Genomic DNA, 72,089 nt, shown 5'->3' with positions numbered 1-72,089 from the left:
AAGTCGCCACTGGCTGACAGAGAAACACAAACTGTGTTGGAGGACCCTGAGGATCAGTGGTTTTCCTGCAGGAGGTCTAAGAGCAGATAATTAGCTGGCTGTTGGCTCATTATGATAGCAGCGTGTTTGATCAACCCTCCTCGGGCAGGAATAATGAGACGTGTACCTGCTGCTCCGCAAACAAACACTCAGTCAGTCAGGAGGTGAAACAAACCTGAGTGCACCGGATTATGTTTCCATGCAAAAGTGCAGCATTAGTGATCTCAGGAGGATTTGTGTTGCACGTTTGTCCTCGCTCGCTCTCGCTTTGTTTACCGGCAGACAAAATAATAAAAAATCCACCCAACAGCTGGGACTCCTTCAATCAAGGTTATAGTTGCAATCTCCCAGAATGCCACGCAGCGCCATGAATCCCCCTCTCTGGGCCGACATCCAGTGCTTTTAATCTCGCCAGGAGTCAGTCGCCGGTTAGAGGCCTGTCTGTTAGAGCTTCTCCTTAGATAACCAGAGTCAGTTTCCTGATAAAATTGCGGTGATGCCGAAGTAAACGCAAAGATCAGATCAGGAGTAAGATTGATGCTCTGATGCAGCTACAGTAAATGCTGCGTTTGCACAGGAGGAGGAATCAGTCCTGACACTGCGGCCTCAAGCTGCACAAGTGACTTTTGATGAAATGAGGCAAAACATCATGAAGTTGAGGACTCCTATTTGTCAGAAAAAGGTTTGAAACTCCAGGTGGAAGATTAAAGAGGAAGATCAGCTTGCATCCATGATAAGAACTGCCACAAAACACTTGTGTTTTAAACAAGTTAAACAACCGTTAGTCCATGTGAACAAATAAACGGTAGCTTGCATGAAGAAACTAGGACCTGGCAACCTGGCTGCTCTGGTCATTCTATGTAAAACTCATGTAAAACATTTTCACCTAATGATACTTAAAGACCTCCTTCAGTGAAATTCCTGTTTTTTTTTATCTTGTTAACATGTGCACACTGTGTTTTTTATATACTGGAAGAGATTTCATGAGCAGTCAACATCATGGGTGAGCACTTCCACCTTAAACCTGCAGCGTGTCTTTAATTATCAACACATTCTACACTTCATAAAGGAATTCAAGGGAGCTTTTCCTACCACTTCATTAAATGTACGATCGCAAGATAAAATTTCTAATTTCTCTTTTAAGTTGCAAACATTATCTTGATGAGACAATAATGTTGGTAATTGCCTCATCCTAATATTGTGTAGAATTGAAGATCTAATTTTTGCATTAACTGATTTAAAACTAAACTGAAGTTGTGTAAACTAAATGAAACTGGCTAATTTTTTCTTCACCTTAAGTTCAGGATTTCATTTGTCCTCCTTAATCTTGACATACCTGGACAGTTTAAACTGGTATATAAAAATACATTTGATTGTACAGAAAATGCTAATTCTGGTAACTCAATGTAGTTTTTGGTTGAACATAATTTTACTAGAAGTTATAACTCAAAAAAACATTCATACAAAACAACTTGTTTTTTTTAGCAATTCTTTACTTTTTGGTGTTGTTGCCTGACTTTATTTTAGTGGGAGAGAATTAAACGTTGTTGGGGCGGAGTTGCTTCCACAAGCAGAGGAGTTTCTCAGTATCTTGTTCACGAGATTAAACTGAAGCAAGAGATGGACAGGCGGATTGGTGCGGCGTCAGCAGTAATGCAGGCGTTGTACCGAACCATCGTGGTGAAGAGGGAGTTGAGCCGCAAGGCGAAGCTCTCGATTTATCGTCCATCTACGACCCAACCCTCACCTGTGGTCATGACCTCTGGGTAGTGACCGAAAGAACAAGATCGTGGGTACAAGCGGCTGAAATGAGCTTCCTCTGCAGGGTGACTGGGCTCAGCCTTAGAGATAGGGTGAGAAGTTCAGACATGCAGAGGGAACTCAGAGTAGAGCCACTGCTCCTTCCTGTCAAAAGGAGCCAGTTGAGGTGGTTTGGATATCTAATTCGGATGCCTCCGAGGAGACTTCCTTTGGGGGTTTTCCAAACACATCCACCTGGGAGGAGACCCCAGGGCAGAACCAGAACCCGCTGGAGGGATTATTTATCTCATCTGACCTGGGAATGCCTTGGGATCCCCCAGGAAGAGCTGGAAAGCGTCGCTGGGGGGAGGGATGTCTGGAATGACCTGCTTCGCCTGCTGCCTCTGCGACCTGTCCCCGGATAAGTGGAAGAAAATGGATGGATGGATGGATGGATGGATGGATGATGGATGGATTGATGGATGGATAAGGCAGTAAGGGATTATTTTCATGGAAAAAAAACTTAATATGAAACTGACAAGCAGAGATGAGTTTTTAAGGGCTTAATCAACAAATGGTGTCTCATGGCAAATGCTTGTTATTCACATAAATAATGACAGATTGATTCTCTAAAATCCTCTTATTAATAGGTGACATTATGAAGTAGCCAGACGACATTCTGTTGAGAAAGCTTCTGTTCCAAGGCCGAATGTTTAGTTATTAGTTATAAATGTCATTAGAATTCTGAATGAAGTTTTTCTTACATGTGCAGCAGAACCAGAAGCCCTGGTTTCACTTTGGCTCTGCTCCTTGACCAGAAGTCTCTACTGATTACAGTAGAAACAGTTCAGCACATGGCAGATTGTCATTCTTACACACAGTAAATAAACCAACAACATATACAGCAGAACTAACTGCTGAGCTCAAGAATGCTTGAAGGAAGATTTTTTTTTTTTTTTTTAACCAGCAGACAGACCCTAGCTAGCTGTTTCCAGTCTTTGTGCTAAGCTAAGCTAACTGATTTAGCTTCATATTAACTGTACAGGAGATCCAACTCCCAAGGATGCACATACGGGCATTTCCCAAAATATCAAGCTGTTGTTTCAGGCCAAACTCAAAATCCTGAACGCAGGGAAAATCTGTACCGACAGGCAAAGTATGTTAATAGCAGAGGACAGAACCTGACCGGCTGTCCGATTAAGTACAATTTTAGGGGAGTAATCTGGGCCTCCTGGGTCAAATCATCCGCTGGTGAAATCCTCTTGTTGCCGCACATGTGCAGAGGACGCAAGTAAAATCAGGTGAAGGGTGTTGGGATCTGCCACAGTGAACATCTGCCATGTGTGCTTTTCACCATCCGCCCCCACACCGGCCACAGCACTCGTGCAGCAGACACAACACGTGAGCGCCAGGAAAATAAACTGCACTCTGACATCGCTCTCGCTTGCTTTTTTTTTTTTTCTCAGAGCACTTCCTTGACAACAGCAGTAGAGAGAACATTTATTTTTCCTCTCCATCCCTCTCTGCCAAAGCTCTCCTCGTCCAAAACCGGCACGTTAATTGAATTGAGCGGTTTACAATAATCATTAAATTCTATAAGAACAACAGCATAAATATTCAGGCTTGTTGCAATCTCAAGATGACAAGGATTCAAATGATTAAATTCCTCTCGGGGCTGCAGTGTCCTGTGGCCATAAACAGTAAATTAAACCGATATCACACACTGAGCGTATAGCGGCATCGATTCAATTAAATCTGTATTAAATGGTTTGCAGGGTGGTGGATTTAGTGGCCCGAGCTGCTGCCCCTTTACCTTCCTCTGGCAGAAGTGCATCAATCTAAACTATCAGAGCGTGTTTAAATAGATTCATTTAATTAACATTAATGCAATTTTCTGGCTGCTGACTATAATAAAATGAACACTATTATACCAATTAAATTAACTATTAAAGGATAACTAGTTTATTCCAGGGCTGCACAGTGGATTGGTGGTTAGCACTTTGCAGCTAGAAGACCCCCGGTTTGTGTCCCAATCTTCCCAGGATCTTTCTGCATGGAGTTTGCATGTTCTTCCTGTGCATACGTGGGTTTTCTCTGGGTACTCCGGCTTCCTCCCACAGTCCAAAAACATGCTCAGGTTGATTGATGACTGTAAATTGTGTGTAGGTGTGAATGTGAGTGTGATTGTTTGTCTCTCTATGTAGCCCTGTGATAGACTGGTGACCTGTCCAGAGTGTCCCCTACCTTCACCCCAACTCAGCTGGGATAGACTCCAGCCCCCCATGACCTTAATTAGGACTAAGCAGTGTAGATAATGGATGGATGGATAATTTATTCCAACCTGCTGTGTTTCCCATTAATGTATCTGTTGTGTACTAATCACGTTTTAATCCAATGTTAAAGAATGTTTCAGGATTATTTCTGAAACAAGAGGGCACCAGTGATCCAGCAGCCTGTTAGGGCAGCTTTTTAGTCTCGTGTTTTTCAGTTTAGTGTGCTTTTTTCTTGATGCCAAACATTTTTGGGTTTTTTTCCACAATTGTTGGGGATTTAAGTGTTTTTTTGTATTTTGAATTTTCTTGACAAATTTGGGGGATTTTTTTGTAAAATAAAAGTTTTAAAGGAAACTTTTAAGGAATTATTGGAATTTTCTTCCTGAAGGTTTTGCAAATTTTCAGAAATTTGGGGAATTTTTTTGCTGATTTTTTTGATTATTTTCAGACAAGGAAACAATATTTTTTGGTGCCCGTAAATGAAGACAACAGGAGGGTTAATACATCTCAAATTAGGAGGTTATTTGAAAGCAAAAATCAGTTTTTGAGTGAAAAACTGCTATTTTTTTTTAGCATGTCTGGCTTATTTTAAGACACCTAAGCTTGACAATCCTGGTAAAATATAGCTTAAAAAAAGTTTTCCCAGCTAATTTTAAGATCTCAATATTCTAAATATCATATCTTATTTCAAGAAATTTTACCAAGCCATTTTTCAATTGTTCTATTGGCAGATGTTTTCACTTATTGCAAGGTAAAATTTCCTTGAAATAAGTTTTTTTCTTGTTTTGAGAGGGGCATTTTTTCCAGTGTAGGTCTGTTATCATGGAAATGTTCGCTCTCTGGATAGTAAGATGGAGGAGCTTGAGACACTTGTCACAAGTCAAAGACTCTACCAGGAAAGTAGCTCCATGTTTTACACAGAAACATGGCTGAAAGACTGTATTACCGAGAATAACACCAGTCAGTGGACCAGGATGCCACAGCGTGCGATAAGAGGAGAGGTGGAGGTGGAGGCTCTGCTTGTGAATGACAGATGGTGTAACTCTGCACACATTACCATCAAAGAACAGATCTGCAGTAGGGACACTGAACTGTCAGCAGTTAGTCTGAGATCATGCTATCTGCCACGTGACTTCACTGTGATCGTCACCATTGTTGTCTACATTCCTCCTACTGCACATGCTGAGACTGAAGAGACCAGGTCGACCATCTCCTTCCACCCTCCTCCCTCAACCCAAACTTCTACCTTCAACCTCTCAAGCTTGCCCCTCTGGGACCTCCGTCAGCTCAGTCCCACCTCACCTCGCTCCTCCTTCTCTGCTCTCTGTTCTCTCGGTTGTCTATGTTAACATGCTGTTATGACAAATTAATTTCCTACTAATCATCAATAAAGTATATATTCTATTCTATTCTATTCTATTCTATTCTATTCTATTCTATTCTATTCTATTCTATTCTATTCTATTCTATTCTATTTTATCATTTTAAATGATGTTCCTAAAAGGTAAAGTCAGAACATTCCACAGACGTTTGGAGGATTCTCAAAGCAACATTCAAAACACGTTTTGCAGATGTAATTGAGGCCTCAGATGACCTTTTCTAAAATGTTCCTGTAACGTGATTTATCAAGTAAAGGTGGAACATTTTTCCTGCAACGTTCTAAGGATGTTTTAGATGTTGCTGAGGTAACACATACCCTACTATTTTACTTTACTGACGGCAGCTCTGAGCTTCTGAGGCCTCCTGCTGTGGGAAGATGTACAATTACTTTTAACTTTTAGTAAATTAGTTGAAATAAACTGCTGACGAGTGAAACATCACCATAACGTGTTTCTCTAAATTGTAATAAGTTAACAGAAGCAAACATTTTAAGCTGAAGAACCTCAAAGCCTAAACGTAAATTAAGTTAAATGGCATGAAAAGTTAATCTGAGATAGAATTATTTACAGAGTAGCTCTTTTGTCGGTTTATTTCCATATACAAATCAAAGTGTTTCAGAGAGTTTGTAAACCACATTATAAATGAAAAACGTCACATTAATTTCTACTAGCAGCTGCAGTCCATGTTTGAGACGGCGATGCACATGGCTGATAGCTACTATGCTCCTCATATCACAGATGAGTATAATTCAACGTGTCTACCGAGCTGTTGCAGTGTGTAATTAATGCATGTGCACGAACACAGCCTGTGTCATTTTCCTCTTAAACACTCAGAATCTCATAAGTTTGGTGAGGGAGGCGTGCACAGCTGGATATTCAGGATGTTCACAGCAGCAGCAGCAGTGATGCCGGATCCTCCTGACCTGCAGCTCGCTGCTCTGAATATTAACACTGGCTGATTATCTGCAGACTGCAGAGACAGAAACACTCAGTATCACCACACTGTCACTATCAGTTCAGCTGTATGTCGTACTGTTTGAACTGTGGAAGGGTCCTGTACATGCTTTAAAACTGCCTCGCTGAAATGACAAAAAAAACAAACTGTATTGAATATTTATTAGTTTTCCTCAGTGCAAAACACAGTTGGATTTTTCTACTTTTAAAGCAGCTGTGGTTTATATTTTTATGCATCAGTGTGAAAACCCACTGAGGCTGTGGCTTTATGGAGCTTTAAAGTGAGATTCAGCTCACTGTTTAGCTTCCCCACAACAACTTTACCGTTTTGGTTCAGTCTCACTGCTTTCATAGTGTTGTTTTCACTACATGTACAATCCTGCTCAGCAGCAAACAGACACAGTTACAGTGAAGACAGTGCGGCAGGTGTTGTGTATTTCACTTGGGACGAGATGGAGACCAAAAACAGAGCTAAAAGTGTGAAAAAACTGACTTATTACACACACTCACATGCAATCAGAATGTGTCTTTCAGTTTTTCAGCTCAAAATACTACCAAGATGGTTCATTTCACCATGACTGTTTCAGTTTCTGTAGCTTTAAATGTTATAGCTGTCCACGCTATATCTTAAATGAGCTTAACTGGTAATTTGGCTGTATTAAAATGCATTATATGTGAGCACACAGAGCAAGAGAGAAGCTAGCATTTCTTGTTTATTTGTTTGAAATCTCTCTTAAAGTTTCCAATATCTCCGAATCGCTTCAGCTTTACAGTTTCCACAGAGCTTGGACCTGTGAGCATAAGACTGAAGTTAACCCTAACAGTAGCCAGTAGATTTTCTCATTGCTGTTTTAGCATATTTCCACTCACCTATAATCAGATTCTGAATCATCGTCATGATGAGGTACAACAGTAAAAATTTCAGGCTTTTATAGTTCCTGATATTGTTGTTCAAACAGCCTCCAATTTTACTGTGCAAAAAAACTGGCTAAAAGAGGGCCAGTGGGCAATTTTTAAAAATAAAATTGTATCTCGAAAACTATTTGTTCCATCCAGCTAAAAATTCGCAAACATTTTTAATATCCACAGGAGATGATAAAAAAAGGTTTGTGGAAATCAGAGATGGTTGAGCTGAAAGACTCCTCCTGAATTTAGATGGAATAATCTAAATATTTGCACAGCTTTTGTTTCCCACCTCCAAGCGTTTACGAAATACTTGAAAGAGATTTTCACCTTATGGGACCTTTACTGTTTTACTGTTAGAAAATGGCTTTTCTGGTTCATGTTTTTTGTACATAAGTTTTATTTTCACACTTTATGAAAGAGTGATTATGTTTGGTATTAGCTCTGCTTATTTGTTTATTTTTTTTTAGTGAAGTCCAGGTTCATCTGTCAGCACTCTGAGGACAGCTTCAGACCTCAACAGAAGAACTAAAAACAACAACAACAACAACAACAAAAAAAAAAATAGAGGACATGACTAATAGATTATGAAACAAACTAGATAAATTAAATCAGCTACTGAGTATCACAAATACTGTAACTTGGAAGAGGTTTAGCAAATCATTGTTGTTGGAGGAAGATTTCAACAGAAAATTAGATGAATCATTTCTGGCTTTTGTTTTTATTATAGTATTGCAGCACTGGTGTGATTTCCCATGCTGATTAGGAGTTTACTTGATTATTTTTATCTGTGTAACTTGTTGGAAATGTTGTTGAAAGTGAAACAATTGATCAAAATCACTCATTTGAGCAGTAAGAGCTTTTAATCAGATGCAGCGACTTTGACACGCTGCATTTTGCTGCAGCTTATCAAAACTCAAGCTCCACTTTTCAGATTTTCCGTCACTGCTGTACTATTTCATCATGTTTGTTGGATGAAATGTAATTGGCTTGGCCGAAATAAACCTCAGTAAAAACAGCTCTGCTTCGCTCCTTTAGTAACGACCTTCCAAACAGACACATTTTTCATTCCTGTGTAGATGAAAAGAGATATTCATCCTCATGGCCAGTCAAAATGAAGATATGTCTGTTTGGATGAGACAAACTTAGATAAGTGGGTACATCCAGTTTCCTCTGCTGACTGACTAGAGTCAAAACTCAGCTTCACATGCTCATCACATACAGAAAACAAGTCTAATCCTGAAGATAACCTTCAAAGTTTCAGCTGATGTGAGGTCGCTCTGCACAAACATAAAACTGACGTACAGTTGATGGTCACTGCTTTATTCAAACACCGTGTGATAAGAGGAGCTTCTTTGTGCTGCAGTCGGTGAGTCAGAACGCCGTTTTTATAAAAAAAAACAAAAAACAAATGCTGAGCGAAAGGCCACTCACATTATTGCAGAAATAAGAGAGAACAGCAGCTTTAAAAAGTAATCTGTGGTCTAGTCTGGTGGTGAAATGGAGATGTGAGTCAGATCTTTAGAAATGTTAATACTGACAAATACAGCAAGCTTGGATTTCATAATGACTTTGTTGGTAACAGGAGGACGGTGTGTTCTGGTAAACTAAAACATCTTTCAAGGTCACTTTCCATTAGATTCCAAGAACACTTTAGTTTCCCAGGAGCAATCAAGTACACAAAATTGTTCATAATTGCTAAAGAACAACTGACAAACCAATCACAAGCTGATATTTGATGAACCAGTAATAAGGAGCTGCTGAAAAACTCTGCATCAATGAGATACACCTGCGGCAGAAAATGACAAGTGCTGGATGACAGACTGGAAGATATTATGCAAAGATTTTTTTCACAAATGTCTGTGAATCGACGTTCACTTTCTTCAAGAGTCAATCCAAATGATCTGCTTAGCTGCACAAAATCAATAACTCAAAACAAGTTATTTCAAGGATGGAGATCTCTACTGCAATGAGTAAAAGCTTCTTTCCAGGTGGCTTTTTTCACTCAGACTGAAAAAAAAAAAAAAAGAAGATTCAAACTGCTGTGGCTCAGGTGGTGGGGCAGATTTTCACTAATTGCAAGGTTGGTGGTTTGATCTCTGGCCACTCAACCTGCTGAAGTGTCCTTGGGCAAAACACTGAACTCCAGATAGCAGATGAGAACCTTGGATGGAATCTCAGCCGTGCAAGCTTGTACTTTTTAAAAACAGAAAATCTGTCAGGTTCAAATAAACCGTGTTTGTCATTAAACTTACATAAACAGCACACCAGTGCAGCTCATTGTCCAGCTCACAAAGCTCTAGCAGCATTTTGCATGTCAGTAAGTAGTTATAGAATAATCCAGCCACAGTACAGAATAAAAACAATCCCTTCCTGCCTTAAAATGAGCTGAAACTCCACACTGCTGCTTCTAGAATGCAAATCTATGAATCTCACTGCGCTTATTTGTGATAGCGTTTATTCAGTTTCCATTTCACTGGATTCATTTATAACATTGCTTGTGGGGGATACATTCTTCACTGCTGTCTTATCGCCTTTTTATTCCTTTTGATCCATGAAGCCCTTTGTGTTACATTTCATTTCTATGAAAAGAGCTTTACAAATGAAGTCTGCTGGATTGCTTGATGAAGGTTTGCCCCTCTCTGCACCCGACCCTCTGCAACTCGAGCACACCAGCTCCTCTAAGACTCTGCTCAAACACTGTAAAACTGTTTTACGCTACACAGTGGGAAGTTGTGGTATTGAAGTAATTCAGCCATACATGTTTGAACTGGAAACTGATTCTGGAGAAGGATAATGGTAGAGAAAGCCCCACCCTAAAAGCTGACATGATTGATTCCTCAGGTTTATTCTGTATTGCAGGGGCCAGATTCAGTTACTTGTTATTTGCAATTCTCTTAATGGCGACTTAACAAAGACTGACGAGCAATTCTGGTCCAGTCAGCAGAAATAAGATTAGAGAGGAGCAGCCATGTTGTGCACTGCATGGTGGATTTGTTTTTGGTTTTTTGCTTTTGTGTACCTTTGGGAAGCAATCTGTGGCATTTTAGGTTGAAATATGTTTGAGTGCCATGTTTGTTTTTGTGTGAGGAAAAGTGATGTTTTTGCAGAGTCGAGTAAAAGTAAGAAACGTGTCAACTTAAAGTTTACACTCTGAACCAAGTTTAGGATCCTACACTTATGAAATCCTGGAAGTCTGAATCAGTGTTTTTGAGACTGTCATGCTCTGTAGTTTCAACATGGAAATGCTCCACCATGGTGCTGACTGCTTATTTCATTCATGATATGTCTTCAGTAAAAGAGATACAACACACCATAAGGACATGTCAAAAGGTAAAAAACTGGATTTTCACCAGAGGGGTCTTTAAAATGAAATTAAAAACATCAAGTTAATACTATGTCAGCTACCTGCTGACGATCACATGATTGCAATCCTACTACAAATCCACCGTTGCGGACTTATCCGTCAGAAATTATATGACTGAGCAGCCTTGGCGGAGTACTGCGCCCTCTGAGTGCTTTTCTTGTTTTGATTTGCAAACACTTCAGTCACTGATAAACCTTCATAACCAGCATGTTGTTTTTCCAAACGTACCTCCCTGAAGCAGACGGCGGAAGTCATCACATTCACCAACCGTGAGTCCAACAACTTCACAGCTCAGCTGCAGACGCTGCGTCTTCCATCTTCAACTGCAAAATCAAAGCCAAAGGATTAAAAGCCTCCTTCTGCCCTTTCTTCAAATTCTTACTTATTTATATCCACACTGAGGAAGGCAGTACATGAAATTTCACTTTGAATTAACTTCTGAGGAATGTTTTCATAGATACCTTCTCCAGGCTGTCGCAGGATGGGAGCTCATTTCCCAATTAATATTTTTAGTGAACTCCAGATTCATCTTTCAGCACTGAGGACAGCTTCAGACCTCAACAGAAGAACTAAAAAAAAAAGCAAATAGACGACAAAACAAACCAGATAAAAGAAATCACTTACTGAGTATCACAAATACTGTAACTTAGAAGAGATTTAGCAAACCGTTCTTGTTGGAGGAAGATTTCAACAGAAATTTAGATGAATCATTTCTGGTTTTTGTTTTCATCAGGCATAAAACATTTACATGTTCTGCATAAATTAAATTCTGGGCCTGAGCATGGACACTGGCGGCAAATCTTCCCCCCACAGCAGGTGACAAATAAACAGATCTGTTCAGAGAAAGCATCACATTTGTACCCTTTTCTGGCATCAAACCAGAAGATTTCTGGGTATTTAAGGTGAAACTTTCCACACAGCCACTTCTCTGCTCCATTTCAGGCTGCCAACATGAATATTTGCCAAGGCCAGCTTTGACATTTTCCTCAGACAGAACACAAAGTTAGAAGTATATTTATTTATCTACGTGATTAGTGGACTGATCGCTGCTCTGCAGGAGCTGCTGCAGTTCAAGCCCCAGTAAACAAACGAGTCATCCATCTCTGCAAGTGAAATTTGGTTATATTGGATTTATGAGGCAAGAAAAATACTGTCATTAGTCTGACTGTCAGGAATAATTCAGCCTTTTATCTTGGTCCTGCTGCTCCACAGCTGCAGGCACTAATTCATTCGGAAGCATAATGGCTTCGTGAAACACACCGGATGCTCCCTTAGCACCCGAACAACACAGGGAGCGAATTTACATCAGTTTACATCAGTGGCAAAAAGGGCCAAAGATATTCAGACAGCAGGCTTTATTTTACTGGTGGATTATTCTGGATAACAATGAGACTGAATTGATTAATTCAACAGGCATCATGTGTCACTAAAAATCCCTCCATACGAAGAAAATATATCTGTTAGATCTTTGTGCAACTGAAAATGCAATAAATTGTGTCAATTGACTCATTTTTTCTCTATTTATATAAAAATGCTTATTGGAGGTTTGTCTGAATTAAAGTATCAAATTTCAATATGAAATGTTGATCAGCTCAGTTTTTAACCATAACATCCATGATCTCCAGTGAATAAACTATTGATCCTTAACTTTCTAACTGTCCCCATTATCAGATGAGCTTTTTAACTTTTCCAGAACTCTCTGCAGGGCTTTACTTGGCTCAGAGTGGGCTTAATGGGGTGACGGTTCACTACAAGAGTTCACATACAGTAAGGGAATGAGACTGTTACCTTAACTGAGAGAAATCCATGCATTTTCCTTATATTTCTGACATTTGATAAACAAATACGTCTATTGTCATTGAGTAAATGGAGCCGCAATTAACAAAACTAGCTTGAAAAATGTAATTGCCATTTTTATGCTCAATTCTTGTCATTTTAGTGCTGTGGTTTTGGTTTGTTTAATTGCTATAACATGTTCAGGTGTGCCAAAAATTCACCTCTTTAGGAAAACCCTGTTTTATGATGCCTCAGCTGTATTTCAGCAACATCATGAAGTATCTGATCTGGTGGTTGTTGACCATAGAGTGAACTTTTAACTAACAGGTGGTTCTGGTGGTTGTTGACCATAGAGTGAACTTTTAACAGATGGTAGTAAGTACTGAAGATGTGTTTTCAGGCTCCAGAAATCCTATGCTGTGTTGACTTTGGGGTCCACTGTTAACCTATAGCTGATTTGTGACCCTTAGGAATGCACAGAAGGGGAGTCTTGTCTGAGGAGTTGTCACTCTTTAGTGGGGTTGTAAACCAGATGCTGTAATTTTATACGTTGCTAGAAGGTATAAAAACTGACCGTTGGTCTTTGTTCGAGGAGGATCATTGGGCCACATCCTTCCAGACAGCTCCTGTCTGTACGATACTGTTCTTTCTTTTAATAAAGTTCTTATTAAGAAAGTCAGTGTCAACGGGCGTTTCTTCTCCACCTGCACATCACGGACATCAGAGAAACAACGACAATCAGTGTGCTAGCATTGTGTTAGCAATGTCATTAGCCACTGCATAATGTGTTTTCTGAAGGATCGCATTAGAAAAGACTGAGAGAAAAGGCAAGAATTGAAAAAAATATCCTTAATTTTGCAAAAAAGTTAGTTTTTTTCAAGGGTAACTGCACTTCATAATAGATAGAAACACCTTTTCTGAATAAGTTCTTATATAGTCAACATTTAACTCGCATGAATGTTTACACGTCTGTAGAAGAAGAAGAAGAATAACCTGTTTATGGTATTCATGAAGCTCTTGACATCTCTTCATTTTTCTCTCATAGATAACCAAAGCTACTGGTTTAGTTTGTTTCTTTTTCTTCTTTATGGATTATTTGGGTTTTGCTTCTAGTTCACGACCTCCACTACTTCTACTGTTTTTATTGTGAAACACAGTCTATATCGCTACCTTCTGACGACACGTTATTATGAAAAAGCATCTAATTTGCACTTCCGTCTTTTCAACATTTTAAAAGTTCATTGAAGAACTGCTTGACAGCTACCTGGAAACACACCTATTATAGCTTGTTACTTTTTAGCTCAGCTTTGCGCAGGCAGCATTCGTTGTACTGCGAGTTTTCACCAAATATATTCCTGTCATTTACACATTATTCCAAGGTGGCTGCTTTGTGCTGCAGTCAGCTGCTAAATAGTGCTCAAATGTCAATACATTCCTGTAGAATTTGTGGTCTCAGTTACTAGTTTCAAGTCTCCTTCAATACAGCATGGGGTTAGTTTTATAAATTATGGTCACATTTACCGTAAAGTACTCAATAAAGCAGGGCATGTTTTTAGGTGATTGACAGTTTACAAACAGATCAGAGTTCTCAGTCAGATCCACCCATCACTCAACATGTCTGCTTTCAAAAAACCAACATGGTAATGGCTGTGTTCCAGGCCAACAGATATCATTACAGTGTCTTTGTGCATCTTTTTTAAACGGTCTGGATAAACCAGATAAAACAAGACACGAACAATATTTTTTAAAGAACATATAACCCTTTCTTAATATACAGATATTGCAGTTTTAATTCCATGTCCTCACTGACAAATTAAAGGCTAAAATAAATGGTTTGGCTGCAACAGCAATGAAAATGATTTGAGGACAGAACCCTAACCAAACTCTCAACAACATCGATGAAAAAGATACCTGATGGACCTTTTACACTTTTAATTTTATGCCAACTATTCCCTTCAGGTACATGCTACAGATCCTGAAAATTCAAGAGAAATAATTAAAACCCTTCCTTTATTCCCACTTCTACTTGACAAACTAAAACTTAATCTGAAGTCTTGATGCATCCAGTCACATATTTTATCGCCGTGATTGATCTCTTTCTTTTGTGTACTTTTCTAGCATTATCTATAACACAAAGTGCAATATGATGCTCCTACTTGTGCAATATGTAGGTTATATGAATGTGTTATTCATATTATGCTTTAGATGGTCAAGTTTCATATTCTGTACCTTGTTGTGTACTTTTTGTTCTATTACCTGTTGTTGCAAAGAGCTGCCTTCTGCAAATTTCCCTTTGGGGACAATAAAATACGTCTTCTCTTCTTTTCTCTTCACTATCTGTGCTTTAGTGTAGTGGTTTTCAAACTTTTTCAGACCACGTGTCGTGTATTCTGAACACGGCTCTAGTCTCCAACCAGCTGCAGAAATAATATTGTGTCGTGACTCTGCTGAGCCTCACACAAAGGAACAAGAGTTGAACTCAGCGAGGTGGTCGGGCAGCCTGGAGATAAGGAGTCTGGTTGTGGTGGGTGCAGGGAGGCCGGAGGAATGACAACGGCCCTGAGCGAACTGCTCGCCAGTCCGACCACGCAAGGACAGGAACGCCCAGCGAGGCCAGAGCGTCCCAGACAACAACGCTTCACAGCAGAGAAGAAACCGGAGGGGAATACCAACAAGCCTCAGAGCTGGAGTCCTGAAGCAACAAACACTTCCGTCCAGTGTTTCTGACCTCAAAGTGCAGATTTCTATTCATGCGTTTATGCATTTGAAGTGATTCACCACCTTTCAGTCCACAGTTTAAACACTAAAACTGATGGTTTACCACCCAGACTCCACCACTATTTATATCAATTTCAGTTTCATTCCATCAACACGCAGCCAATTTGCATATTTAATTAATCCAAACAAAGAGGAACAGAAACTGTGTCATCACAGCATGAAATTGGACAGAATGCCTGAGCAGGAAAGAAGTAAGCAGAGTTATATAAAAATATGCAACTAACAATTATAGCATATGCCAAATTATAATGTATTCAAGAGAATTATGTAAATGGAAAAGTAGGCTAATGACTGTGCCGAACATGAACAAAGACAAGACTCTTTCTTAATATATTGTGTAATCACAGAAAAACCTGTGAAGACATGACATGAACCAACACATCAGTGTTTGGAGCAGATATATGTGGTGCGACTGATATTTTATAGATGCAGAGCTGTGATTACTCGTCTCACAACGTGTTAATGTGTCAACATATATTTAACAGTGTGCAGAAGGTCATGCATATCATTATCCACACATTCTAAATAAGACACACACTGGCATGCAAAAATGGAACACGATCACACAAAAACACTGCATCTGTCATTAATAATATTAAATGTTTAAAAAAAAAAAAAAAAAAAAAACAGGTTTGGAGCACAAAAAACACCTGTCTTCTGTGCCTTTAAACTGCAAATGAAATCTGTGGAGTTTTGCCCAAATTCTGCTCAGATCTCAAGAGTCAGAGGACCCAAGTACTAAATGGAAGTGCTTTGTTGTAATGAAAAGTACTAAAGTACACATTAACGTAAATACCTGCTTCCGTTATAGTACTACGATACTGAAAAAACTACATGAGCAGTGAATAACAGTCAGGATACAGACACTATGAAATTCATAGCATCGTAAGTCAATTTATTGGGATACTGTCATTTTTGAAGTCTTACTTTGATTTTACTTTTTTTTGCATTATTTATTTTAGGTCATAATGATCTTCCATACAAATAAACATACAATCTCATCTCCTTTCATTTATTAGCATTTATTTATGTTATCTTCTGTGTTATTTAGGCTTAGAATGTTGAAATTTCAATGTTTTAGAATACTGACTTCAGCATCTTAAGTATCAATGTGGTACAAACTGAGCTTCTACAACCTATAAACACATGTATTTTATTTAAAGTTCTGGTTAATTGTGTCTTACTGTGTGATATTTTGACTTAGTAGCTTCATAATTAATGAAGGTTTTCTTATTATTTTGGCACATTTTTTTCTATGAGCTTCTATGGACTGTACACAGACTTATTAATTCAGGATTTTTTGTTGATTATATCTCACTATGTCTCATTATGTGACATCTTGATTTAGTATCTTGTAATAGGAGAGTTTCGATTGAAAGTGTGAGTTTTGATTATTCACACTTCCATCAGCGTGGGTGTCTGTGATGGTTTTCATATGTTGTGGCATCAGGGACGAGGCCGTCACCTCGTCTGTGTGACATCCTGGCAGAGATCAGACCACAGATGGAAAACCTTCCCACAAGAACCAGAACACAAATCAAGTATTTACATTTTGATATTATGCAATTCAGCGTTTCCATTTTATGCTATGCTGTAATCGAGTATTTCCATTTTATGCTACCCTGCACTTCAGTATTCCCATTTGTTGTTTTTTACTTGAGTATTCACATTTTACGCCATTTTTGCATTTAAGTTCTTTGTAACTGAGTATTTATATTTTATGCTACTTTGTACTATTTCTGCTTTCTCACTTTGTACTTTAATTCCACACCTTTTTAGCACAGATTTTACGTTTTACTCCATTGCAATTTTTTCATATTCAAATAAATAGTAAATCAATTAATCGTTAGTTAATTAATTGATATATATCATGAACAAACCATTTTTTACTTGATAAATCACTGTAGGTTGAACAAATTTTTCACTAGCTCAAACATTAAAGTGATGAGCCTATTGATGCATCAGTGACTATAAAGCAATGTTGATGTGTACTTTTACTTTGATAATATAAATACTTTTGTATTTCAACTTGCTTTGCTACACTACTGTTACTTTAAATACTTGAATAATACTTGCATAACCATACATTCATGGTGGAGAGCTGTTATTTGTTCTTTGTCTTTTTATTCCTGAAGGTTAAATATATATTTAGATCTTTTCAGCGTTAAAGATTTCAAAGCAAACAGGAGAGAGTACCTGTACCAGTACTTGAGCACCATAACTGATGATTAATGACATCAAGTCCTTTATTTTTCACTTTTGCTTTAGTTGTGTTGCCGCTGACCTCAAATCCAAAGAACAATTTCCAGCTCCTGTCTTTAATCTTCTGAAAACAAAAACGGCCCCCTTTTCATTTGCTCCTCGCCAGCCTGCGGCCGGCCTGCCTAGGAACCGGTTACCATGACAACAGGTCAACACTGTGATTCAGCAGCAGTGAGGAAACGCATAAGATTTGAAAAAGAAGAAGGCGACGCTCTGAACACTGATTACATGTGAGTCACATTCAGGGTAAGACTGATGTTTCCGTTGCTGATACTGAACTATGATAATCAAATGTCACAGGATATGACACGAAGATACTGATTATTACAACTCTGGCTGATTTTAGAGTAATGGTTTCAATTGTACCATTAGAGAGACGAACAATTTATTCCACATGACGACAAAAAAAAAGCTACAAGTGTGTATTTTCTGGCCTACATTTGAAGGTATCTGTTTTAAAATGATGCTAAACAGAGTGAAGTGGTAAAACTGGTCAACACTTTTCATAAAAGGTACTATTAGCAAACTGTCTTTCCAACAGAAAATGGAAAAAGCATTTAATGCAGAAAATTGGCACCTGTCAGCTGGAGCTCATGTTAAGCCTTAACATGGTTGGATAGTTTGATGTTGGGCTGCATCTAGTTATTATAATATTTAATTATAGATAGACAATTTAATCTAAAAATGACGTAAATACATTAAAATGTGCCCCAGACACAAAGACATTTGACTTCAGATGATATAAAATAGAGTAAAGTAGTAAAAATTGCAAACTGGTTGGGCAATTTTCATTGAAATACTATTGTAAATTTATTTAATGTAGAAAATGGCACTTGACAGGTGGAGCTCATTTTAAGCCTTTTATACAGTTTGATAGTTTCATGAATGGCTGCAACTAATTATATTTAATTTTTTTGTGATTAGTTTAGTCAGAAAAATTATTTCTAAATTTCTGTTTTATTTCTTAGTTTCTCTAAGATAGAGGACTAAACCCTTTAAACATGCATTACTGCAAATATTAATTAAATCAATTTCCTCTGTTTGATTTTTGATTTTATTTATATCTTTATTTTGTATTAAACCTCGTTCATCCTGTGGGTCAAAATTGACCCATTTTAAAGTTTGAAAACACAGTGACACTTCTGATGTCCACATTTTCAACATTTTTGGGAAATCTTTGAGCATTTTTTGGTGGGAAAAAATTAATGTTAACAATGTTTCTTAAGAACATTCACACACAAAAATCAACCAAAATCCAGTGAATTTCGCTGGAACTTGGTTGATTTTTTTGTGAATGTTCTTAAAGAAAATATTAAAAGTTTTACTGATATACATGTAATCACTTTAGATATTTTTAGGATTTTTTGGAAGATTTTTACTCATTTTTAAAAAATTTTCTTGCCAAATTTGGGGGATTTAAAAAAAAAAAACTTTTACGGGAAACTTTTAAGGAATTATTGGAATTTTCTTCCTGAAGGTTTTGCAAATTTTCAGAAATTTGGGGAATTTCTTTTTTTCAGACAAGTAAACAATATTTTTTGGTGCCCGTAAATGAGGACAACAGGAGGGTTAATGTATCAATCTTATTACAAATTTCAATCTGGACAGCACAACAATAGGGATACAACTAAATTAAAATGCCAGTGACAATGCTGAATGGTTCATCTCCTGTTCTGACTGTAGCCCAGCAGAGGGCGCTCTAACCAAACACATAACCACATCTATGCTTTCAAACTGAGCTTCATGGTTATGTACTACAGATGACTACAAAAACAGAGTATGAAGTACAATAAACTGCAGTTTTAATGAGTAAAAGAAGCCTGTCTATTACTAAGACACTGGTGAGGGGATTTTTGAAACACTCAGGAGGAGTCGATGCTTAGACGTGACCTTTGTGTCGGACATAATCAGGGATTACAATCAGCTCCTGTCAGAAAGCACCAACAGGTCACCTGCTTTAAAGACTCAAAGTTCTCTGACGTTCTAATGTGACCAATTAAACTGGAATTTATGATTCACTGGTGGCATTCTCACCAGCAAAACATACCATTATTTTACAGACATTTGAAGTTTCTTGAAAGAAAAACTATCTATAATAAGGACTGAAGAATGGTAAATATTTTTGTAAATTGCTGTTGTACAGATTTCCCCTGTTTTATTAACCCTCACGTTGTCCTGCGGGTCAAAATTGACCCGTTTTAAAGTTTGAAAATGTGGGGAAAAAAGATTTTTTTACAGTGAAACTTCTAATGCCCACATTTTCAACATTTTTGGGAAATTTTTTGAACATTTTTGGTGGAAAAAAAGAAATGTTAAAAATGTTTCTTTAAGAACATTCACAAAAAAATCTACCAAAATCCAGCTAATTTTTCTTAAGAAAATATTAGAAGTTTTACTGATATATATGTAATCACTTATTTTTAGGATTTTTTTTTTTTGGAAGATTTTTACTCATTTTTTGAAAACATTTAGACAAGGAAACAATAGTTTTTGGTGCACGTAAATGAGGATAACAGGAGGGTTAAATTACACATAGCATCAAGTCAAATTACAGAATAAAGAATTGTAGTATGAATCAAGTTTGGCTATAAAATAAAATTAATCTCTTCTGGCAAATTATATTAAAAAAGTAGTTTTTGTTAGTAGAAAAAGTGCTACACACATATAAAGAAAAAAGAAAATAGTGCTATAAATATACTATTTAATTTCATCGTCTTACATTTTTAACACATTTAGGAGACGTTCTTCTCAATTTTGGATTATTTTTGGAGAATTTATTTATATATTAATATTTACATGTATACTATTATACATTTTTAAGTAATACTTGCTCATCTTATGAAGCTTGCATATTTTTTTTTACTTTACCTTTGAGTACATCATTGACTGGTGCCAGTAAATCAAACTCTTTGTACACCGTCGTCTCCAGACAGGATTTCCTGTCTGTGTCTGAGGGAGGGTCCCAGTTGTATGACTGGGATATGTACTGGGACACTGACTGGTATACTGGGAGTGAGGAAGCCATGAATGGCTATGAGCACACTCACCCTCACTGTGTTTAACTGGTCACCGTGGCTTTGTTTCCTGCTTTCATTGTTTCAGATGAGCAGGAAGGATGAGCCATCATTAAACCATCATGGATATTCTTTCTCTTTGTCACTCTGTTAATGCTGCAATGTGCTTTCTGATGGGTTGAGCAGCATTAGTCACTTAACTGCTCTGCACTGTTCCCTCTAAGCTGCGCGCGTGCGCAATTGCGCACTGCTGACACGGTCTCCGCGCACAGAAAATCTGCGCTGCGCACAAAAAAAAAAAAAATCCAACCTAAATTGTAAATAAAATAAACACGTAACAATTCATTCTGTGCTATTTTTCAGTGTGAGTCAGTGAGTGACCGGTGACTGGCTGCTGCAGCCAATGATGCGATTCACATACGTATTTACCATAGACTGTATATAATGATATTTACGCAGCTAATCAACGTCAGGCGTCCTTATGTGCAGCCATCGTTGTTCTCATAGATATGAATGAGTAGATAGGACACGCCCCCCTTGAGCTGCGTGCTACAGCGAGGCTAAGCTAGTGGGGGCAAAGTTTCAGTGCATTCCGTTGATGTAGACGGCGTGAAAACGGAAACAAGTATGCCGTCTCACTGTGCTGCATACAATTACACACTATGTCGTACGATTGAGACAAGGAAACTTGGAATTACTTTTCATAGGTAAGAATAGTTTTTGAAGAACAACCAGAGTAGCATGGTATGTCTGTTAGAAAACATCATAGTATAGCCTTTGGTATGAAAAAACGCCATCATATACATCGTATATTGTACAAATAACAAGTCAAAGGAAAGAGACATACATTGTAGAATTGTAGTAATTGTGGGCTGACTGATTTACTGAATATCAGTATTTTATTTTTTACGGATTTACGGTAATAAATACATTTAAAAATGGTGCTGCTTTGGCTCTGAACCTTTATCTACCTGTGGTCGCTCTGTCTTCTGGAGTGATTTGATTGGTTATACGTCACGAATAAAACTCCTTTAACTTAACATCTGTAAACAAAACAAAAACGTATCACCAAATTTTCTGTTAGAGTTTGTGTTCTTCTAAGTTGAACTCCAAGATTTTAAATACTTTTATTTACTGCAAATGAATATCTACTCCAAATGTGTCACTAATAATCATTATCAGCCTTAAAAACACACAGAACACCCCTCTATACTCGACCACACTTAGTACAGTCCGGTTCCCCCTTCTATAAATCTGCTTGGAATCTTCCACTTCCTGTTTGTCAAAGTGGCCTTCTACCTGGACAGGTTTTGTTGGAGCTCATGCAACAAACATTTTGGGTAACTGCACTTTAATATGGATGGATGACACTGAATTAGAGTCTCTTTTAATGAGACTGAGTTAAGATGTGTAGCTCTGTCATTAAATAGTAAGTTTTATTGTCTTAAAGATGTAATTTTCTAATTAAACATTTAATTTTTTAATTAAGTGTTTTTGTCTCTTTTTTTTGGCCTTTTTCAGCTTTTTATTGGATAGGCATAGTAAGAGGCAAACAGGAAACAAGAGTCGGGGGGAAGACATGCAGCAAAGAGCCGCACGTGGGAATCGAACCCGAGCCGCTACGTTGGGAATCTGTCCCCGTACATGGGTCACCCGCTTAACCCGCTGAACTATACAGGTACCTATGGTTTGTCTTTTTAAAGGTATAATAATCCAATTACATGTTTTGCATTTTTTAAAATGTTTGACATTCTTCTTGTTGAATTTTATTTTTTAAATGTTTAATTCTGGAAAATATTTTATCTGTAATTTTGAATATTTGTATTTTAAAAATTTTGTTTAATTTCATAATGACATGTATTGTATCTTGTCGAATTATCTCATTCAATATTTTGTCTGTTTAATATAATTTAATGTAATTTAATGTTTAACTCTATTAAACAGACAAAATATTGAATGAGATATATATATATATATATATATATATATATATATATATATATATATATATATATATATATATATATATGCATGCAGTTGAATTAGCTAATAATATTCAAATTAATTGCGAAATGGATATAGTGTGAAGTTAGCTCAAAGAACGAATGGTTAAAATAAATACGTGCAAATGAAGTGCCTGTGAATATACAAAATATTAATTTCAAAGTTTTCATTAGCTAAGCTTTCATTTCTCATCCCTGTACATATTGTAAATATTATTACTACTGTTCTATTATTATTTTATTTCTATTACTACATCTATTGCTACATAAGCTGCTGTAACAATGTGAATTTCCCCTGGCGTGGGGAGAAATAAAGGACTTATCTTCAGCTGATTGTTTAAAATGTAAAATAACCCTACACTCGTGCTGTATGGAATTTTTACATTTGTCTTGAATAGCTCTTTTGAACAATCCTGTAACTGATGATGTGAAACTGATGCTTTGAGCTGTAGATTAATAGAAAAGTACAACTCCCAGTGATTTCTACCACCATCATAAACAGCAGTATTCTATCTGTTCCTCCACAGTGATTACACAGTGACTGACATCAGTGATCAGCCTCATATCTGCAGTAAACAAAGCTGATTGCCGCTTCCTTCCTCGTCCTGGATGAGACATTTCACATGACTACATGGTCAACATGAAGAAGAAAAAGCAGCGACACCGCAAACCCAAAAAAGAGCAGAAAAGAGAAAATGTGTGTAAAGTATGAAGCAACAATCGAAGAACCAGAGAAACACATAATGTAATTTCACTGTTTGTGTTACTGTGGTGTTTCTCATTTCACCACAGCCACAATGACATTTTGCACTTTTCTAGAGAAAACCCACAAAATTTCACATTTCCAGACCAAAAAATAGTGATCGACAAGATTGGGAGATATCTTTTTATAGTAAGGTGTTTTCAATAAACATAATGAAGCAAGAGGAGCATTGCTTCTTTAAACAATAGTTGACTTGTGTGTTTCTTAGGCAAAAAAAAAAAAAAAAAAATCTTGTACAAAGTATTATGTTCACCGTTTCTGGTTTGTTGGGTATAAACAGGAGGAGTAAAGGAAAAGCTTGACATTTTGGAAAATGCGCTTATCCCCTTAAAGGAGGTCAGAATCACATAATGTTTGTACAGTAAATATGAAGTTTTCTTTCGGATTAGCTTAGCACAAATACCATAAACAGTGGGAAATAACAGAAATTTGAGGTGTGTCTATACAAACAAATTGCTTTCCCTTGCAAGATTAGGCAACACAACTATTGGCTGAATTTCATTTAAAGGCAACATTTTGATTTGAGTGAAGCACCACATTTTCCACCAGGAGGTTGCTGGGGTTGGCGATGGGCGTACAAAGCATGTGCCAATGCCAAATACGTTAAATGACAACATCTCTCAGTACATTGTTAGAAAATATAATTTGGTTGACATTAAGTCTCCCTCAAAATGTACTCAATGTTAGAATTTTGTTGGGCCTTTTTTACAGAGATATTCTGTTGTCTGCTATTTGAAGTCATCTAAATTATTCACCAGCAGCAAAGATTAAACCAAAACTGCAATGGAGATTTGTAGAAAAGAAATCTACAAAACTGACACTAGAAGACCTTTAATGTTAGTGTGGCAGTATGGATGGAAACACTGGAATCTATACTGGATTATTTTCAAGAGAGGTCTTTACAGACATAGGATAAACCCTGTAGACTGATGCGATCCTCTGACTTTTCTGGTAGCACTACAATTATATTTAGATTTGTGTTTTTTTCCCCAAAATGTGTCAACAACTATTGAATGAATTGTCAAATTCAAGTTTAGAACAGATATTGATGGTCCCCAGAAGATGAATTCTTAGACCGTTGGTGATCTCTAGACATTTATGTAGCCCAACAGTGGTATCAAATTTAACGTTTTTCCAGTAGTTGAGTTTGTAACCCAAATACCTCAAGTCTTGCCAATTGATGAGTAAATCTGATATTGTAGTCTTGATCAAAACTACAATACTTTGATCAAGCATATAGTTGGATGAATGTATACTGCATGTACTGATACAGATAAGTGTTAACACAGATTTAACTGTGGTTCAAGGTTTCCGTGGACAAAAACAAGCCAGAGGTTCAGAGCTTCTTGTACCAGATCATCGGGTGGTTTTCTGATCATCAGCAGCACATCGATCGGTTTTTCAGCCGTGGTGATGCAGACAGAAGTGGATCAGTCAACCTGCAGGATTTCGAGCTCGGTAATCCTTCTCTGCACCCTCATCTCTTGTCTGAACAAGCTTTGGGAAGCATGTCCTTCTGCCCTTCTTCTTCTCCTTTGGAAGCAATTACAGTATTTTCTGGAATGATGGTTTCGTTCGTCAATAAGGGGGCTCAGATAGAAGACTATCTCGCATTTAATGACAGCTTTTTTCCAGATGCTTTGAGCGTCAGATAGAGATAATCTTCAAGGGAGAAGACATATGCGAGTCATTACCAAATGTCACGGTGCTGAAGTATTTATGGAGGGTTCTGTGAATCAGACTTTGGGTAATGCGAGCAGAGCCTCATTTCCTCTCATCCCCTGTCACAGATAAGAGCAGCTGGCTCTGGGAAACAAAACAGGAACATGTTCCTTTTGTCAGTCAGACTTCAGACACACTGAGTAAACTGTACTTTTGTTTTGAAGGACCTCTGAGGAGGAGACTTCAGCTCAGACCTGCAGGGTAACACTGTAGGTTTAAGTCTGATTTACTGTTTTCAAAGAGCAAAAAAAACGAAAGAACAGAAATAGAGTCATACTTAGTATTATACATATTTGGTCTTTGATCATATATGCAAATGAATGCAAAGGAATTTTACTGCTATATACTTTGTAAAGTTTGTTAATAGTGCTGTGGGTTGTCAGCATTTAAAGAGAAATTTTCAAACTGAAGTACTTGCTCCTTGCCACTTATCTTACAGCTAACTGATCATAAGCATCATGGCTGTATGCATGCTCGGTTTACCCACTTTTATACAAATATGTATGCCAGTGAGTAGGTATATCCTATGGTCAAATGTTTATTTTGTCCAATATTATATGCTATGACCAAACAAGCTAAATGACACTGCCGTCAGTCTCACCTTAACTTGTTTTACGTTACTAGAGAACAAGATTAACATTATTTTGTTTAACATCAGCCTGTTGGTACTGTCAGTGCTGTACCGTCAAGTTAGGGTGTAGTTTGGCCTGTTTTCTCCTGGTGTGTAGACAACAGAGCTTACCAGAAACTGTAAAAACTGTGAAAAATGATCCCACTGTGAGTAAAAATGTGATGAGCAAACAAGAAAAGCAATCAGAGAGCGCAGTACTCCGCCAAGGCTGCTCAGTCCTTGTATCATTTCCGACGGATAAGTCCGGATATGTCCACAGTGGTCGATTTGTAGTAGGATCACATTCATGTGATCATCAGCAGGCAGCTAACGTAGTGTTCACTTGTTGTCATAGTTACAGTGACATCATGTCACTATCTGGCAATGATACATAAATCTTTAACAAATCTGTGGATCCAGACTATAAGTCGCATCACTGCCAAAATCTAATCAGATCTTCCTTGTGTCATTTCTGACCTTCCCTGAAAATTTCATCCAAATCCGTTATTCCATATTTGAGTAATGTTGCGTACAGACAAACAGACAGACGAACGTACACCGATCGTCACATAACTCTGCCGCGTTCCTTGGCAGAGTAAAAATGTCCACAAACTTCTTCAGGTTCAAAGGAATAATTCTAAAACTCTTTCACCATCATTGCAGTGTTTTTCTTTCACGACTAAAACATAATAATCTCTCATTATCAAAGTAAGAAAAAAAATGTTTGTACGTTCAGTCAGTGCCAATTAAAATGTTTAATTAAATATCTTTTATCCATCAGCAGTACCCACCTTATCCTGTAGGGTTACAGGAGGGTCAGAGACTATCCCACAGGATTCTGTCCCAACGTGGTTTAAATGTTGCAATAAACACATCTGAAGTAGTGAAATCATCATTAACAATCTGTGATTATTGTCTGTCGCAGGTCTGATGAACCTGGACATCCCATGTCAGCAGTTTCAGCTCCACATGCTGATTCAGCTGCTGAAGACATCCGACAACACGATCAGTTATCAAGACCTGGGCAGACGAGTACAGATGCTGAGGTGAATCAAACTGGTTTCCGTATCTCTGTTTCTCGAGTACATTCTTGTTTTTCTGTTTGCTTTCATCGACATTCATGTGATTGTTTTTGTCCTCAGCGACAGCACAGAGATCCACACTCAGATATCAGAGGATTTTAGAAGAACTCAAGCAGCAGCTGAGACACAGAGCACCACCTGTTTGGAAAGTCAACATCAGCCGAGACTGTTAAACCCTAAAAACCACAGCAGGTATCCACTGAAGATCTCAGTTAATCTGTAATTACATGGTATCTCCATTTACTGCACCCTAATACTGCTAGTCATTGTTTACTGGGGACCACTAGATTTAAATATCCCTCTAAGGATGCCAGTTCACTTTTATTTGTATTATTTTAAGTACATTTTGAATGCAGGTCTTTTATTTATAAAGGAGTATTTTCTTCATTTCTGCACTGGTACATTTAAATACATAAATACTTCCTTCACCGCTGTTAAGTACAGACATGAAACGAAGCCACAAATTCCCCCTGACTTGTTTTTAGAGTTAATGGAAGGAGCAGGAGCTGGTGTTGACCTAATGTAAAATATAATAAAACCAGACAGACATCAGCCATGTGCTAAAGAAAAGCTTCTGTGGCTTCAAGTGGGGCAAACTGGGCAGATCCTGACAAACTCAATCAGGCTAAGTTGACATACAGACCAAACCTCGATGTGCGAGGTTAACCAGGCCAGAGTTATTCCTGACCCTCAGCTCTCAGCCGTAAATCACCCTGCGACTCCTCTAATGCCTGCAATCAGACGCCCAAAATTACAACTTCAGAGCACAAGTAGCCTCAACAGCTCTGCAAACAAAGGAGCTCAACGTTTACTTGGCCTGCGGACAGGTGGTGCTGCTTTTCCTGACCTGGCTGCTGTAATTGTTTTTACTGTGGGACACAATGATGTTTTAACAGGTCATTTCAGCTATTTTGGAAGGTAAACATCCAAACTTTTTCACGTTTTAGCTGCTCTATCTTTGGGATTTTTGCACTGTTGGTTGGATAAAATAAGACACCTGAAGACTTCCCATATGTAAGTGTTGTTGTTGATGTTATTTAAACCCAATGATGAAATAATTGAGAATATATAACATATTATTTCATTATGAACAGAATCGATGGTTTATGTTCATGCAGAATTAAAAGTGTCACAAAACTACATAAATTAATATAGGTTTTTAACGATTGTCAGATTACACAGCATTAGTATAAACACAAACACGCACTGTCAGGGAGACCTCACTGTACAGACGTGAATAATACGTAGGTTGTGTAAAAGATGCACAGCTAAAAACAGCCATGTGGTATGAAATTACATTTTTACTCTCACTAACCGGCAGGTTCATCCGTCTTGTCTGCAGCCCATCCAGGAAACTTTGAGGTAGTTTTGTTGTGCAGCTGCAGAGTTTTGAGCCTGATTAGGATGATCCAGGACCGAGTCGGGATCCAGACCTCTAGGATGGATGTTTTTTCGGAGCAGGGTGCCCACAGAGGAGGCCCGCCTGCCCCTGGAGAGCTCCCTGGAGGAGTGTGGCTTTAAAGGGGGGTCAGAGGAAAGTCCGCCAGAGGCCACAGTGTACTACGACTACAAACTACTGTTTGCAGACTGTCCCATCCTCAACTGTGACCACTACTTCCAGTCTAAGCCAGATTGTGCTGCCAGGAGGACTGGACACTGTCTGTAGATTACACAACACTGGTACTTTCTAGCCAACTAGCAGCATGCAGCTACACAGCTGTGTTGAATCAGGTCATTATTTTTTAAGTGTCTTGTAAATGGACCTCACCTTACTTGCTCTGATGATGTTTTGCCACTTCTGAACATTGAGCAGCTTCAACATACAGACACTACAGTAAACAATCAGGAATATTTAAAGGTCTTAAAAGAGAATTTATGTCAGAAAGCTGCAGGGAGCTTCATATTCAGCACCTTGTGACATGTTTACACTTTAATTACACATTCAGGGATGTAATTTAAGGCAGAGTGTGCACATCTTTACACCAGCACAAAGCAGTGCTTTCAATCAGGGCCTCAGGGGGCCACAGAGGCTGAACTGTGCCATGCTGGAGACAGTGGAAAGTGCCTGGCTAGTGGAAACCACAGAGCGGCTATAAACAGCGGCCACTAAAGCGTGCCATGCAGCCGACACACCCAGCAGCTTCTCTGCTGCTCCACCCAGCCCAGCTTTTAGATCCCAGCTGTAAATGTACTTCAGTCTGAACCATGATGTTGCTGCTGTTTGCTAACATGAAGAGATGTGCAAAGCTGACAAAGTCAAAATAGTATTTATTCCATAAAATACTGCGAAATATAAATATTACAAAACAGAATAGTTTGAGTGAACTTTAACACTGTTTACACAAAGGAAGAAAACACAAAAAGACTTCAGGTGATTCCTGCAGCAGTTTGCTGCATTAAAATATCTCCTGGTATTTGTTTTTTTATCAGCTGCATACTGATGAGCAGCTTTACAATTTGAGAATCTTTCATTCATTAAACCTGCAGTACATGCAGTATCAGTACTGCTTGTGTGTAGAGCTGACAGACGGAAGCAGAAAAAGCTGAACATTGTAACAAATGTTTTTCTTTGTATTTTCCTATATACAGTAGAATATATGTATCGAAACTATAATGAAGTGTGTTGTTTTAACTGTAAGAGTATATTTTTGCTGTTGTTATCCAAGTGGGTTTTCAAAGAGGTTTAAAGCTGAGGACCTTACAGTTATTATGTTTAATATTTCCAACATTTATTCTTGCAAAGCATTAGTTATAAGTAAGGGGAAGACTCGACTCCTCAGCAAGGTAATAACGTACTGTGACTGGCTGTTGTGTGGAAAACTAGCTGTAATTACAGCAGCAACAATGAGATGATTTTCAAGCAAAAATGTCCCTAAATGTATAATCTGATGTTCTCAAATTTTAGTTTGTTGCATTTTATTCATTTTACATGAAAGCAAACTGAATATTTGCTGTTTTTAGATTCATTAGATGCTTTTAAATTCAAGAAAACAACCTGCAGGTTAATCAATAACAAAAATAATCATTAGGTGCAGCCTTTGTTAGGATTATTAGTGAGTAATTTAGTTTTTGATTGTTTGGTTTACTCAAAAGAGCAAGCAGCAGACTCCTTGGACTCATGAATTTCAATTTAAATTTGACTGCTGCCATAAGAGAATAATATTATCAACCTTCCGAGATCGTTCCATTCGTCAACAACTGGAAAACCACTCAGGTGATACTTTTGCTTTTAATCTGAGGCTTCAGGCAACAAGTCCGAAGAAACCAAAAATGTTGAAAAATGCCAAAAATTCTACAAATTCAAATTCCATTTTGCTTGTGCTGAATTTTTCTAGTTTTTTTGCACAGTAAGTGATCTGAGACAGCAGGATAACAAGAACAGCGGCCATAAGAAACCAGAATACAGTGATTCCTGCACTAAAACAAGTGGACATTTTACAATGTAAAGATCTGTAATGCTTTGAAGGCCACAATGAAAATGTCCAGAGTTTCCTGTTTTGGTAAGTTTCTCGTTCAGAAATAAGAATATCAACGTATATAGTTGAAACAAATCATTCCATCCTGATGCCTACATGCAGATATTTAACTTTAATGACTCCCTTACAGACTAAATGATGGGCGAAGATGTTTGTTTTTGCAGTGTAAAATATAAAGATTCACAGTTTTTCAAAGTAAGTATAATTTAATTATAATAGAATTATAACAATAATTCCAGTTGAATCCAGACGTTTATGATCACTTAGATGCTCTTCAGACAGAAAACTTGAAGTCAGACATTCAGACAGATGTTTCACGACTACAAATCGCCACAGACGCCTACTTTCCCCGCGAGAACGGAGCAGAGTTTGTTTATAGGCCAGAAAGAGGCTGGGACAGCAAAAAATGAGCTTTTAAAAACTTGGCCCTTTGTTTGCCAGAAAAACGCCCGCAGTCTGACTTTGGTGTGAGATCACAGAGCCTTTGGTTGATTGTCTCGAAGCTCTTTACGCACCACAAAACTTTATTCCACAACGAGTCAGAAATACAAAATGAGGAAGTTTGTTTTCCATTGGCTGAGGAATCCATCGTGTGAAAAATACTGACTTTGGATGCAGCAGGAAGGATGAACCTCATGTCCGCCAGTATTCCCAGTTGCACTTGATCGTCCACCAGCGCTCTTCCTTCAGCATTTAGTCGTAGTCGAGGCCTTGACGCTTGTTTTCGCGTCGATCTTGGCGACCAGCAGCCTGAGAGAGTCTCCTGATGATCGAATCAGCTCTCTCCCACTGAAATGAAAACACAACGGCAACAAGCTGTGAGAAAAGACCTGTATTTACTGGGTATCTCAAAAACACTTTGCTTAATAGACCTAATAACGACCGTATACTCTCACAAATTATCATACTGTGTTGAAGCTTCCTGACATTTTCTCATTTTAAATCTTAACATTTGAGAAGAAAATACACAGAAATACCATCAAAGGTGACCAAGTTATCTGGGCTTTTTATGCAGAAATTTGACAACAAAAATGAATTAATAGCCTAAATCTCATTATGAAATTTGTCAGTAAGTCATTTAATGAAAGAAAAACTTTATGGCTTAAATATTAAAAATGGAAAATGATGTAGTATGATTAGTTTACCCAGCTGAAATCCTCATTTTAATGCTATCTGAGTGAAGTGAATCTCTTTCCTTCTACTGGATGTTGTCAGCTCAGTGTGAAAGCTGATTTTAGTGTGAAAATAGAGGAAGGGTAAAACATTTTTGCTAATCGGATGGAAGCATGTGAACACTAACATATGGGGACAATAAAGCCCTCAGGAGAGCTGCATCCCATAAGCTGATTAATACACAGTTGTACTGACAGCAAAAGGTAAGTCCCGCTGTGTTCTTCTATCTCTGTTTTTAGTAAGTATTGGTCTCCAAGTCTCCTTTTCTATGATTTTCAAACAAATGTATTAAGGTTTGGGTCTTTGTTGTAGAGATTCTGTGAGATGAAGTGTGGCAAAAACCAACATGTATCTTTAACTTTAAGCAAACTCTGCTAAAATACACATTTAACATTTTGCATGGTTCCTTACAAATAAAAAAATAAACAGTTTGTAATAATCTCTGCCTCCTTTGTAGCTCTTACAAATACTGTTGGGAATATGAGCCGTTTTCTACATCATTACTCCTAAAAGTAAAACTAAAAGTACGTCATTCTGATGACTTGTGCTCCGTTATGACTGATTTCCTGCTGTGAATTGCTTCCTGAATACATTCCAGGCTGTTATCTGTAGAGCTGTGTGTACTTTTATACTCACGTGCTATATTCCATCCCCACCAGACTGATGCCATTCACAGCCAGGATGCGATCTCCCATTCTCAGTTTCTGACACTTGGCAGCCGGAGAGTCAGGAACCACTGACTTCACATAAATGCCGCTCATTCTCAGTGGCGTTTTCTTCACATAGATAAAACACAACAAATAAACTGATTACTGAAAACTGTGAAGGGATTTTAGAGCCCTGCAGAGGGTGAGCTGTCAGTATGATTGAAATACTTCAGTAACTACTGGACAGATTACCTTGAACTATTGTACACACTCTCATGCTTTCCAGGTGATTGATTCTTTACCTGTAATGTCACCAGTGATTTGAGATTTTAGGCTCAGAGTCAAATATCTCTGCAACTGTCAGATGCTTTGCTATATGAAATTAACTGCAGGAGCTTCAAGAAGAAAGAGTTGTATTAAGTTTGGTGACTTTGGTTTATGACTAATTATCTTCATATTATCTGAATAATATGACATTTTTATCAGATTCAGTTGTATTTGTTTGGTGCTAACTGGCAAATGCAAACACGCTAAACTAACAAGTATTATTCCTGCATGCTGGTGTTACCATTTAGTAAAAATCATCACAGCGTCCACAGAAAGACCACAAAAAATCTGTTTACAATCATAGAAAGCAGAGAAAAAGATCAAATATTCCAATTTCAGAGGTTGGAACCTGTGACATTTTGGTGCTTTTAATCACTCAACTGATTGATTATTCAACCAGCTCACCCAGCTCCACATGTAAGAGCACAGATATCTGTGGTATGATTGTACATAAAAGTTGTTCTGTGGTATACAAACATAATTTCCATTGTAAACTGTAATGTTAATTAATGAACTGTATCAAAATAAAAGTATCACTGAGCCATACTAGTTCTCATCCATGAAATCGAAGTGTAGAATTCAGTAAGAACATTTAGTGTGATTAAATGTGCCAGTTGAGGTGAAACCCCTGCAGTTTGCTGTCTAATCTGATTAGTGTTTGTCATTAGATCTTAGCAGCTACACAAACTTTTTTCTTGTTGGGATTAACACATCGGGGTTTGTTTTTGCATTTTATGGTACTGATGCAGTAAACACTTGTAGCTGAATCAGTGTTTTATTGTACCGTTCCATCTACAAGTGCCAGTCCAAGACCGTGAGGTCCTCTGTGAAGTTCCACCGTGAACACTTCCTCTCTGTCTTCTTCTGTTTCCACACTTCCTGTCTTCCTCTCAGCATTTCCACTGGCTGAGCAAACACAAAAAGAGAAACACATCAGATCAAAAAGGTGTAGAAGACGGTAGATATGCATATCAAAATGATGGAAGTACCACGAATAAACTATCCAAAGTCTAAAAATGTAATCTCTGCTCATTTAAAAGAAACCTCAGTTAGTTAAAAGTGATACAAAGTCACATTTTCCATTTTTGGAAATACATGATGACAGATTCATTGACAAACAAACATCTAACTCTCTCATTACTCGGCTGAGGAACGCAGCAGAGTTATGTGACAATCAGTGTACATCTGTTTGTGCGCAACATTACTCAATAATGGACTAACAGATTTGGATGAAATTTCCAAGGAAGGTCAGAAATGACACAAGGATGATCTGATTAGATTTTGGCAGTGATGCAGCTTATTGTCTGGATCCACGGATTTGTTAAAGATTTCTGTATCATTGCGATATAGTGGCACAGCGTAGCTGTTACTATGACAACAAGTGAACACTACGTCAGCTGCCTGCTAACGATCCCATGATTGCGGTCATACTACTAATCCACCGTTGCGGACTTATTGGGACTTACCCATCAGAAATTATACAACGACTGAGCAGCCTTGGCGGAGTACTGCACTTTCTGAGTGTCGTTCTTGTTTATGTTGATTTTATTTCAGTTTAGTTGGTTGTTTGATGCTTTTAATGGGGAGGTCTTTGTCACAATTGTTTTGGAAGGTGCTATATGAATAAATAAATCTTTACTTGATTTTCTACTTATACAACCAGGGCTTCAACAAAGAATTATTTTCATTACTGATTTATCACCAGACCACTTTTAGAAAGAAATGCCTATTTTAATTCCCTACATCCCAAAGTTACATTCTCAAATGGCTGCCAGTCAGTTCCAAAGAGTCCAGGTGAACTTCAGTAAAGGTGCAGTAAAGTGCAGTGTAGGTAATGTAGATTTCGGCTCAGTTAATACGAAGATTTGGCTGCAGCTCTGCAGTCAAATCAACCAGCAGGAGTGGAGTGAGGAGCAAGAATTTATGACCTGAATGCAGTAGTATTTTAGATTGTTTTTACTTTCTAAGCTGGGTACAACTACAGTAAGTTTAACCAGCCAGGGCACTCCTGTAAATGAACTTATTCTGAATGAGGCTCGTCTTCTGGTTAAATAAAGTTACATTAAACTATTCACTGCACTGCCTGAAGTAAGAAGTGATTGCAGGTTTGCATGCTGCGGTGCTCTACCATAGATGCGAGTCATCCTGCTACAAAAACAGCAACACTAGCCGTCCCAAAAAGACCTGTTCCCACTCCTGCACCTCCAGCTCCCCCACCACCAGCCCACGGATCCCCTCCGCCTTTTCCCGACATGCAGCCTGTCTGCCCCCCACGCAGGACCTGCCCCGAACAATGCCGCTGCCGATTAAGATTCCACGCACCAACCCAGCTGTAAATTCCCATGACGGATCGGCCACTGCTCTTTTCTCTCCTGACATCACCACCTCTCTGTAACTCCTCTGGCCAGATTAAAGGATTACCAAACTTTGAAAATAACATCAGTTGCTGGCCAGAACCACAGAGGTAGATGTAATGGAGGCTGAGGTTCGGCTCAGCTGGTTTACACAGCAGCTGTAAACTTGGACAAAACTATCTTCACAACAATTCAATGTTACTCAAGCACTCCCTAGCTTCTAATGACAATTCATCAAATTTGAAATAAAACTTTTATATCTCACTAAAATGAATGACTACTGGGGAATCATATATATAAAGCATGAGCTAAAAAAGTTTTTTTTTTCCATTTGCTTATTCTCCTTTATTTTAGTTTGAATTATTCCTGAGTGAATGTAAGCGTGTACCGACTTCACATATGTTGTGCAGATTAATTAAGTATGCAAAAATTAAGTACAAGCTTAGTAAATCAATACAACAGGCCAGTATTTTGATTATTGATCAGCCGTTTTCAGAGAAAAATTTTACACATTTGATGCTTGCAGCTGCTGAAGTGTGAGAAATTGATGCTTTCCTTGTATTACTACACAACATAGAGAATATCATTGGGTCTTGGGCTCTTAGTCCAACTAAATAAGGTATTTATTTTTTTCAAACAAAAAAATGTCTGTTTTCTATCCTATTTTATTACACAATGAATGAAAAAACAACCAGCAGATTCAGCAATGATGAAAATAATTGTTAGCATGAATTTAAGCACGAAAGTGGGACTATAATAAACAATTACATAAAAGACGACTTCATGCTTTTTGGGAGAATTTATCTATTAGATGAAACACTTTAGTGTTTTTGTTTGTATGGTGCAATTTTTGTAGTTGTGTAATGTCCTTTAAAACGATGTTAAAGGCAAATATTCCGATTGAGAGTGCATGAATGGTTATTTATTGATGTGCTGATTATTTTCCTTAAAAATCAGTTACTAGTTTAATCTATAAAACATTAATTATTAGTAGAAAATATTGATTTAGCTTCTCAGAGCACAAAGTAACTGTGCTAAACTCATGAATATTTAATCTACCTTCTTATTACACAAGGAAACGCAGCAAATCCTTACCCGCCAGAAGCTGCAACTGTCAAATATTTGACATTTATGCTTGGAAAAACAGATCATCAAAATAACTGCTGATAAATTGTCTGTTGCACTTCTATGTAATAGGATAAATCATGCAGATTAAACTATGGAATCACCTACCTTTAAGGACGTATATGCACACAAGAAGTGTGCCATATGGCTTCGTTTGAATGTAATCCTCAAAGCATTTAAACAAATTACTTTTGATAAAAGCATTAAGAGAGAAAACACAAAGCAACAAGTAGCCAATGAGAGTAAAGACAGCTGATTAAGATCAACAAAATCCTGCAGCTTAAAGTGCTTCTGCAGGAGCACGCTGGGGGGTCTGTTAGGGAGCGCATTAACACAGGTTGAACCTTGAGCACGTGACGAAAAGTGTTTTAGAAGGTCTAACTCAGATCTGAGAGTTTCTGGATCAAACAGTCTCATTAGATATGTGAGAGCTTCCACTTGACCTGAGCTCAATTGTTGAAGTCTTTTTTTTTTTAAATAAGCAATCAGTATGTTCGGTTTGCTTAGACTTGTGTTTTTATTTGGTCAAAATAAGTCTGATATATTTCACTGCAGCCCATGGTAGTCCTTCACTGTGGTGTGACTTACTGACGAAGATTAATGTAGCTGGTGTTGTAATTTTTGTTAGAGATCTGATTCATATCAAGATATGAAGGTTTTCCTACATAGAGGAAAAGAGGTTTACGCCAGTTCAGAAATAAAACTCACTATTACCAAAAGGAAAAGAATTAAGAAAAAAAAAGACCTCAAGCATAATATACATTTTTTTGACACAGTGGTGGTGGAGTTTGTTTATGATCGATACTGTAAGTAGCTACCACAGGATGAGATATTTTGGCTTCACTTCTGTCGTACATACAGTTTGTGGGTAGAAATGTTCATCCTGATGCCTGAAGCTTAGATACAGTAGGCCCTTAGATGCAGTTTCCACTGATATTTCCAAAAATGGTTTTAATTTAGATAATTACACAGGCAGCAGTATCATTTGAGTTTATATCTCCTGACACAAAAAAAGGTCTAGCATTCAGATTTCATTTTGGAGCAGTTAATTTTCTCGGTGACTCCCTCTTACTCCTACACATGACCTCATAATGGAGGCGTCCATAAACAATAAGGGTGGGAGAGGAAGCACTCTTTCCTTTGCACAGTGAACCCATCCTGAGCAGCCTTCCACTTGAAATTCCTGACCGCCAGAGTCAGTAAAAGATGAAGGGAGGAGGCACTCCACTTCTTTTAAGTCTGGGCACCTTAATGTGGACCTGGAACTGCCGGGGACAAATATGCAGCCGGTGCACAAGGTCAAGTCACTAAATACTTTGCTTAATAGATTCGGGCAGCCAGAGGAGGTGAATAAGGTTTTGGGAGGAATGAGTGCCGGTGACCTCATTCCAGACTTTAGTAACAGGGGACAAGGTTTGAACTGAAGTGGCAGAGCTGTGTGTCATTTGAATCAAAACCTGCTGTGTGTAAGTGAAGCCTTGAATGGGCCTTTCTCATGCTGTGGGTTTGTCACCATGTGTGACAGCAGTGTGGTTTGCTCTTTGTTTCACACTCGTACTCGCCATTATCATCTGCTGTTGTCAGGTTTCAGTTAATGTCTTTCAGCTGTTCGCACGGCTTTTAAAAGGCCACTTGAAAGCATCTGCGAAGCCACAAAAAGAATATATGTTGAATCTGAAACAGAAACTTGAAAAATATTGTCATTACTACTCCGCCAAGCAACAAGGTAGAGTTACGTGACCATCGGTATTGGTTCATCTGTCTCAAAAACAGATAAACGGATTTGGATGAAATTTTCAGGGACGGTCAGAAATAACACAAGGAGCAAGTGTTTAGATTTTGGCAGTGATGCAGCTTACTGTCTGGATCAACGCATTTTTCAAGCTTTTTGTATCATTGATCACGAAAAGGCGTCATTGTAACTTTGACAACAAATGAAAACTACGTCAGCTGCCTGCTGATGATCACATGATTGCGATCCTACTACAAATCAACTGCTGTGGACTTACCAGGACTTATTCGTTGGAAATGATACAAGGAATGAGCAGCCTTGGTGGAGTAATGCATTCTCTGAGTGCTTTTCTTGTTGATTAATCCTGTGACTTTTAAAAAAATTAATCCATAAATTGGTTTGGATATTAAATACTACTTAATATCCAAAACAATTTATGGATTAATTGAGAAAAAAGTCACCACATTAGTCTCACATTCCTAATAATTTTCCAGAAAGTACTTGTTTTATCTAACCAACAGCCCAAAATAGAAAAATACAATACAATATTTCCAGAGGATTGATTTGGCTTCAATTTCGTTAACCTGATTTCTAGTTTATAAAAAATATTACAGCAAGTCTGTTGATGTTGAAGTACTTGCCTCAGCTACCAGAAACTCTAGACTGTTGAGTTCTACCTTGAATGTTTTGTTGCCTGTCAGTTATTCAGCTATGCATGCTAGCATGGTCAACTGACTTTTGTGCACCGTTACAAATGGTAGAAACATTCATCATAGTTTCTGCAAGTGACATCTTCGAACTGCTTGTTGGGATCAACCAACATTACCCAGCCAACTGCTCTCTGATTGCTCCAGTCAGAAGAACACATTAAATCACATTAATGAGGCAGAGGGGGTGCCAAAAATAAGACACTGACAGACCAGAACATTTATCCAAGCCAGCAACTGATTTAGCAACTGATAGGCCAGCGGTGGAAATTGGATGAGTAGCCTGGAGACACTGGTGACTAGTGGTGACTAGTGAACCCACTGGGCAAGTCAGTTCCATGCCCACTGGGTTGTCATGGTAGGCATTTGAATTACGTGGCTCAGTGAATTCACAGTCGGACGTAGTGGGTAAGTGACTCGTCTCACTAAGAGAAGGCAGCAGCTAAATCAGTCAGTGGCTTCAGCACTGACTCCTCTGGTCACTCAGTAGTTCTTCTTTATAGCAAAAACCCTGCACCATACAACACGTAGAATGACTGTATGCATACGTACATACCGTACATATGTACATCTGCTCTATATTTACTTGACAACACCTGAAGAGAAAGGATTGAAACACTTCAGTGCAGACCTTTAGTCTAGCTTTTGCCTTCAGTTACCTTTCTTTAGTAGGCGGGTGCCCTCCTGCAGATCTGCTTCCAGCTCAGCCAGCTCCATACCTTGTGGGGTGTTGGGTGGCGTGAGCAGGCAGGACGGGTCCAGTGCCAGGCTCTTGTGGTAGCCCATGTCGGCCTGTCCTGGAAGGGTGTTCTGCAGCTCCAGGTTCTTCAGCTTCTGGGTCAGGACTGCCTCACAGCTGCTCAGGTCACCATGAGATCCTCTGGCCTGAGCTGGTTCTGTAGTGGAGGTACGGTGCAGGTTTGCCTCAGAGGTGGGACAGGTAGCCGGCTCAGAGACCACCTGATGGACAGGATCCTGGAGGATCCTGACAGAGGGCGAGGTCACAGACTGGCTGTCTGTGGTCGTCCCGCTGAGAGTCTGAGTTTGGGAAATATAAAGTTAATCAATAGCAGATGTACAAACATCAAAGTGCTTCAGTTCCTGACTGCCTCTGGCTTCGAGTTATGTTGCTGAGCCGTGGGGTCAGAGAGCTCGTTACCTGTTCCTCCACATTGGGTTGGGTTTCACTGCAGGGCAGGCGGCGAATGAACTCCTGCAAACGACTGAGCTGTTCAAACAGAGCTGGCTCCACGATGGGTTTACCCAGCTCCAAGTGAAATGTGCTGCTAGGCAGGATGAGCGGCGGGTGGTTGTCGAAGCTCTCCAGGATGTCCGCTGCAGGGAGATCGAAGAGGCCTGTTATCATGCATCAGCCTTCTCATGAAATTCGATGCTGTCAGTTTAAGTAAAGCTGCTGTATGTGGGTTAACCCTTCATTAAGAGCAGTAAATAAAGTACAGGACTGGTACTGCTGGCCAGAACAGCCACCGGTGCTTCACCCAACAGGGTGCAATTGAGGTTGTCAGCATCTACACCGATGTTAACAGTAGAACCAAGAACATGCTGCACATTCTGGCTGTGTTAGAGTATGGAGATATTGTTTACATGTTAGTGCTGTATGTTGCACAGAAACAGATAAAGAAAACCAAAGGGTATGAGTACACAAAATTATTCCAAGACAAGTGGAGCTGAGATGATCTTGCACTGAGAGCTGCCATCTTTTGTGCCAAATTTTAGTCATACTTGACATGAGTCAACACCAGTTTGTTGAATGACAAATTGTCTGCACTTGTATCGCGCTTTTCTACACACATTCACACACTAATGGCACAAACCTGCTATTGGGAGCAACTTCGGGTTCAGACTGAGTGATCAGAGTAAATCAAGAGGGGATCTGTACCAGTGTGTGACTGTGACCTGTCTATCTTGTTCCTTAACACATATTGACTGTGATTAACAGTTTTGTTATTTGACAACTAAACAAGAAAAGTTTTAAGTCTTTTCAAAATTTCACTGTGGACAGAGGTCTCTGCAAACACGACCTGAAAATGTTAATGTGGACACTAGATTCCACTTCCACTTAGAATTGTGACTGATCGTGTTAAAGCGTACTTCTCAATTTGGAGTTCTTTGTCTATATACAGTTTTGTTTCTCATGATTTAATGAATGTATTATTTTACTACCCAAGTTTTGATCCTTTATTGCATGTACAAATCTTTTTGCAGTGGTGCCCATTTGAAAATTGCCATGATGAATTAAAAACACATTTTTGGAAAAAAAATAAAGAAACAACTCGAATAAAAGTTTATGTGAAACTACAGCAAGAGTATTCTAACATTTTATGATAATGAATTGAGCTAAAATATTTCCACATTATTTGGCTCACTGTTTGGCTACACAATTTATTCATGTTTGTCCTGATTTTATGTCTTAACAATCTTATTTAATGCTGACGACTTCAAGTCTCTGAACATGTTGTGGTAAAAAAATCTGCAAAACTTTGTAATTTCTAACAGACAACATAACAAACATGAAAGGAGACAGGCTCATTTAACCGTACACGACTTAATGACAAACAACTGAGAGTGTAAAGAATATAATAAAAAACAGGAGCACATTAAATCGGGCAGCATAGGCTTCGTTCTGAAGGTAGTGTTTCAGCAAAACTTAGCCTTCGTCAGAGTTTCTGAGCACAGTTCAGCTCTCTTGTTTAATCAAGTAATTAAACTTGCTGCGTTGTCTGTTATTTATCATGAGTCTTGCGCAGTCATGCATGCCTGCTGTCAAGTTCTAACATGTAAGCTACACAATAGGTTAGTCTGATTCTTACAGGAGTCTGGTTACTGCAGTTTACTGTAAACAAAAACGCATCTCGTGGAAAGAACACCTCAGAAAATGCTTTTAGTATCAGAATAATGGACAAAGGGTAATTTGATAATCCATTTAAATGTTACATTCACAAGTTTTCTTTTTTTGTTTTTTTAACATAGAGAAATGAGCAAATAAATTTTGATAAATTCAAAGTAAAAATTTGGAGTGAACCATGTCGTGGAGTAAAACTATAGACTGTATATAAATCCCTCATAAAACAAATAAAAGGAATAGATGTGGGAGCTGAATGTATCAACAAGACAGAAACAAGAAAGACAACACCAAAAAAGCATGTAAATGTATTTTGCAGCCAAGTTACAACCTGGTAAAACACTTGTGGAGCATTTTGAATCAGGTAAATGTCAGATTAATCATACCCTTGGGGTGATTATCAAAACCAAAGAACATCTGTGTTGTCTGTCACTCAACAAAGGGGGAGTTGACAATATCATATTTCCCTACCATTGTGAAAAAACCACTGTGAAAAAGCTCAAGCTAACTACGTACCTAGCTAAGCCAGCTACATGCCACCCCTTTCTCCTCAGGTCTGCAAGAATCTTGTAGGTGACTTATTTTGACTTCAAAACAGTGAGTCCGTATCTATGAACTACACCAGTGAACTAATGCTGAGAGAAACTTTCATAATCGATTCACCTGTAAATTATTTTTCAAATGAAATGTAAAAAAAAAAGCATCATAACTTACCTGAACGCAACATGACATCTTTAAATTATTTGTGGCAAATAAAATATGCAAGTTCTTTCATCTGAGGAGCATTTTTATTTCACAGAATTAATAGGTATTTTTTTAATTTTCCCGATTAATTCCCCTTTCTGCTAATTACGGTTTTATTGTTTATACTGTTCACACCCACTATTTATACCTACCTGCACTTTACAGCTTTACTTGCACTTTTGGTTACATGCTTAACTGCATTTTGTTGTCTTAGAACTGAACTCTGTGCAATACCAATCACGTTGAATTTAATCTAATCTTATCCAAACAATGGCCTTTGCTTCCATCACTCACCCGTCCTGACGGCATCCTCTGTATCATCTGGCGATGGGTTCCATCCGGCGGGGCAGGCTTTTCCAGAGCTGTACTCCCTCAGCATGTGATGAAGCTGGGCAGGTTTCAAAGCAGCAAATTCAGTCCTGAGAGAAGCCCAGGACGCCTGGATGAACATAAAACAACAAAGAAAAGACATAACATTGAGAAACATGAAGCAAACTCATTCTGAACCTTTCATGATCTGAAAATGAAGGATAGTAAAAGCACTCCACTGAAAAAAGAGCCACAAAAGCTCTTTGTAGTCTTTGTGAGAATGACAGAGTGGCAGAAACAACTATTTTCCCAGCAGCCTTGTTTTCAGGAAAGCAAACAGTCAATGCTACTCTCTCATTTGCATGAAAAGTATTTGAAACCAATTACATGATGTATAAGCAGTTTTTGTTCCCATCACCCAAGGCTAGATGTGGTAGCCAAGCCTCATGGGAAAATATTTCTTAGTCTGAATGTAACGCTGGTGAATACAGTAGCACTTTAAGTGTCACTCTGATCTCACTGCAGCTTTTCATGTGTTTACTCTGCAATCTAGCAGGTGACAGCTGCTGAAGTATCACAAATTAACGTGGCCTGCTTGTTTTGTGTGGTGTGAGAAGTGCAAAGTTTTCATGAGTTCTTCGCTCAGTCTCTCTGGTTGCTGTGAAAATCCTTAACATGAAATATGATTACTGCCTCACTACGGTTCTCAGTCAGTCAGTCTTGAGAAAGACAGTATTTGATCTTTTGATGACTATAGATGCAGGTGAGTCACTTGACAGCACCACTCGTGATTATTGTGAGAGACACATTGCATAGCTCATTCAGTCTGTTTCCAGTTGAATTGGTGGAAGTAAGTTTTTGCCCAGACATGCTGGGACCACAACAGTAACCATAACCTAAATGCTGTTACCCTCCTTTTACAACACAGATGCCATAGTGAGCTCAGCAGAAGGTGAATTTAAATTCTGCTTATAAACAAATGAAACTTAAAAATGTCTCTGTTATGTCTGAGACTTAATGTTCGGCAGCTATATTCTCCCAGAATAACTCAACAGATGTTGTGTTCTCCAAATTGCTGGCAAAACAAGCGACGCCACATCCCTCTGGTGTAATTTACAACTATGCCAGTGAGCCACTTCAGTTCTTAAAAGCCCAGAACTCCAGATGGAAAAATAAAAATCTGACAAGGGTGTGTGCTGTTTTGTAGAAGCCACAAAGTGACCTCATGCCAGGGGAGGGATGCATAAAAGCAGCAGCTTCCTAGCAACCATCCAATCCCACAACCAGATGAGACAGAGCCCTCGACAGCTGTGCCACGGGTGGGTTGGTGCTGTGACTGTGAGTCATACAGTGAAAACAGGTGTCAATATCGAAGTGTAAGAATAGGCCTCATACTTAACCCAGTTCCTTTATATACAGGAGATCCCACTGACACAGAAAACGATCATTTCAACTTTAAACTGTGTGTTCAGCTCTAACAAAATAATCAAACTTTCCTCTCTATCACTAATTCCCAAGTAAACTAAGCTAATTAACTCAACTCACCTCAATAACTTTAGAATAATCAGTCTGCGCCACATCTGTCTCAATCAGTTGTAACACATTGACAGCAATTGAAATCGACAGTAGAAGTAGATAGCAAGGGGCCAAAAATGTCTCAATATTTAGCTTAAACTAAGGGATAATAGTTCTGATATAAAGTAGCTAACAGTAGTTAGCTGCAAGTAATGCATTCCAGTAAAAAAAAAAAAGCTAGAGTAAAAAGAGCTAGTAAAAAGAGTAAATACTAGAAATTGTGAGCTAAAAACAATGGACTAAAAGTAATGGCTAAATTGTCCAAGTTTTTCAGCTAAAAATGGTTAATAACTGAATGTGCTAGACACTTAAACACTGTAATATTAATTAACTAATTAATAATTAGCTTGAAGTGAGGGATAGATGGCTCTAAGTTGGTTACATGAAATACAGTGTGGTAATAACATCCTGTTTATTATCCATCATTAAAAAGAAACTAAGTGCTGTAGAGGAAACAGTCCTATAACTCATGCGATGGGACACAACATTAAATACAAAAAGGTTAGAAACTACTCTTCTATATCACTGAAGATGTTTAAAGACATTCCTGGAAACTCCTGTGGCCTCAGGCTGCTTAAGAAGGCATAAATATCAACTTGTAATCTAGCTTCCACTCCATCCGGACTTCTTTAAACTGCCTTTCTGTCCTTAAATAACGTCCCTTTGATTTACAGTAATCCCTCACTGACTTATGTCCCACATTTACAAACTGTTAAACAAATACACTACCCTAAACCCATTTGTTTGAAAATCTGACAAAGAATTAGATAAGCTTTAATCTGAGTCCCATTACATGTAAAATACTTATAAAGACACGGAGTTACATAAAGTAAATGTAAAAGTACTTTTCTATTTTTAGCCTTTCTATTTATAACAACAGCACACAAACAGAAGCACATGGTGATTTCACCACAAACACATTCAGTACTTTCCATATCATCAACTTTCTAACTGCTATAAACCCGTGAATCAGGAAAAGGTTTGTAGTTTTGCAGGTCTGAATGACCTTTTGCATAAGTTTTGTACTTATTGTGTCATACCTGGGGAATTTTATTTGTCGGTTTCTTTTCATGACTCAGTGTTTAATAGCAAGCCAAGTGGGAGCTCAGCTTCCTTCTGTGGTACACAGTGTAAACAAGATCTGAATGGGTAACTAAGAGAACAGTGCTCTTCGGGACGGATTAAGTATTAAGTTGGCAGGCTACTGCAGCACAGCAAACACTGAATACAAGTAGATGCAAATATAAAGTGGTTGTTCTCTTGTGTACAGTGTTGTCTGAGTGATGCAGTATGTTATTCTTGAATACACACTGTAAGAGAGGGTATGAGAGGCTTTATCATGTCTTCATGTAAATACCTTTCTTTGTCTTTGAACACTAAAATTCCACCCAAGCTCTTACATGAGAAGAAACAGGATCTAATATATTACACATTACTGTGGCTAACAGGATATACTCAGGTCCGTATGATGTCAAGTGTTGGCCACACCTTCACTGGCAGCATGATGTCATGATCTGAACATTTTAGTATATTTACTTGCTCTGTTCCTGCAGATTGCTTCCTTGTATCTAATCAGCTTAATGGTAGCATGGGAGCGTAAGTGTATCTATTGTCAAGGGTGCTATAACCATAAACCAATAACAGGCCTCCACAGACAATACACTGCTCAGCCACTATGGCATTATCAGTCAGAATGCTTGGCTAAAGTAAGAAGCTGGAGAAAAGTGTGACATTGCTGCAGTGGAAGAACTTAAATGAAGTTCAGATTCCCTGAAGATGGAAACTTTTGCACCAAATATATAAACACATAAAAATAGATTAGTTGTAGTGACACCTTTAAGACAATGAAAACATTCAGGCTGACGTAAACGTGACTCGGCTGTGGGGGCTACACCCGCCTGCAGTAAGACAAACAGGAAAGGAGAAAAGGATGTCCTCTGACCTGCAGGAGGGTTTCTTTGGGTGTGGCCAGCAGATTGACAGCAGCAGAAAGCTTCTGGAAGAACTCAACAGCCAGATCGCCCAGACCAATGCTCTGGATCCAGTCCATCAGCAGGTCCAGGTTGGCTCGGATCTGCACACCTCGGGACCACTGATAGAACCCAGCGACAGATCCTAAACAACCAATCAGTCCAACTTATATCAGAAAAAATTCTTTCAAAATTAGGACTTGATCTGACACTAAGCATGTGATGGGTTGCAGACAGTAAAGATAATGAAAGATAATAAGTCTGCGTTACCTTACTTGACAGAAATCTATGCATTTTCCTGCTACTGTTGAAGGCAAGGCACGATTTTCTATATAGCATTTTTCAAAAGGCGTTGAGACACAATTAAAAAGAGCAAGAAATATATGAAGACATACATAAACAGCATTTAGACAGATTAAAGTAGTGTTCTTTACATTAAATGCTTTCGATTTAAAATGCTAAGCCAGAGCTGGAAAACAATAAATTGCAGATTGTGTGAAGAAAACATCCACATTTTAGTTGCGCTTATTAGCTTGTCAACATGCTAACATTTGTTAATGGTTTATCCAGCATGTTCAGAGTTATGTGTTGGTGTTATGTTTGTCAGTTAAATTTAGCTTGTTTGCAAAATAACATTTACTCAAGACAAAATGCCAATGAGGCTGATGGAGCTGTCATTAGTTTTGCATTTGAAAATGGGTATCTGCACCATATATAGCGGCAATCCATCGAACATTTGTTGAGATATTTCATCCAAAAGAACTAATTTCACAGTGAAGCGTCAAGAGACAAACAGCATCATTAGTATTCATTCTTTGGGGACCATCAATGTCGCTAAAATATTACATGGCAATCTATCCACAAGTTGCGTGTCTGAAAACAGACAAACCAATGTCCCAACGTGTACACTCATGGAGCTACACCACTTGCAAGGTTACAAACAAAAGTCGAAAGTGGTTTGTTGATGTAGAAAGGTGAGCTGAGATCATACCTCTCTCCATGAGGGCATTGAACAGTGACGCATTGATGAAGAAGAACAGGTAGGCACACAGTTGTAACGAGATGTCCGGATGGACCTGGAACGCTGTGAGAAGCTTCAGCACCTCCTTTAGTACCTCCAGGATGCCTTCAAGCCCATCAGGCACTCGCAGCTGCCCGCTCTCTGAGAATGGATTTCCATCCAGCAGGCCAGGCAGGGCTGAATACATACTCTGTGGAGAGAGGTGCTGACATTTCATTTGGCTGTTTGATGTTGCACCACATGTTGTGCAAAGAACTGGATGACATGACCTCTGATGTTGAAAACACCCTCTACCTACAACTACCACTAATGCAACATAGTTTTCAAGCAGTGGTAATCCTAATATTGGGTGTTGCTTCTCTCAGAAGCACATAAATCACTACCTGTTGCATGAGACACAACTTTTCCTTCTCCTCTCGTGATTCCTGATTATATAAAGTACAGTGCAATAGAGGTAGTAGCACAGAACAGTCTTTCTGTTGTTACATTTAGTGCTGCAAAACACAAACATAATGACAAAATGACTCAGAACGGAAGGCATTCACAGAGTGCACAGGAAAAGCTTGTGTTTGGCAACACAAAGGGCTGCCATAGGGAAATGAGTAATGCTATCCTACAGTTACAGTGCAGTTCGACTCGTTTCAGATACTAAAACTGATAGTAAGTAGACTATGGTGGCTAGTGTGTGCAAATGTATCTCGATATTGTGACCTAGTTTCTTTTCGTCTACTACTATTACACTAAGTTCTACCATTTGCCACAGAGATGTCCCATTGGAGTTACTATAATTACTATTTTCGGACTTGCAAATATGACTATGTTGAGATCCATGTCATTATTATGAGTGACTATTCAGAAAGTCTGTTGTCAGTTAATAGCGACCATCAAACAACAATTTCTGTAATTTCGGAATCTTTCCCACCTCTGGTATTTATTTAATGAATGCAGCATTACATGTGTAAGGTTGCTAGAAAGTCTGTGGACTCCAGGTAAAAATTTTCAAGTCAATCCACTTCTAGCAGCTTTAAAAAAAATGCAGACTGCAAAGTGTTTAACAGAGAAACTAGGAGTTTCAGTCCATTTTATGACAGATAACAGTAACTCCTGCAGACAGTGTAAAATCATCTGGCAATCTGTTTTATTGAATGCTACCTCACTGTCAGCTCTTATCGGTACTCCTTCTTCTGACACAGTTCTGCCATTGTTTCACAAGTATGACATCAACCAACCATTCACTCACACACCATGACTAAGATAATGACCTCAGGGAAACTGAAAGAGGCCATAAGTTCTACAATAACCCTGCATGCCTGAGGCAACAGGTCAGCTGATAGTTTACAGTAAAGCTCAGCAAATCTGCCAGTAATCATCTGTTATTATCAACACCAACTACAGGTAGTGGAGGAGTTTTATAGATTGAAAGGCTTTGAATTACTTACAAAACATGTACCTTCTTGTTGTTCGTCTTGGTAGAATTTCATTAATGCCCTCTGGTCCAGTGTTGTTCATATTTTATTTATAAGTAGTCTTAGTTAGAAGAGGAAGTGAAAAATAAATGATGTCTGTACATCATGAACATTAAGTCATTTTACACAGGAAATTAACAGAAAGACCTTTTTCTTCCTCCTCCCCTCTTTTCCTCTTTTGGGTGTTTCTCTGATGACAATCCATCTTCCTCTGCTGGAAACTCCTACTCACTAGTCCTCCCTTTCTCTCTGTCACAAAAAGTAGTTACCAACAAACATATATAAATAATGTATTGTGTAAGTTACTTAGAAATCTTAGTATATGTTAATGTCATGACTAACAAGCCTCCAAAGTCACTAAACATGTCTGACAAGCCTCTCTGGAAAAGAATTCCTTTAACTTAGATTGATGGGATTGAAAAACATAAAGTAAAAAGGTTATTTTTTCAGTGTAGACATTTTCACAGAAGAGTCAACAGAAATATGTCTGAGTATTCAAAACAACAGCACAGACTGTTCCTGCTTCCTTCCCCACCTTCCTCCAACCGTCACTGTGCAGGGTGGTGGTGTTTCTACAGTCTCTCCCATTAATAATTCTGACATCCCAAGCATGCTTAAGAATTGATTTATAAAAATACTCTGCTTAGACTAAAGAAAATCCTGTTTGCCATGGTTTATCTCATGAAAATTCCATTATTCAAGGCTTTAAAAGAATCCTTAAATCATATCTATTCCTTTATCTTCTGCTGGGCACACTTCACTATAAATCCATCCTGGCGTTTGTGCATTGAAGTTTTCTAGTTCTCACATCACACTGAGTTGTTAAAAACTTAACGTCTTTAAATATTTAAGATGATCGCAGAGAAGCATTCCTACTTCAGCCTTCCAGTGTCAAATTCTACACATATTATCATTCTTCAAAATAAAAGTCAAACATCCAATTTAAGAAACCATTAGCCAAACACATATTTCAGTTGAAGGGGACTTAAAATGTCTGCGCTGTGGTGCCGACTGAATTCGGCATAAACCAGACGGCCTTAATGAGCCACTTCGGCATGGGAAAGTCACATAAATTCAGCCTGAGAGCATCCTGTTAGGCTGTAAAACAGCAGACAGACAAAACAGCAGTGTCAAAGCAAATGCAGACACACAGCAAGATGCCTTTAAGACTCTGAAAGGTCTATGTCAAAATGTATCCCTGCACTTTTTCAGGCCTCAGATTAGAAATCTGCAACATCGATCAGTATTAGTTTCTCATCTTTTTCAAGTCTTTATCCGACAGGCACATTTTATCTCTGTTACACATGTGACTAATAAGATGAACATGCAAACCACAATCTAAAGTCTGAAATGTTGAACAGCCAAACATTTTCTCCAGCTAAATGAGAGTTCACCACAGTTTCCTATTTCTCTTGAGCCTTCTTCAAATCGCTGTACGAATGCCAGAAATCATTAGGGTTGTAGATTCTAAGTCAACTGGTCAATTGGGTGGTAGACATGCTCTCATTCGATACAGTTCTTATAGACCACACACTTGCCAGTGCTACTTTCATAAGGAGAAAAGTGTTACATTTAAAAACGTTAAGGTAACTTTCTGTGAAATATTCCTAAATAGTTTTTATGAATATGGGCAGATACACGCTAGTCTGCTCAGAATCAATTGTTCTAACATCAGTATAAAAAAATCAGGTTAAAATGATTTATTATACTGCAAATACTACCTTTTTAGGTTGATTTATAAGTAATTTAGGCCGATAAGTCTAGAAGGTAGAGTGCAGAAAGTTCAAGGTGGCCCATGTAGTTAACTTTGAGAAAACTAACAGATTTTTTTTTTCGACTCATCTATTGTTTGAAGAGTAGGTACAATGCCAACCGAGACAGCCCTAGCTACAATTATTCACCTTTTTGTCTGTACTTTAAATTTCTCTATGCACCTACGCACAACTTTGGACAACACCTCTTGTATCCATAAAAGCACCTTAACGCAACTTTAAGTGAGAAAAGGGCTGTCAGATGTTCTCTTTGTGTTTCCCATGAAATCAAGAATTCTGGGTTTGTTATTCAACAAACCGCCGTAACCTTGAGAGACAAGATTGTCGGTGTTTATATTCCACTCAGTGGAAAAGACACCCTGCTCACTATCTCACAGACCTTTCCTGACAGAGAGTTTGTGTTTCCATTCTGTTATTGTGTTTTCTGTCTGGAATATTCTCAATGAAAACAGAACATGTATTCACACAGTGTAGCTTCCTGCTTCACATGTAACCGACGTTCAGATTTACAGGTCAACAAGGAGAAATATGGTGATATCATTCCTATATATTAAGTGTTGGAGCCAACCTTTGTTAGGTAGTAGACAGACTGCTGGAAGGTGAACATGATGACTTCTTCCAGGACTGTCATGGCTTCTTCGCAGGCTGTCCGTGTAGAAGACATCTCAGAGTCAAACAGACCTGATAAAACACACACAGACATCTTAAAATTACACACAAACACACTGAAGGTGTGACAGGCAGTATTATGATGAGTATAATAACCACCTTGATCCTCCTGGTCCTGCCTCCAGGGCAACAGCTGAGGGACTTCATGCTGAATGAAGTGCAGCAGTTCGATGGAGTTGGCCATCCATAGCACAAGCGGCTGCAGACCTGGGATCAGCTCCTCCATGCTCAGCAGCTGAAGATTGTCCACCTGCCCATCGCCAGAGCTGCTGATAAAAGCACAACCAGTTAAAAATTAAAGCTGAGACGAGTCTATGAAGACAAACTGCAAATGAAGAACGCTGACCTAATTAGGTTTTCACTTCACAGACATGGCTCATTTCAACCACATCAAACACTTTTCACTGGCAACCAAAGACAGCAACAAGAGGACTTCTTGACAAGGTCTGAGAAATTCGATCTGTTGTTCTGTGGTTGGAATAAATTCACAACGATTGAGAATGCTGGCTTTGTTGGGAATTTAAAATTGAAATCAAAATTTAACTGTCTGGGTGACCATTTAACTGATCTCTACTTTGTTAAGTCCTGGTGAGTCCCCTGAAATCTCTAATTGCTGTTATGTTAATTTGTGGGTTTTTCAAACCTCAGGCCTGTATTTATTCTCGTCTGTATTTTTAGAGTATGTTATAGCTGTGTTTTTTTCTAGTCTGTAGTGTGTGCAGATAGTCTTTCTTTTATGATATAATTACAAGACTAATATTCACTGATAAAATGTTCAGCAGGGAGTAGTGAACAGGCATTGCAGTTACAGCTGAACTGATTAGTCAATTAACTGATTAGTCAGAAAGATAACTCAATGTGACTGATCAAAAATGGTGAAAACTATATAGAGGCAAGTAAAGACAAAAGGATATTGAGTTTTGAGAGCTTTTGGTTGAAACATAACAAGACAACTGAGGTTGCTACCTTGAGCTTAAAAATTATTTGCCTTTTTTATCTTAATTAAACAGTTAGTTGATTAATTGAAATCTATAAATTAATTGCTAATAAAATTCCCTGTCAGTTGCGGATACATTTTTTTCGTATTATTTAAATATAACCAAGCTATGTTTTACTTTGGACATGCTGTTTGTTGTTACAACACAATTCATTAAGTTTGACCTCTGAATTACTGTAATATTTAGTCATTTTGCTGTAGAAATAGTGGTTAACCTATTTTCATTTAACTTCCTTTTATTGTTCTGCAAATCAGCAAAATGTTACATGCAACAGCTTCCCATTCCTTCAAATGAAGCCAGTGCTTTTTCTACTGCAACAGGTCAAAATGTCTGTACTTCTGTTGGCTAAAATGTATAGTTTAATAGACTACTTTAATGAAATTAATCAACGAAACTTTGGATTTTAGTTGTTTTACTGCAGCATTATAAATGATTTGATTTTGTTCTCTTCCCCGTTCAAAACAAATATGATAGTAAATCGTATTGTCACCTGGATATTTTTTGACATTTGATGACAAAATAATGACTTATTACTAGTGGCAGGAATTAGATATTTTTCTCTTAGATGCTTCTAAAGATGTGTCACATTACTCTTGACTTTCTGTTAAATATTCTCCTGCTCACTTAAACTGGAACACCCACAATGACCTCTGATTCAGAGTTTGTTGACCTCTGATTATTTAAACCTGCTGACACAGACAAAATATAACTCACTGACACTGATGACAAAACAGGTTTCATGAGCTTTATAATCATGAGAAAAATCTTAGCTATGTCTAGTTTCTTGGAGTGGAGACTGGGGGAAATTCTCTCTTTGCACACCCTAGATTTAAGAATCCTCTTTATTTTCTAGACGAGTGTGGAGTTTTATTTAGACAGCAATACTTCAGGTGTCCTGTATCATCGCAAGCAGCAGCTGGTCATTGTCATGCATTTCTGGGACATCGCAAAAAACACTTTGTCTACTCACGTTTCTGGCTGGACTGCTGCAAGTTCCTTTGTCTTCTCCTATGAAGGACAACATATAAATAAGATAGCCATTTCATGTAGGGCTTATCAGGAAATACTTGATTACTTTGCATATTCTCTGACACCCAGGGGAATATAATGTTCAATACACAGAGATGAACACTGTGCAGAGTAGAGTTTCATCCTTACCCACATAACAAGCTGGATCTGACTGGCTATCCGGAGTAGTAGCTGTCTGAAGTGTGTCAGATCGAACGTGGAGGCTGAGTGCTGGATGCAGAGGCTCAGTAGGAAAGCAGGCGTCAGCTTTGGTTCGCTCCCGCTGGGATCCAATACGTCCAGAATCTCCTGCAGGACTCTTTCCTCCTTGTCCAGCTCGTAGTTTAGTGAAGCCTCAGTGCCTTCCAGGTCTCTCCAACGAGGAGGTAAAGGCTTCCTCTGGAACTTTTTTATGGTGAAAGAGGAGCCGCACGACGAACAAGACATTTTTGAATCAGCATTGGGGCAGAGTCTCGTCATCCAAGGAGGGGTGTGAATGGATCCTGATGCACTGGTAGGATCCTTAAACATAAACAAGTAGTGTTTCCCAAAACCGACCAGATCTCCTGGATTCAGTTCTACCTCCTCTTTGAGAAGAAAACCATTTCGGGTCACAGGAGCACCATGGAGAGGCTTCAGCATCGTCATTGTCTTTTTGTGCTCTCCTGTGGAGGTTTGGCTGTTCGAGTCTAGGCGTCTGACGCAGCAGTGTTGTGGCAACACATCGGGAGCAAAAAGAAGGATGTCTACCTTTAATCTCTCCTCGTCTTCTCCATTACTGTGCTCCCTGCAGCAGCCAAAGATGGTGGTGGTCCCACTCATCAGATAGATGACAAAATCCTGCAAAAAAAACACAGTTTTATTAGCTATTTTGTAACATAACAATTACTTTTTATTAAGCTGTGACCCAGCCATTTATTTTTAAGATTATTTCATGAATTGTTTCAAATGGCTGAAAAAGCTGGAAGTAACAATCAAAAAAATGTCAATTTATCCATGACAAGCTAAAGAAATGCCCATAAAACATTCTCCATTATTCTCCTATAGTTTACAGTAAAAACAGCAGATTCTCACTGAGGAATCTTGTGAAGTTTGAGAAGTCTTAAACACCTGATGAATTCTATGTCAATCCTGTAATCAATTAATCTCTTCAGCTCTTTTTTAATCCCAAACACTGGTTCCAAAACGCAGTCAGTGTGTAGGATGGGATTGACTTCTTGTGTAACATTTTGGAAGTGAACCAGCAGCATGCATGTGAACAGCAGCAGGATGAGCTGTATAAAAGTACAGTCTTCACTGGCAGTGAGTGGCAGGACAGGAATGGAAGGGCTTATGAGTGAGACGTTGCCGATGTCACCTCTGGGTCACCACATTAAGACAATTAGTCAGGTGATGATAGCATCTCATCTGTGCTGATTAGAGCCAAGCAGCCTTTATGTAGCTGTAGCGCTCAGACGTGTTACACAGAAGTGTCATGGCTCACCAGCAAAAACCCAGTTTGTACATTTATTTAATGTGTTCAATGCCTAATGTCTTCTCCTGTCTGTGACACTGTTTAACCGCTGGACTCACAATGTTTAAACATAAGAATAAAAATCAGTGCAACAGATACCACAGATACATACTCATCCTACAAGTCAAAACCTGCCACGTCCATTACTAACAACACAACATCAGACAGTTTAGTAAGAGACTGGGATGTGTTATTCTAGTAGCATCTTATATAGCCTTGAGCCTTTAGCTCCTAGCAAAGATAGAGAGGAATCCAATTCAGAGGTCTGGTAAGCTAACCTCAGCTAACTTCACACAGATTTATTATCAGTCGCATAGTCTTCACACGCAACTGGCAATGACTTAACAACATTTACAAGTGGACTTTATACTAGTTTTTTTCTCTTACATGTGTCCTTTGATGTGTTTCCCATGTTTATCAACATTAGTTTAGGATGTTAGCATTTAATAATTCACACAAAACACAAAGTACAGCTGATATTTTGCCTGCTAGTGGCCCTAAAGGAAAAGTCTGAGGATTACTACAGTCGGAACGGTTTATCCTCTGACAAACATGAATGTCTGAACCAAATTTCATACTAATACATCCCTAATTTAGACTAAAACTGGTGGACCAACCATCATCAAAGCATTGTAACTCTGCGAACCATACATTCATTACATTTTAGAAATATTTTGGTCAATATTTATGTCTTCATCTTTTAAATTCAACCTTTATTAAAACAGCAAAAGTTTCGTTGCGATCAGGAGCAAGTAAACAATTTACGGACATACATACATTTAACAATTCTACATAAAGATTTACATGCTTCATGGCTGTTTTGTTGCAGTTCTGCACCCTTGGAGAAATGTCCACTCTACTAAAAGAGATGGAAAGCCTACCTAAACCCACTTTAACAATAGGTAGACAGCTTTCTGCCTTTTACAAAAACATAATAAGTATACATTTCCATTCTGAGTAGACAACCGTATATAAAACATGATAATTATACACACATTTAATATTCACTGGGTGGAAGTTATTTCTCTATCTACAAGTGGCTTTGATTCTTCATATCGATTAGGTTACAGGTCATAGTTTAATTGCTTAATCACCGCAGGGTACAACAGTTCATATCTTAGAAAATAATCCTGTAACTACTCAGATAACTGATTCATTAGTTGCTGGTTCTGCTGCTCAAACGTGAGGATTTTCTGCTTTTCCTTGTCATATATGACAGGAAAACAGCCTCAAAAACAAAGCTAAACATCTTTTTTTAGTTCCTGTTTCTTGACCACTAACACACGTTAGACTCTTCTTGTTTCTTTGCTTCGGATTTGCGTATGGCCCATCCTAAAGAGTAAGATCAGGCCTGCCACAGTTGTCAGTTTGCTGCGGTAGAACTAGCATCCTGCATAGTCAGCAAACTTCACCAGCAGGGATAGAAAACATTGCGAAAAGAGCTTCCTGTTCCTGGGAATGAGCTGAGTTAAAGCCACAGCCTGGCCCTCTGGTTTACTGACAAAAATGAGCTGTGTAAACAAGTGATTCAAACTGCATCACGTATCACCAGGGATGGTGATACTTTAGAAATAAACTCTGATTGAGTTTACTGGTATGTTGATTACAGCACACGGGTTACAGTGTTTATACACTCTGAGAAAGCTGCTGTGTAGTTGATCCTACTCCCCAGTGTCTGTAATCAGGGTGATCTCTTTGTTTTGACAAACGTCCTGAGCAGGTTTCCTTCTGACTGAATGGTGAACGCTCTGTTCCTCGACCTTTCATTGGCTCATGACAGACAGCGCGTCCTATGTGTAAGACTGAGCCTGAACAGGATTACTGGTCCTAACACACCTCTGTAGGTCATTTCCATTCTGAGCAATCCACTGTGAAGCTCAGAGTGCTTCCTCTTTGTGTCCTGTTACAACACAACTCTCTGACTCCTGGATTTCCTCCATGAGGTTCTTAGCATAAGACGTTCAATCCAATACTCTCATGTACTTGTGTTTGCCTCTGCTTGTTTACATGCTGCCAAGAGACAATCAAGAATCTTGTGCGGTCTGAAGAAGGAGTCCTCCCTTCCTCCAGGGCAAATTTTCCACTTGACTGCACATATTTAGATTGAGATAGCTGCTCCTTTACAAGTGCGTTATGTAACTAGCTTGCTGTCCTCCATTAAAGAAAGTCTTTGTTTATTCCACTGAGACTCCTATCAATTAGGGTTGATAGTGTAGGTATTCGACTGTTTAAATATTCGTTGACTGCACAGGTATTTGGTTTAAAATTGTGCGATTCAGATCTATTTTTTTTTCTAAACGTGGGCTATCAATAAAGGCGAACTAGAAAAGAAATTTCATCTTAGCAATTTTTTGTACTACGTTTACTTTTAATTGTTCTGTTAAATGTATATATATGTACATCTCAGCTTAACATCCATCTTACCAGTAGCCAAAATCTCACTACAGTTCACCTTGGCATTTAGACATCAGCTGTATGTGAACACTTTAAACTGAGTAATGACTATAAAAGGCACTTTGCCAAATATACAGTTTAAAACTGGCCTATAAGGATGTTACAACAAGCCTGAAAACTCACCTGAGCTGCAAGTAGTATTGCAAAAAAAAAAAAAGACCTTAATAATAGCTAACAAAATTAGCTTAGCTAATGTTTGATGCCCAGTCAGAAATCACATAAGTCAAATCACTGCAACTGATCCAAACTGTTAAAATATCCGGACATCTGGCACAATAACTAGGTGTGTTATTAACTCTCTAAGTTTGGTGTTAAAACAACATGCACATGGGCACATTGAGAGAAAGCAGTAAGCTAACAATTTCACACTGCCACTTTCTTTAAAATATGGCTACCTAAGCGCATGTACCCTATTCTGTGGAAGAGGACATAGGTCAGACGAGTCTGAGGTGAGTTGTACATCCTGAATCAGGGAAAGCCCTAGGTCATCATTGATGTCCCAGAGAAGACCACAAAAGTTTTAGACTGTCCTTTTTTATAGAATCTAGCAAAGCCGAAGCTAACAAGAGAAAGAACACACTAGAACAATATGAAACTGTCCATACTTAACCTCACAAGCTTAAAGAGACATGTCCAAATGTCTTGTTTTATCCCAAGCTCACAGATTATTCATTAGCCACGATATCAAACAAAAAAGGAACTAAACCTCATATATAGGTGGATTTAGTTAACAAGTAACAAGATTAATGGGGAATGGAGTAATTTCTGGTATATTTAAACTAAAAGACACATTTTAGTCCTTGGAAATAGCAAGAATTTTGCTAAGAATTTTTTGCTTAACTACTCCTATGAAATTGCTTGTCATGACTGGTAAAGTCTCACCAACTTGAGGTAATTATAGTAAAGTATGTCATATATAATAATTGTAATATAACAGTCAAACACAACGGGATGAAAAAAGAGAGGGTAAGTCAGTCTCTGCTGCTTCGGCTTTGGTCATTCTAACTTAATGTGCAAGTCTCATGGCAGGGAAATAGTTCATGACATGATGAATAATCCCTCTGTCACTCACCTGTCTGTGGCAGTAACCCTGCAGCAGGAGGAAGTATGGGAAGTCAAATGGTGGGTGGATGGAGTACTGGGTGGTGTTGTCATCGCTGCTCTCCGTCTCCTCCTTCTCCATACCGAGCCGCAACACCTCCTTGTCGGCCTCAGCCTCAGGATCCTCTCTGAGTGTGCTCTGTTGCGCTCGGTTGGCCTCCTTCCCCATCGCAGATAGATCCATCTCGCTCAAGCTCCTCCAGATGCCGAGTCCGTCCACGTCCTCCCCGCTGCCGTCCACAAACAGGGAGGTCACTCTGGAACGGCTCTTCTGCAGTTTACGGGCCTGAGCATTGATACCTGGATGGATGAGCAGACGGTGCGTTACTGAGCATGTCTACACTCCACATGTCACTGTCTGCAACGTGAAAAATGAGTTGTTGAATGTTAATGATAACGCAGAGCCTTGGCTGTCAAAAAGAGCACTTACAGCCAAAGATATACACAAAATGTATGAACAGAGAGGTCTCTGGATTACCTTTTTACTTGTGCCCTCATCTTTTGACTTATTGTGTGTTTTTGTTTAGCTCTAGCCACCAAAATTTAAGACATTCTAGTCTATTTTTGTCAGTGGCATTATAGTGGCATTTCCCCACCCATTTTTATGTCTACTAAACATTTTAACACTGCAGCTGTCGCCATCGTTGTGTACAGTTGCCACAGTTACAGGTGTTATTTTGGTCTACAGTGAAGGTTAGAGGAAAAGGCTCAGTGTCTATGTCCCTCTAATCTGCAGACTGACTCTCCTCAGTAAATCCGGTTAATATTTTCAAACCCTTAACTGCTCTCTCTCTGTCCTGCTCATGTAGCATTAGCACTAGTATAGCAACCAGGCCTCTACTGAGGAGCAGCAGCTTAGTCAGTACTGAGTTCACTTACGTGTTCGCTAAAATTCTGTTTTCTGTCTGGGTTAACATGGAGACATTAATAAAGTACAATTCCATCAGTGACTCACTCAAAAGAGGAGAACTTAGATGGAGTGCTGTCATTAATCCTGGAACTGATTCATTCTGTCCGGCTCAAAATGAAAAATGTCGAACAGAAAGTAACATAACATTCACATAACCTGACCTGAAAATGGCAGTGGCTGCAGTTTGTCTCAGTTGATTTGTTGCTGCTCATTTTTCTATTAGTCTGTCTTTAACAACATGATCTATTTTACATTCACTGAAGATAAAGCATTTTAAGCATATCAAGGTTCATATCTTGAAATGTGTCAACAAATAATTTTCATCATGGATTTTGCTGACGCTATAAACACTTAAGAAAAGCAGCTTTAAATAGCATGAACAGTACTTTGCAATTTTCAAGAAAATGGTGTTTAGCAGAAACAGGTATTAATATTGAAGACTAATTCAGTGAAAGCAAAATCAGCTTTTGACTTTGGACAGTTTGGGGAATCATCTTTCAGGAGGAGGAGCAAATTTATGAATCTCTGAGTTTGCTACTAGTAAATGGAAACTGTGCTATGTTGAATACCGATGACCATTTTAGAGTAAAATAGTACTTCATTAATGATTAATGCCTATTACACCCTATATGTGTATTATCATGTTGCACATTGCAGTCTGAACTAATTAACTGTTTGTCTGGTTGTAAGGGTTAAAGTGCTATCTTTAAATTACTTGTTCTTCTGACTAACAGCCAAAAACTCAAATATATTTATTTAGACAAATGATCACAATTTTAAGAGTGGAACTCATTAATGTTTGTTTTTTGTTCTTTTACAATGCTTTTCAATCAATCGACTCATTTACCTTCAGTGAAATCCATGCCAGGCACAACAGAAGAAGTACAACTTTTGTTTATAAAATGATGTTTACAACGACCAGAATTCCCCTTGAATTCACTTTGGTCAACTCAAACGCATTGGTTCACTGCACTGGCGGCTATTCAAGTGCAACACAACGAGAGGAAAACGGGGGAAATGTGCAGGGAAAGTGAGATGTGGCCGCCTCTATCTGATACCTACAGACGCTCTGTCGACCTGACGTAACACAAACACTATTCAGTTCATTTGGAGCCATTAAGCACAGTGGAATGTCCAAAGAGCCCGGCTTCACACCCGGTCCTCTGCTGCTCTTATCAGCTGTGGAAATGGGTGTTTTCCACATTGTTCAGCACCACAGTGAAAGACTGGGCTCACTGCCGAAAAAGCCATGGAGGTAAAGGGCAGATTCCCTTTGGTCAGGGTAGGTCGTGCACAACAGAGCCATGAGAACTACTGCAAAGGTTGAATGATTGAGCCTTTAATACGGGTATTTCAGGCTAACCATTTTTTGCAAGCTTCATTTTTAAATCAAAAACACAAGTTGTCGATGTTTACCTCTAAATGTAGTATTGTTGAATGCCTGCTGATATACTGTATAATAGACAGCTATCAACAGGTGAGTTTTGTTGCCTATATGGACAAAAACAGGCTGGCCTTTCCCTCTGTTTCCAGCCGTTATGCTAAGTTAATCTAACCAGCGGCTGGCCCTAACTTCATACACACACAGATATGAGAGTAGTATCAATCCTTTCACCTAACAATGAACAATTAAATTCCAGGCTAATAAAATACCTTTAATTGGCATTGGTGAGCCACAGCAACTGAGAAAGTGACAAAACGTGCAAAAGAAGTCCGATTTAAAGGTTTTATATCATTTTTGTGCAGCTGTGACGAGGAAGTTTCAAAATATCAGCAGTACCAAGAGCAGTGATGAATAAAAAGCCAGTATCAACAAAGCAGTGTGCTGGTCCAATGCAGATGAGAACCACAACACACTTGTGCCAAAGTCAACAGGGCTGCACAGTCCCCAGTGTGCAGGAAGTGAGCTCTGCTAGAAAGAATAACAGAGCAGTCAGAGGCCACATTGTGGCAGCTACAGGCCTGGTGGGAAGAGCTGCCCGGTGCCTTGATGCTTCGCGGAGACCTGATGGGCCCTTGAAATAAAACAAAGATAAGAGCGGGGCCACTCTGACCTCCTCTATCCCTCACTGCAGCTTTTGTTTCCTCCTGACCTCTCTCACATGGCTGCCATCTCCCCTGTTCTAGCTGGTGATAAGCTGGACAATGAAGGCTGTTAGCCTGCAATAAGGGACAAGGATAAAGGCTCCCCATGCAGAGACTGAGTGATTGATTACCCAGGCGTAAGGATGTTAGGGTCGCTGAGTATCTACATCACCGAAAATGGCACAAACTTGGATCTCTGAAGAAGATAAAACGTAGGTTAAACTTATGACGATGTTAGTCGACATGTATACCTGCTGTGACTGTGTCTCTGTCCTTTAAACTCTGCTCTTCGACACTTGCTCGCTTCTGGATTTCAAACCGTCTGGAGAAGCCTTCCTTGGGTTTCCAAAGTGACTGCAACATGAGGGGCCTCTCGTTGTCACCCACCACCCTGAAGCACTCCCTCTTCCACTGATTATCGGCGCCCGTCTTGCCAATCACGTCACACAACACATAGTCGTTGGCGTCTTCTTTTTCCAGACAGTACCTGAACAACAAAAGCAGAGAAACTGTCAGGAGGATCGTGTGAGGGGGGGATGGACGGCAGCGGCTCCGGAACTGAGTTTAAGCTTTAACGTTTACCAAAAATTTGAAAGCTTTTAACTGAGATGTTAATGTTGCCGACTCTGATTTCTTTTTTAGTTTACAAAATTTCGGGAAACAGTAAAAAGATCTTGTTGTTTGTGTTTTCCCAAACAACCATCCAACAATCACTTAAAATACACAAAAGCAGAAAATCCTTACATTTTACAAAATCGTTTAGGGCATTTATGCCTACAAAAAGCTCAAACAGCCCTACTAACCACCACTTGGTAAACCTGTGTCGATACTGAGTACATCTGAGGTGGGAAACAGGCCGTGCAGTCACAGGAGCAGCCTTCATTTTATGGCTAAAACCTTAAAGATGCTAACATGATTAAAGGGATTTGAAAGTTGGTGCTCTTTCACAGTCATGGTTTATTGTCTGATCCTGTACGTACTTTTCAGGTTTAACTGACGGTCAGTTCTTAAGTCTTGTTGTTAGGGATCTCCCTCACATGTTTCACCATCATCTGGAACCTCTCACCTCTCTAAAGCCTCCTTCACCAGCTCCTTTGCGCTGGACTGAGTGGTGGCCAGCACACTCTTGTAGTTGGTCCCCTGACAGATGTCGCTGCCGAAGATCTTCAGGATGCCGGGGACGGACATTTGGCTGGACAGCTCAGCTGGGTCGTCTGCAGCTTGGAGGTCTACGGCCAGGCTCCCGCTGCCCATTCCCTGGCTACGCCGCCCGCCATCCCGTAAGTTGGGGCTGTGGTTGAAAACAGTTGAAAACCTGTTGTTGTGGCGGCGGATTTTGCTCTTGGCTGGCTGCCGGACACCCACGCTGTCAGTGGAGCGGACGGTGCTGTCCGAGTTGTTGGACCTGAAATGGGACAGAGGAGAAAACATTCAGCCATCTAGCACATGCACCATGCCTGTGGTTTCTGTGTATCCAGACAGGCCGTATTCATTCAAAAATATCTCACTGTTAACACTTATTTAGGGTTGGACCTAATGATTATTTTAAAAATAATTAGATTTTTTGGTCTGTAACACACCAAAAACTTGTGAAAAATGCCTGTGAAAGACAATGAGAAGCTTCAATGTGGAGCAACTGAATATTACTATAACGTGAGACAAGGCAAGGCAGGGCATTCTTCCATTTGAAAACCTACAAAAAGGGGTTAGTAAATGGTCAGTAAAAACCAATATCTCTAATCTGATTAACAATGAGCAGCACATCCACCTAGAGATACATAAATAATTTCCACAACTTTCACAATAATAATAATTTTTCCTCTCGACTTTATGACTCAAAAAATATGTGTAAGCAGCAAAGGGCAGAAAATGCCTTCACAGTGGTTAAACTGGGCTTAGGTGGGGTTTTCCTACCACTAAATGTAACACATAAGTCAAAAAGGAAGTAGAAATGAATGACACTTGTGAACTGCAGCAAAATCTATATACATGCAGCAAATAAAGGCAAGACATGGGCTTACTGCAGTATAGAGCACACCTGTACATGCTTAACATTTGACTACAAATGCTTAACTTCTTAATTTTATATTACAAGCACTGATGGCATACATCATAACAGCTATTTTCAATCTTACATTACATTATAAAATTAAAACTGATCAATTTTTAACATGTTATAGGTTGTCCTTGGAGTGTGTGATGCACGAATAATCACAAACTCGATACCACAGCTATCAACTGGCTTATTTGCAACTTAACTGGGTATTTGTTTGGTCTACAAAATGTCAAAATGTAGTGAAAAGCGTTGATTGGTGCATTTCCAAAGGCAACAATGACATCCTCAAACATTGTTTCATGCACAATCTAAAGATGTGTTGTTTAGTATCATAGAAGAGAATAGAAATCTAAAAGTATTCTAATTTGAGAAGCTCTAATCAGAGAATTTACTCTTTTTTTCTTTTAAAAACAATCACACAAGACAATTATCACAGGAGCTGGCAGTAAATTTAACAGTTGACAACTAATCATTTTATCATTACAGCTATGCAATACAGATCTAAGCTGTATAATATAATAGTAAGTTGTAGTAATCTAAATTATGTCTTAATGTGAGACTTTATAATTGCTGATGAATATTGTATATACTATAAACACAGGCAATGTCCTTATATCTGCTTACAACAACATTACAGAGACATTTTTCAAAGATTTAGACACTAAAAAGAAGCATGAAAGCACAGTGCTGCCATTACAACTCATAGACTTACTGCAGAGATCCATTGCTGGGTTTCCTCCCCAGCTTGGCCAGGCGCTTCTTGGGAGAGCGGATAAGTAAACCCACAGGGAAGTTCAGGGCTTGTTTATTTACGTGGCTGCTTCTCTCCTCTGAAATCATTATGGTTTACAGCTTTTTCTTTACACAAACACAACGAAACTAGCAAGATGACCAGAACATGGCATTCTTTGCAGCTAGCTAGCTAACAGCAGGAGATGAGAAGTTTTGGAGTACGAGGAGTGCTTTCTTTCCCACAAGAATAGCCCACTTTCAGTTCCCGAAAAACACTTAAAAATCACATAAAGTTGTTTAAATACTCCAAAAGTGTCTCTGCATCCATGAGAGGAAAGTGGCGACCGTTATTTCAAAAGTTAGTTTTGGTGAGAAGTTTCCACGCAAGGAGCGCTGGTGGTTTCAAACTTTTAAATCAGATTTCTTGAAGATAAACTCCGAACTGAATAGAAAGTTCAGCAGCAGAGGAGGAAAAGGAGACATTTTCACACGCCGGGTGTCGGTTTCTGAGTGGAAGCGGCTGGTAAACGGGAGAAGCTCCGGTCCGGTCCATGGTAAGGTATTGGTGAACCGTTACGTCCCGCAGCAGAGACTCAATGAAACAACCTGCTGCTGGACGCACGAGCACGAGCGGCCACTGGTGACGTCACCAGCGTGGCCGGCGTGGGGGCGGGGCTAATAACACATACAGACTGTCTAAATTTGTGAGGACTCTCTTTGATCTATACAGAATACAGTGTGGACGTTTTCCTCTTTTATTATTGGAATGCAAGGAATTATTATTCTTTCTTGTTCCGACGGAACAAGGTCATTTTTAGGGCCTAAACATGCTCCAATTCGCGTGAAAATTTCCAGATGCACCAGACCTGGCGAAAAATTTTATATTTTATAGGAATTGTGGAGGTGTGTGGCAAAATGGCTCCATAGCGCCCCGTACACTTTCCCACGGGCAGCACGTTTCATCTACAGCTACCGAATTTGGTGCATATATGCAGCACATCAGACTGAACAAAAAAAGTCAGTGACAGCCTTATTCTAAACCCAACAGGAAGTGAGCTATTTGGCGTTGCATGTCAGATTTTGCCAATTTTTGATTTTTTTTCTCTAGAGCGAACTCCTCCTAGGGGGAAACTCCAATTCACCTCAAATTTGGCCATTACCAGTGCTTTAAGTGGGCCGGTACGGGCCGGTACTCAGTTCCGGGACTTCTAAAAATATCCTTCGGGCGTCCTGGCACTTCTCCAAGTGTCAAGAACGTACTTTCAGCGTACCGGTACGCTGATCATCGCATTTTAATCCACCACAAGCTCGACCGCTACTTCATTTTACTAAAACTTCATTTCCCATAGACCACTGCGCTCCACGAGAGAGGCGCGCATGCGTATTCCTCCTTTGCTTTAAAGCAGCGCGAGATCAGAGCTCGGTAAACAAACATGACATGCTAGCCCGCGCTCCGCCCAACATCGTGTGTTTAACCGCAGCTCCAAAGTTGACAAAATGCAGTAAAACACGCTACCATGCTGTTTTGGCTGAAAGGTTCAAAAAGAACACGGTCAGAATCAGAGGCGGACTCGCAAACCGACACGATACCAAGCCAGTCTAATCTTGCAGGAGCAGGACAGAGTCAGACGCGACTATAAACCACTGACCATAGTACTTTTGAAAAGATAGTGAAATGAAAAGCACTTTTTTCAGTAAAGGAAAAGAACCTTAAATTTGTATTTATTTTCAGTGTTATTTTTCAGAAGTGAATGTTCTTTGTTCCAAACAAAAAATTTGTAAGTTAAACTATTGGTGCATTTTATGTTGTCTTATTTTGTTCCTTTTGCACATTTGTTTGTGTTATATTTGTATTTATTTGATGGATATGTTCAGCACTGTTTTTTTTTTATTTCAAGAGCAGAAAAAATGCAGTTTTATTGACAGTTTGAATTTTTTTCACTTGCTGTTAACTTACAGTTTGTTAATAAAAAAGTGAAGGAAATTTAATTGTTTAAATTTATATTTAATATCTTTGTTGGTTTACAAGTTCAACAAACATTGTTGTAACAGTAAAATAAGTTGCCACAACTTATTTGGCCACAATCGATTAGGTACAAGTATAGCGCAAGCTTTAGTACCAATTTTGTTTTTGTTTTTTTGTTTTGTTTTTTTAATGGTTGATATAGGAAAATAGAGTACCTGCACTTTTTTGGACCCACTTAAAGCACTGAGCCAATCACTGACTCCAAACACCTGCTGCAGCCTTCTAGGCCAGTGCACACCTGAGCGTGAGAGAGGGAGAGAACAGAGCCGAGGAGGAGGAGGAGGAGGAGGAGGAGGAGGGAGGAGGAGGAGGAGGAGGAAGCACTGCCACAGATCACAGCCTCAGGTGTGTTCATGACATCAGCTGTTCCAGATTCCAGGTTATACACTGAAAAAATCTGTTGGGTTTATGTAGGCATCTTGTAATTTTAAATACCAGTATCATGTTGTGAACCAAAGTATAACAATACCACGTTTAATTATTATCGACTTTTTTTTTTGCCAAGAATTTACAAAAAATAGTAAAAGTACGAACAGATTTGTACAAACACTTGTGACACACAAAATCATTGGTGAATGAGTACTTTACATGTAAATTTCAAAGTTATTCAACACCCCTTGAAGTATAGTTAAATTCATCATTTAAAAACATTAAAGTTATATGTCACATGCATAGGGTGATTATGCAAGAAAGAGACTAATGAAGGAGGTGACCAAGACATGACTTCTCTGAAGGAATTACAAGCTAGTATTCAGCACCATGTGTCAAGGTAGGGATGGTTTGTAATGATGTACAGTGTTTCTGCCAAACACTGTTTAGTCTGATGGTCAACAAGCTCCATCTTCAGTCTCAGCAGATCAAAGAATCTTCTTCCAGTTGACTTCACCGTGCCTTCTGAAGAACCATGATCGAGATTTAATATGAGCTTTTCCCCCAGCAGTTCAAAGTCCAAAGATATTCAGTTTAATGCTATGGTGGAATAATGCTAGCTAGATTAGCATGCATATCAAACAGATGAGTTAGGCATTTTAAAAATGAAAGATTGAAGGTTAAAACTTATAAACTGAAATAAAAAAAGAGAATTAAAAAACTTAAATCACATCACACCAAAGAACAAGGCAGGTAAAATTAAAGATATGTCTCGGGTGATTGTTGTATAAAGATATTTGTTTCTGTAAGGTCCAATGACTGGTGAATCAATACTTTCCAAGTAATTTTTTGAGATCACTGAACATCCATTTTGGCACACTTAAATTCATCATTTAAAAATGGAAGGGATATAGCATGTGCACTAAGTGATCATGAAATAAAGAGACTAGTGAAAGAGGCCACCATGACACTGATGACTCCTCTGAAGGAGTTACAAGCTAGTATTGACAACTATTCTTCAAAGTGAGGATGGTGTGTTTGTTATGATATGCAGTGTGTGGTGTCCACATAGCATCTCATCTGTTGGACAAAAAGCTCAGTTTTGAGTTGACCTTAGAATCTCCCACATGCCTTCTGGCAACCCCCATTCAAGATTTAATTTGAGCTTTTTTCAGCTGTGGTTTTCTTTTTGCCACTCTTCCATAAAGCCAGTGAAGAACAGTGAACAGTTATTGAATGTACAGTCTCTCCCATATCAGCTGCTGAAGCTTGTAACTTGTTCAGAGGAGTCATGGGTGTCTTGGTGGCCACCTATGACTGTGAAAACCAATAAAAGGAGAAAATGTCTGAGGGAGGTGAATACTTTTTATAGACACTGCACAACAGGAGTGAATAACACCACTACACAATGTCACTAAGATTTCAAATAATGTAAATTTGAGCCACATTACAGTAACTGTAAGACTTCTCTGATGAACAGTATTCACACTTAGAGAATTAAAAACTGACAGTTAAGATTTACTATAACAAAAATACAGGCCCCACAGTAGGATGCCAAGACACCAAAAGTTAGTACACCCTTCATCACTGAGATTCACATATTTTATGTTTGTTTTTTAGTCATTTATATGTAGTCACATTTATATTTAATGACACACTCTGTACTCCTTGGCATGGAAGACCCAGTTCTGGAAAGATGTTGCCAAAGCCAAAGATGACATCCTCAAACTTGCTTTGTCCACAATCCGACTATTTTCAGTTCACTGCTATACAGGAGGAAAGAAACTAGAAAATATTCAGAGTTAAGAAGCTGCAATTCTAAAAAAAAAAACCAAAACAACCTCAACGCAATTAATCAATTAACTAACTAGTTGGCACTTTAATAGTTGACAACTAATCAATTAATTGTCGCAGCTCTGTAATGCATATTCTCCTTGAAAATAAAAGAATCAATCACAGTCGGTTCCATCTACTTTTCAGGAACTCAGATGATATTTTTCATAGCTACTGTGAAGTCAGACACTGCTCAATGCAGCATTAAGTTTGCGTATCACCTCTACTGTCAGCCTGTAAACTCACCTAGTCATTATAAACCACAAGATGGCACTACTGTCTTGTTCTTTTATACAAACTACATACTTCTGCACACTTAACCTTTCCTGTAAGCATTTGAAGTCAGTGAACGAATTTGAAAAGGAAGAAAGGTGGAGATTGTAGCAGAGGTGATGTGATGTCGGTGTTCTATATTTAGAGACGGGGGGAGAGGGATCAACGGCACAGAGAAAGAAGCTCAAACCCACTGCTGAAGTCTTGTTGTGGCAGTTTTGCAATCAAGGGAATTCGCAAAGAGCAAGTGTTCATCAGAATTTATTTATTGCCGTAAACATTACGTATGCATGCAGGTCCCATGTCCATCAAAGACATCAAATGAAGTTACATTCAAACTTGATGCCCTCTTAGCAGAAACAACACAAGGAGAAATCAGCAGCCTCAGATCTGTGACGTTTGTTTAAATACCAGACCAGAAAACACTACATTTTATCAGTTTACTTATTAGACCTGATTATGAGTCATTGCTGCTATGTATTAACTTTCTATCTTGTGCTATTTATACTATTATGAATGTCTTAAGATCAGCAGAATTTATGTTTATGTCCGTTTCTAAGTTTGTGGAGCATCACTGACCGAAACTAAAGTGTTAGATGGACAGCAAAGGATATATTGAGGTAGACTGTCTTCTAAGTTCAGACAAATTCTGGACATATGGTTAGGACTCGTGCATGCTTTAAATTTATATTGGTTTAAATGTGCATTAATTTTACAGTGAGTGATTCTCCACACAGTAACCGGGCCATGTTTGAAGCACTGCCTCTACAAGGATCAGGTTTCAGAAATGTCTCTGTGGGCTGTTTTGTCTTCTTGTCATAATATTTGCACGAGAATAGTGTCTCTGTGTTTCCTTTACTGGTTTTGCTATATAAAACTCTTCATATGTGCAGAAACCACAGACAGAACACGTGTCCAGGCTGAATTGCATCAACAGCATCCTGAAAACTAGCTGACATTATGTCATTTGTTACAGAGATCTTTCCTGATTGTACAATTACACCACAAACCTTAGGCAAGAGTGTTTCTGCTGACAGTCCACTTATTATTATGGTATGTTAGTCTCTTCGGGTTTCACTTTTACAAACCAAGAACTGACACAGAAAACATCAGTCAGGCTTTCTTATGTTTGCAGACATGTGCTTTTTCATGTAATTAATTGCCCCAATGAAAGTTCTGCATGTAAAGTTTCCTCTTTGACATCAAGAGAGGCGATATTAAAATCGTCTCAGCTGCTGTTAGTGTGGTTTTTAACAAGTTCTGCCGCCGTGTATGACCTTACAACTGAGCAGCATGAATGAATGAGTGTAAAACTGCAGCCAGCTAGTGTGTTTATGAAGTAGTTAACTTTATAAGTGAAAAAAGACTTTGTAGAACTGACAAGGCGTTATCTTCCTCCTTTTTCTAAAGAGTCTGTATCAGAGGTATAAACTGTAATTATTTACAGTGTATTTAATCTGAAGTATTGGTTCCTAAGATTTTCATCCACAGTAGAAGATTGAAAAGCAGTGATGGAAAAATGCATATTTCGGATAGATGTTGTTCATTTGTATTTAATAGGTTTATGTGTTGTTTTACACATCATTGTAACTGTCAGCAACTAAAAACCTGCGTAGAAAATCCAGTGACAGACATTAAAGCTAAAGTTTCAGGCCTTCAGCTGAGGCTAATTTGTGTACAAAGTGCGCCATCTAGTGGCAGGGAACAGTCCCTCAGCTGAATCTCAATACTGTTATGTATGAAACAGTATTTGTAATTTTCCTCAAATTTTCTTGCTAATAATGTACCGAAATGCAGGCAAGTGTCTGAGAATAGGGTTAATACATTGTCAATACATTGGTTAATCATAATAGTATATGGTTAAAAGATCAGCTGCTATTTTGGTAACGATCTGCATCATTTCTGCTTGTTTCTGTATTTAGCTGCTTTTTGCTTCTTTGTTTGCATGTATTTGGTGTATTTGCATGTATTTATTTAAGTAAACTAAGAGCTGCTGTATTTTAATCAAATATGTCATAAATCCAGCTTCAAATGTGACACCTTGCTGTTTTTTGTTAGTGTGCATCATTTTCAACTGAATATTTATGGAGCGTTGGGCTGCTGATTGATCCAAATAAGACAGCTGAAGACTATTTTGTGATTCATTTTTGAATGAATGGACTAATTAAAACACTTACTGGCAGAACAACACTAATTACCACATCTGTGCTGTGTTGTATTGCCATTCAATATCTATTTATGCCAGAAGCACAACCCTTTAAACACTTTTATGTGCTTACAGCTACACCACAGTCAATCATTAACAAAAGTGTAAATGCCGACTTAGATAAAGAGCTTCAGCACACTGTTGTATTGTACGTTTATTAAAAGTCAGCCACTGCAGCACCTCCTGTCAGAATCATATGTGCTCTTTCTCCTGCACGCTCACATCAGTGTGTATTTATCTTGTGGTATTGAGTAACAGGAAGAGAGGCGGATGTGAGCGGCATCCACCTGCAGCTGCTGTGCACAGCGAGTGGTTTGGAGATTCAGGTCAGACACGTATCTCTACTCGTTGCTGCAAACTGCCTGCTGTGACACTGAGTGCAGCTCCGGAGATGTTCAGTCTGGTTATGCATCATCTGTCAGAGTGAGGAGCTTCTACCATCATGCAGTGTTTGTACCGGAGCTTCTTGTTTTGTTTTGCTTTGATTCTGTCTTACAACTTGCACATAATGCACATTCACTGACAAATACACAGCATGTTTGAGCAGAAACATATACAGTGACGCCTACTAAAAGTAACACAAGCAAAGCGTTAAAACAGGAGCAAGTTAAAATAACTTATTAAGTTTTATGCACATTTTAATCTAGTAGTGCATTTAAAAATTCAACAACAGCAGAAAAAAACATTTTTCATCAGGACATAAAGATGTTTTGGTGTGTAAATATGATAAAAATAATGTTAGATACAACATGTATGACTGAATGCAATCAAATAATTTGGTGACATTCAACAAAACATCATTTGAGCATTTCTACGACAACCAACAGACCTTAGTTCATAATTCACCACTCAGTTTTGCTGCAGCATCAACAAAACCCATGAAGCATCGATTCACACACAGCATTGACATGTAGACGGGTTGATTACAGCTGAAGCAGCACACGACTTCCCATGAAGGAATCAAGAACTCAAGATAATTTGATTTTCTGTCACACACTGTACGAAAATACTCCATCAAGACAGTGTTCATTGATTTGTGGGATAATACCACCGCTGCTATGGATTATAATAACACGAGTGCAATCAATAAGAAAAAAAGATATTTATCACAACTACAAGATGGAACACTGAGCTAAACGTCTTCTCTTTGTCTGCACAATGACAAGCTCTCTTGTAGCTCATATTTTATATTAAAACCTACTTCTTTCTTTGCTTTGATTTTAGTGATGCCTTTTCATATGTTGTTTAAATTTTTTAAGCCCTAAATTATTCATACCCTTGCCAGATATTGTACAGCGAATTTTTATTTGACCAGTAGGTTTCTTCTGTCAAAATTAATTAAACAAGCAACAGAAGACAAAACAAACAAAAATACAATTAAGGTAAAATTGTTCTTTTTCATCAATCAGCAGTATTAGCAGCCTTCATTTGACACTATAGCAAAGCCTTTACAAAAAGCTCACCTGGTCCAATAAAAACACATTAAAAATCCAGCTTTGGTGGGTATATGGATGACGTTGCACTTAATTACACGTAAAACCCTTTGGTTTCTTTTTTGGTAATGTGCACCACAAACATAAGATAAAAACTGACAAACTGATTCCAAAGTGATACCATTTGTATTTCATTAATTTGCCACAAAGACTTGTCACATTGTCGCCCTGTGGTTTTTGGATCATCCACCACTGCACTGTTTTTGTTAATAATGTAAATGATGCCTTTAAGGCCTGCTGTATCAGTGCTTGCTTTAACACAAATCAGTTACACTTAACTGCATAACTTTCAGAAAAATAAAGATATCGGGGGATTCTTTGGGAAAATATTTGCTTTTTCTCTGCATTGAGGTGTGAAGTTGCCGCCTTTTTCTTTTCACCTGGCCTTGATGTGTTCAGCGATTAATGCTTCCTGTTTACATACTAGCTGCATGAGC

The 72,089-nt window shown here is 38.7% G+C and overlaps 1 protein-coding gene across 2 annotated transcripts; it reads right to left on the bottom strand.

The window, feature by feature from the left end:
* Window positions 1-28,916: 28,916 nt before the first annotated feature.
* Window positions 28,917-64,058, bottom strand: radil2a (Ras association and DIL domains 2a). 2 transcript variants are annotated; one of them, XM_023261504.3, is made up of 16 exons: window positions 63,433-64,058; window positions 61,731-62,069; window positions 60,916-61,151; window positions 57,641-57,969; window positions 52,752-53,441; window positions 52,564-52,601; window positions 50,695-50,864; window positions 50,495-50,607; window positions 46,659-46,878; window positions 45,640-45,812; window positions 42,108-42,252; window positions 39,366-39,541; window positions 38,866-39,244; window positions 33,073-33,194; window positions 31,951-32,090; window positions 28,917-30,930 (listed from the first exon to the last, which is right to left on the bottom strand). In XM_023261504.3, the coding sequence occupies exons 1-16, from the start codon at window positions 63,558-63,560 to the stop codon at window positions 30,828-30,830; spliced, it is 3,501 nt and encodes a 1,166-aa protein (XP_023117272.2). In that variant the 5' UTR covers window positions 63,561-64,058; the 3' UTR covers window positions 28,917-30,827. The 2 variants fall into 2 exon arrangements, with proteins under 2 accessions (XP_023117272.2, XP_023117273.2); XM_023261505.3 differs by having other exon boundaries at window positions 50,695-50,861.
* Window positions 64,059-72,089: the final 8,031 nt, after the last annotated feature.

This window comes from Amphiprion ocellaris, chromosome 19 (genome assembly GCF_022539595.1).
Source record: "Amphiprion ocellaris isolate individual 3 ecotype Okinawa chromosome 19, ASM2253959v1, whole genome shotgun sequence".
Lineage (NCBI taxonomy): Eukaryota > Metazoa > Chordata > Actinopteri > Pomacentridae > Amphiprion > Amphiprion ocellaris.
This window is presented reverse-complemented; position numbering and strand designations above follow the sequence as displayed.

Excerpts from the sequence above, each read along its gene's own strand:
- radil2a (XM_023261504.3), bottom strand. The coding sequence starts at position 63,560 with ATGATTTCAGAGGAGAGAAGCAGCCACGTAAATAAACAAGCCCTGAAC. Across the intron at positions 62,070-63,432 it reads CCCAGCAATGGATCTCTGCA|GTCCAACAACTCGGACAGCA; the intron begins GTAAGTCTATGA and ends GTCCCATTTCAG. Across the intron at positions 52,602-52,751 it reads AGATCCAGCTTGTTATGTGG|GAGAAGACAAAGGAACTTGC; the intron begins GTAAGGATGAAA and ends TGTCCTTCATAG.